Genomic DNA, 68,105 nt, shown 5'->3' with positions numbered 1-68,105 from the left:
AATTGTGGGGACCTTGGCTCCCTCTGAGCTGAGCTGTTCTCTTGCAGACATTTCATTACCAAACTAGATAATATCATCAGTGTTAGGTACTAGCACTGATGATGCTGCCTGGTTGGGTAATTAAATGTCTGCAAGAAAATAACTAAGCTCAGAGAGTATCAAGGACCCCGCACAATCGCTTCTAGTACTGGTTCAATTTTAGAAAGGGTTATTATAATTTATTTATTTATCACATTTTGGGAACCACCCACAGCCCTCACGGAGCAGCTCTGGGGATTGTTCAATAAAATATGAAAACATAAAAACATGCCAGGAGTCTTTCCCAGCAGTGGACTGTTTATGGTCAACCCAGGAGAGCCCAGGTTTCTTTTTACACAATCTGTAAAAGTTAAACATTAAAAAGAGGCAGAGATGATGAAAACAATGTTAAAAATTAATTAAAAGACAAAGAGAGGCTTTCAAGGATGCCAACCAGCCCCGGGGCTGCATGCCTCTTCACATAATCCACAGAAGGCCGCAGAGCCAGGTTTTCACACCTTCTCGGAAGGCCAGGAATTATTACACCCTTAGACAGGCAATTGTTCTGACCTAGGCTTCCTCAAACCACGAAGCAGACTCCTTGTCCTGACAAAAAAAACTTTTTATTAAGTTACTGTGTATTCCTCTCATTCACATCTAGCAAAGTCTTTGAAGGGTGAATATACAGTCACAGACCTTATCTGGCCTGGAGAGCTGCCAGGCCGATACCTGCAAAACGTGGCAAAAAGTCTTGGAGAGTTACAGGCCAATTACTTGAACTAATGTTCTCCTGCAAACTTCACTCCCCTTTCACTCCTCTTTTATTTCCTCTGGGAGGGGTCATTCATCGTCTGGCCTTACTCCCAAGTTGACCCCTGTTCTTTAGCTGTTCCCTTCGTCTGGCAGCTCTGTGCATGCGCACACTGGGAATAGGCTCCAGTTGTTCATCTGCCTCACTGATGTCTGACTCTGAAGGCAGCTGATAACTGGTATACGGCTCTGGCCCCCTCTCTGCCGCTGACACAGAGTCCTCATCAGAGCCTTCCCCAGACTCCAGGACTGGCCCATGCTCCTCCCCAACCTCCTCACTGTCCGAATGTGCTGCCAAACTAAAAAAATGTGAAAAAATGATAAAAAAATAATCAGTTTTTTCAGTGCCTTTGTAACTTTGAATGGTCGCTAAATAAAATGTTGTAAGTTGAGGACTACTTGTATAATAAGATATAAGCATTCATTATTCCATTATTTTCATAGTTTATTGCTGCATTAGGCATTTGCGAGGTCACTTGACTGCCTGCTGACTGAGCAGATAATAGATACATTGCAAACAAAAACAGAATAGAATAGAAAATAGAAGAGGAGAGGAGAGGAGAGGAGAGAACAGAACAGAACAGAACAGAACAGAACAGAACAGAATAGAATAGTTGGAAGTGTTCTAGTCTTGGAGGTCTTCTAGTCTAACCCCCTGCTTAGGCAGGAAACCCTACACCACTTCAGACAAATGGATATCCAACATCTTCTTTAAAATGTCCAGTGTTGGAGCATTCACAACTTCTGGAGGCAAGCTGTTCCACTGATTAATTGTTGTCAAGAAATAGCTTCTTATCCTACCCTCAGGTGCTTTGGAGGATAGATTGACTCCCTCTTCTTTGTGGCAACTCCTGTGATATTGGAACACTGCTATCATGTCAACCCTAGTCCTTCTTTTCATTAAACAAAACATACCCAATTCCTGCAATCGTTCTTTGTATGTTTAGCCTCCAATCCCCTAACCATCTTTGTTGCTCTTCTATGCACTCTTTCTAGAGTCTCAACATCTTTTTTTACATTGTGGCAACCAAAACTGGATGCAGTATTCCAAGTGTGGCCTTACCAAGGCCTTGTTTTTTTATACTTGATAACCTTACATCCAAATGTTCATAGGTATTTGGATCTTTAAGGCATTTTCTCCTTTCAGTGGCAAATTAAGTCTAGATTCTTCCTCATCGCCCGCAAATTAAGCAGTGGAAGCAGTTCCCTTTACGCTAATATTTCCCTTCAGATTACAGAGAAGGGCAGACAAAGAGTGCTTAGCAAATTCTGCCCATGGTGTGTTTGTCTCAATTTAAAGTCAGACAGAGTAATAACTATACCAGGCAATGATCCAGAACAAGCAGTGCTAGTAGTGACTATTGATCACTCTTGTTGAAAAACAAGGAAGCCAGGAGCTTTCTGGAGAGAGAGGACATGTTCAGATGCCAAAGGAAGCATGAGCTAAAAAGGCAAAGGACGTCTCTCTTTCCATTTCCACTGTTCAGGGCATGACGGTTTCCATGTAGGTCACCTGAATCAGGTGAGCTGAAACAAGAGCGAGGAAACACCCAAATCCGAAGATGTCCAAAAATGTCTTCACAGAAAAACAAGGAGGGCTGTTATTGACGTCAGAATTATGGTCGTAAGTTGTGGAGGTTTTAAGCGGGCCATTTACATTACTGTGCCTGATGTTACATACATACATACATACATACATACATACATACATACATACATACATACATACATTGCAGCAGTCTTTAAGCAAACGCCACAGTCCTTATGCAAACTCATATTCAGCAAAGGATGTTTTTTTGATGGAAACTGGAAGTAAATGCCGGAAACTGTCAAAAACTGTTGAAAATCACAGTCGTGTGGTCTACAAATGACTGTAAATGTGATCCAGTGACTAAGAAGAGGAGAGGGGAGGAGAGGGGAGGGGAGAGGAGAGGAGAAGAGAACCTTTATTGTCATTTTAAATGTACACTAATCAGCATACATTAAAATGAAACTTCATTGCATTCAACTCTCAAAAGATCATCATTATGCATCTCCCCACATACACACAAATATACAACACAGAGAAACCACAGTCTAATTCAAATGTATACATATACAAGGCGAAAAGAAAGAATCCTGCAAGTTAATATAATCACATGACTTCAGGGGCCAAATGTGGCCCTCAGAACTTCAGAAAATGCTCTGGGGAGGACTGTCATAACTTCAAACAGTCCTTAAGCAAGGACCACCTCGGGGAGATGAATTTTAACTTTCTTAAATTTTCCTGAATTTTAATTTTTTTAAAAATCAGTATACGAGCAAGGAAATATTCATCAGTGGAACTGTAGCCTTCATAGCCATCCCTGGCAGCGATTCTAGGTTCCCCTCCCCGCCTAAAACATCAGACGTTGCAAATCCAAAGATTTCGGTGCCTTTCTTCACCCATTAAAAAAAAATATGTTAAAAGGTTCATCGTTGGGTTCCAAACCCCATAAAACTCCAAACTTTCATCGAAGAAAATCATATTCCATACGTCTCCTCGTCTGCAGAAAGTGGGTTTGTCAACACGATCGTAAATGCGCATGGCTGATTCGAGCAGGTTTTGGGATCATTACCCAGGGTTAATTTAAAACTTCATCACCGCAGTGCGGCACGGTGGAGACCCCGAGCAGAAGCGCACTGCCGTGAAAAGGCCAAGTGTTCCACAGTCCGCACCTCGCTCGATTTGGCACCCGTGTGCGCGGCTGCCACTGGTGGCTTTTGCAGAAAGGCAAGGAGAAGAGAAGAAGAAAGATTTGTTGCAAGCAACCTCAAAGCCATTTAAGTCACGACACTGAAAGCTCAGGAGCTGCTCACTGGGACATACCTTTCCAGGAGACAGCTGTGGGTGGGAAGGGAAGAAGGCAATAAAACTTGATATTTGAAATCATTTTGGTCCCTGAAATGGGTCTGGCTGAGATCATAGTCTTCTGGTTGACCCCAAAACTCTAGTTGGGTGACCTTCAGATAGGATGGAGTTCAACTTCCACCTACAGTAGGTGTGGGGCAGTGGTGGGATTCGAATTTTTTTACTACCAGTTCTGTGGGTGTGGCTTTGTGGGTGTGGAGTGGTTTTGTGGGCGTGGCTTTGTGGGCATGGCAGGGGAAGCAGGGGTGAAATCCTGCAGGTTGTGGAGAACCAGTAGCAGAAATTTTGAGTAATTCGGAGAACTGGCAAATGCCACCTCTGGCTGGCCCCAGAGTGGGGTGGGAATGGAGATTTTGTAGTATCTTTACCCCTGCCATGCCCATCAAGCCACGCCCACCAAGTCACACCATGCCACCAAGCCATGTCCACAGAACTGGTAGTAAAAATAATTGAATTTCACCACTGAGGAGAAGGATACTGCAAAATCCCTGTTCCCTCCCCACCCCACTAATCTGCTTTCCAGATTCGTTCTCCTGTTCAGGGCAACAAAAGAAGATCAGCTGGGAGGCAGCAGGGGCAGGGCCAGCCTATTTGCCGGTTCTCCGAACTACTCAAAATTTCTCCTAACAGTTCTCCAGAACCTGTCAGAACTGGCTGAATCCCACCTCTGGTTTGGGGATGATGGGGGCTGAAAACCCAAAACAGCTATATGGAGGAAAGTTAGCATATGAGAAATGTTAAACAGAATGGCTGTAGGCCTTCTTAGACCATCCACACTGCACAGACAAGATAATAATCCGTGATAATAGGATTTCTTCAGTAGGCCAGGCAAGGGAAGAAGATAAATCTGGATTTTCTGGTTAAATAATCTGCAGTAGACTGGAAATCATTTCAGACTCCTAATTCTATAGAAATTGCAATAACAACATGATGCTTTTCTGCCGACCTTACTCCAGCCCATCCCCCCACACACACACAACTATAAATTATATGGTGTGGAAGTAACTACAGAAAAACTGCAAATAGCCCTGAAAACTAATTCCTAGGCTCAACATATTTCCATTCAAACTGTAGACTTTGGGGGGAGAGGTGGATTTCATAAGCTTGCCATCTGCTCACCTCCACAGCAGAGTTATGAAAAGAACTAATCCTGATACAAGGTGTGCATAAACAGGGAAGGAGGAATGGGGGGGGGAGGAAGAGGAAGAGGAGCAGGAGGAAGAGGAAGAGGAGGGGGAGAAAGAAGAGGAGGAGGAAGAGGAAGAAGAAGGTGAAGGAGGAAGAGTAGCAGAAGGGAAAGTAGCAGGAGCAGGAAGAGGAGGAGGAAGAGGAGGAGGAAGAAGAAGAAAGAGGAGGAAGAAGAGGAGGAAGAGGAGGAAGAGGAGAAGGAGGAGGAGGAGCAGGAGGAGGAGGTGGAGGTGGAGGAAGAGGAGGAAGAAGAGGAAGAAGAGGAGGAAGAAGAAGAGGAAGCGCAGGAGGAGACTCAAACACCAAAAAAATAGGGCTTCAATTTTTCCAAGGGATATTCTTAGGTCAATGGTGTGTCTGAACCTTAAACCCCTCGGTCCCTCAAGAGCAATCCACCGGCAGTGTTTAGCTTTCCTTGCAATTCATTTGACTTAATCATTAACTGTGATGCAGCCAAAAGTGATTCCCACCGGTAAATCACTTAACACCTTTCATTCCCCCATAATTGGAGTCCAATGAAGTAGGTAATGCAAAGGGATCTAAAAGCAGATTTAAACTGTCCTTGCAACATGCATTATGCTTGCTATCCAATGACTGGCCACGGGCAACCTCAACTTTCAATACGTGGCCCAAGAAACAGGAGGCCAGGGATGCTGTCCGTTTCGGGGGCGGGGGGGGAACACAGCTCAGGCATACTATGGACTTTTGCTTCTTTTTTCCTACACCAAAGCAATTTTGTTTAGGGATTAAGGTGGTGAGATATTCCTCCATTGAAGAGAAACTTAAACCGCTTGCCAGTCAAAAAGTCCTTGGCAGCTAGGTTGACATTTTGAACATATTTGCCAGGTTTACAAATGTTTCTTGGGTTCATGCCAAAATTGATTAAGAGTGAGAATACTGTCACTAAAAATCAGATGAAGGCCGTTTCCGGACTTCTGGAACTTCCGGGAGGCCCATTTTTCTCCCTCCCCAGGCTCCATGCAGGCCCTGCACTTACCTGGCACGATGAGTGGGCCACTTGGAGACTCCTAGGAGGAGAGGGAAGGGGTGGGCAAGGCCAGCCAGTCTTTGCAACTACCGGTTCAGCGAACCAGATATAAAATTAACATTTGGTTCGCCCAAACAGTCTGAACTGTCTGAATCCCACACCTGCATGAGAGCAATAACACTTAGACTTATATACCGCTCCTTAGTGCTTTACAGCCCTTAAGTGGTTTACAGAGTCAGCATGTTGCCCCCAACAATCTAGGTCATCGTTTTACCAACTTCGGAAGGATGGAAGGCTGAGTCAACCTTGAGCCAGTTAGGATCGAACTCCTGGCAGCGAGCAGAGTCAGCCTGCAATACTGCATTCTAACCGCTGTGCCACCACAGATCTTAAGATGTGTATGTTTGGGTGACTACCAAGTTTTGGATGAATGTCTATGGAGATTCTCAATCATCCAGGTCATGGTTTCCCCAAAAAGTGCTTTTTTGAAAGGCAACTGGACTTTCTTGGTTTTTTTTCCCCTTGAAAACGTTTTCCTTCTCATCCAAGAAGCTTCTTTGGTTCTGATTGAATGATGTGGGATGAAAGTATTTATATTCTTTTGAAAGAAAGAAAGAAAGTCCAGTTGCCTTTTGAAAAGCATCTTTGGGACAACTTTTGCATGACTTTGTTTACAAAGACTTCTTCCTAGATTCTGTCAAGTCCTGGAGCTGTCTTTGATTCCGATCCTTTTCTTTATGAAATTAAGTGATGTCAGAACAAAAATACATTGAACCAAATATTGTATGGAATTGGAACTTACCCCACCCTTTCAGAACTGGCCTCTAATTTATTAGTGGTTTTCTAATTTATTAAAGGTAAAGGTAAAAGTTCCCCTGGCACATATGTGCTAGCAATTTCCAACTCTACCGAGTGGCGCTCATCTCCGTTTCAAAGCAGAAGAGCCAGCACTGTCTGAAGACGTCTCTATGGTCATGTGGCCGGCATGCCTAAATGCCAAAGGCTCAGGGAACGCTGTTACCTTCCCACCAAAGGTGGTTCCTATTTTTCTACTTGCATTTTTATGTGCTTTTGAACTGCTAGGTTGGCAGAAGCTGGGACAAGTAACAGGAGCTCACTCCTGTTATGCGGTGCTGGGGATTCAAACCGCCGAACGGCAGACCTTTCTGATCGACAAGCTCAGCATCTTATCCACTGAGCCACCGCGTCCCTTTATTTATCTAATTTATTAGCCTATTTCTAATATATTCTCAGGAAAGAATAGAGCACCTGTGAAAAATGTTAAGTTGAAGTTGCAAACACAGCTTCTAGATGTGTTAATTTAAACTTTTCAGAACTGAAATTGTGATTATTACCAAAATTTACAAGTGCTAATTACTGAATATGTGCATATTTATGAAACCTAGGGCGTTTTGAAAGAAATAGCCATTCAATGGACAATAGCTAGTTTGCTATACCAAGTTTCTTTTTGACTAAGTTGAGGTGGCATTCTTGGAGTTATTAGGACTGAATTTTCCAGACTGGGGTAGGTATAAGTCACTCTCCAGATGTTATTGGGCAGTAACTCCCATTGTTCTTTAGAGTCATGTTATGTGTAGCCATAGAGGAGTTAACTTCAACAACATCTGGAGTCATATACAAGAGCCAACAAGACTTAAAAACACATACGCAGAAGATGTATTTTCTTTGGTTTTATATATTCCAAAGCATTTATTGTTTGCACAATAGAAGCCCTTGTCTGGATTTGTAAAAAAAAAAAATCAAAATATAACTCTTACTAAAAACATTATGTTAAATTGCTCTCTTCTCCCTCTGAACTGAACCTCAGAGTTGGCTAATATAATTCCCTTCCTTAATGAACGTACAGCATTGCAATATTAAATGCCATAATTTCAACTGATCTCTTTCTGCAGCCTATTTAGCTTCAATAATTAGAATGATTTATAAGGTCAACCCAAAGACTTTAGGGATTAAGTGAATCGCTTTGCTGCTCTTGAACTTGCAATGATATCAAAGGAGGGGGGGAAAAGAGAAATTGACATCCAATAATTGGTGAATAACTTAGCCCAGCCCAGAAATCAAATGTTGCAATTATTGTTAGGAAAATTGCTTGATGTGCAATTCTTATTGTCATTGTTAGTAATAGTATTCCTCTTTGGCCTGGAGAAATTAAAAATATCTTCTATTGGGGAAGCTCAGGTTCCAATCTCTACACCAAGCACATGAGATGACTTTAGAATAGGAAAACTCTGTCAACCAGAATTGAATCTACTCCTCAGAATTACTATTTTGAGATTAAAATTAGGAAATATTCTCAGTGTTTATCACTTGAACTTCCAAAAAGAAATATACACTCTAAATGCTCTATATCTCCTATATTTATTTTATAAAATGTATGTGCCCCCCCCGCCCCCCAAGTTCCAGTAGTTGGATGGCCATATAAAACTGATAAGAGAGGCAGGCAGGCATATTTTCCTCTCCCCCCACCCCTCCACCATTGGTGCCTGGATTTTTACAGACGTTTAAGTAACCTATAACCAATGCATTTCTGTTTGGGCGGTGTCCAATTATTTGTTCAACTTGCAAAACTTATCACACTCTGCCCTCTAGTGCAAAATCACAATGGTTGCACTGCAAATTAAAACCCAGGAACACTTTGCTTAAAGACAAATGAAAAATGAGAAACAGAAATACGCAGTGTTTTCAGAAAAAGAGGCAAATTGCCTATATGACACCTTTTTAGTCCACATTACAATTCTAAAGGCAAGATTGTGGAAAAGTGACATCCTTAAAATGGCAAAACCATGCCTCCTTTTGTGGACTTTTATGTTGCATAGAATAAAATGTCATTTGTAGACACATTTACCTGCACTGCTATGACAAATTCAAAGTATGTAGCCATAAACAATGATATTCAGCCTTGAATTAAAAATCAATAGTTTAGAGCCACTCCATCAAATTATTTTCTTTTTCCATGAAGGCGTTGTATACAGTATTTGTAATAGATGGGTTTGGGTTTTTTGTTGTTGTTGTTGTTGTTTTTTTGCTTTCCATCTTGTTATAAATGGAATCTTGATTTTATTACTGTATTTAATCCACTAGAAATGGGAACATTGGGCTTTGTCTAGCTCAATTCAGGCCCCCATTAAACTGTGAACCCCCTGCATGAATTCAAGATGTTTTTATTATTTTACTTTATTTATTTTATTTCATTTAGTTTATTAGTTTATTGTTTTATTTTGCTACTTTATTTTGCTTTATTTTATTTATGAATTTTTCGCCTCTTTGAAGTGCCCATTTCCCTCAGACAGGGATTGTGGGCAGTATAAAACAAAGGATTGGAATATAAGTACATACATGTTGAAAAAAAATAAGAAAGTGACAACAATGGAGCTAGACAGCAGTGAGGCAGAAGAACAGCTGGAGCCTGTTCCCAGAGAGTGCATGCACAAAGCTGCCAGAAGAAAAGAACAGCTAAGAAATCAGGGTTGAATGGGAGTAAAGCCACAGGTGGCGGTGAATGGCTCCTCCCATAGGAAATAAAAGAGGAGTGAAAAGGGAGGGGGCTTTTGCAGAAAACCATTCATTCATTTGTTCATTCATTTCAGGAGTATGAAGATCTGTCTGTGAATCCCAGAGACTCTGTGCCAAGTCTTTCCTTGCACAGCGCTGCATTTGGAAAACATTTACATGGCAGTTTTCCAAGCTAGATAAGGTCTGTGGTCATAACTTCACCTTTGAAATACTGTTTACCAGGCCTTGGCTGAATGTGAATGAGAGGAATTAATAAAAGGGGTTTTGTCGGGACCAGGAATCTGCTTCGGGCAATTTGGGGAAGCCTAGGTCAGAACAGGCATCCTCCATTCTTTTGAAGTGAAGACACTATGATGCTTTGCCACCCACCACTTCATCACTGCTTTCTCGCTACAGCGAGAACCATGCAACCATACCCTATGCTTGATCCTTTGTTTTAGTTTCCTTCTTTCCCAACATATAAAAGACGTTGATACTCTAGAAAGAGTGGACAGAGCAACAAAGATGAAGGCTAAAACATAGGAAGAACGGTTGCAGGAATTGGGTATCTTTTTAATGAAAAGAAGTACCAGGGGAGGCATGATAGCAGTGTTCCAATATCTCAGGGGCTGCCACAAAGAACAAGCAGGCCAACCTATTCTCCAAAGCACCTGAAAGCAGGAAAAGAAACTATGGATGGAAGCTAATCATAGACAGATCCAACCTAGAACTAAGGGGAAATTTCCTGACAGTGAGAACAATTGATCAGTGGAATGACTTGCTTCCAGAAATTCTAGCTGCTCCATCACTGGAGGTTTTTAAGAAGAGATTAGGCAACCATTTGTCTGAAATGATATAGGGTTTCCTGCTTGAGCAAGGGGGGATGGACTAGAAAACCTCCGAAGGCCCTTCCAACTCTTATTCTGTTATTCCTCTCTCCTTAAACAAAAAAGCAAAACCCTTAAGAAAAACTCAACTGGAGCATCAGCTAACCTGTTTTTAGCACTCCCTCTTTTGACAATTCAAGGGATGGTGGCCACTTCTGGAGGAGAAGTTAGGAATGAAGCCAGTAACTATGAGGATGTGGCCTACAGTATTTTTATACTCTTGTGTCTGTCAAGAAAGCATGAATTTTCAAATGAGATTTTCTTGGCAGATACAAGCTATGGGTTCCCCTACCGCTAGCCAATATGTGATTGCTCGTGTGAGTGACAATAAAGACCTTGCATTTATTTCTGACGGTGCTTCATCTCTCGCGTGGAATAATCTTTCAGAGAGAAGAGAAGAGGACATTTAAGCATCCTTCATCCCATGATAAATTCTAGCTCATCTGGAAAAGAATGAAGATGTGAAATTGCTGGAAGAGATTGGCTTCCCCCAGGCACCAATTTAGTCTGGATCATTGGATTTACAGCCTGGTATTGCCAATACTGATTTGACTGCTAATGCCTTAAATGCTTCACAAATTATGACATAAATCCAATGAAGGAGCACTCATATGACTCCAAAGACCAATCTCACTTATCTTGATTTTCCATTCATGAAAAATGCTGCTGTTATTCACGGAGGCAGCCATTCAAGGGGTTAGATCGAATTAAAAGGAAAGAGAATAAATAGATTGCGGCAGATTTTTGGGGTGGTGGTGAGTAGCAAAACGTGGCACAGAATCCGGAAAGAGATTTAAAAGGGGAGAGGGATGGATTGACCTCTCATCTTCTATCTATATATATAAAATGGCTGAGTGTGTGTATGCGTGTGTATGTTCCAGCGTAACTCTAAAATGCCTCGAGCAATTTCAATCAAACTTGGTACACAGATGACTTCCCTCTGGAAACAAATAATGTGGGGGTAAGACACCCCTAACACCACTCAGGTGTGTTTTCTGTTAAGATACAGCCTGTTGTGCCTTAAAATGACTTCTACCGTACTGCCTTAAAATGGCTTCTACTGTACAGTGCTGTGGAGTTGCCACAGCAACAGCTTCACAATACTCTTTAAGGGGGCTCCCTCTGGTAAGGGGGAAAATGTAACATTAGAAATTGTGGCGACGTTCATGGAAGAGAGTTTGGATAAATAAATACCCAGGCAGTGCTGGGTTATCAGTTGGTATCACAATAAAACAGACAAAATGTACCCTTTTCTAGGAAGGTTGGAGAAGACAGATGGAATCAGTTCAGGTGCAGAATCTGACAATGAGAAACTGATTTGCTTGATTAAGTATAAATCAATAGGTACTTTAATTGGAAACCTTTTATGGATTCTTTGCTGAAATTGTAAAAAGGAACTACAGGTATTCAACTTATTATCACAATTGAGCCCAAAATTTATGTTGCTGAGTGAGAACTTTTTTAAAGTGACTTTTGCCCCATTTTACGATTTTTCTTGCCACATTTGTTCAGTGACTCACTGCAGTTGTTAAATTAGTAACATAGTTGTTAAGTGAATCTGGCTTCCCCATCGACTTTGCTTGTCAGAAGGTCGCAAAATGACCTTGGGACACTGCAACCATCATAAATGTGAGTCAGTTGTCAAGCATCCAAATGTAAACTTCAAATGGTCACCAAGCAAGCTGTTGTAAGTCGAGGACTACCTGTAGTGATTTCTGGATCAATTAATTAAAAAGGGTTGAATATGGGAAGAAAAACAACTACATAATGTAATTTTAAAGGGGGAGAAATGATAAAAGCATGTTGGTATCTAGTCTTAAGATCAGATTTGTTGAGTTTTCTTTTTCCATATTTTTATCTAGCACTTTTTCTTTTTTTTCATATATTCTTTCTTATTTATGTATTTTTAGTATTTGTCTGTTTATATTTCATACTTTTTAACTGCCCAGCTCATAACTGGCTAGCTGGGTGACAGCCTATGCCAAGGTATTTCATACTGCAATATTTTGCTACAGACACTGTAAAAACGGTTTTCCATAACACATAGGACTGACAGAAAGATTGCAAAAATCATGAAAACAAGCACTTCTGAGCATCTTTCCCCTTCCCAGTTCTTTGCATCCCTCTCCTGAACAGATACGCATGTGCCAATCATTTAAAAAGCTAGAGGTGCATCAGCAGCAGAGAATTGCAATTGTTTTGTAGAGGGACAAATACCGCCATGTTATTTTTGAATGTGTGTTTTCCAAGAACATAAGAAGGGAAAATTTAGCAGTGGTGTGGTGGCCTGGAGGTGGAGCTCTCGCCTCATAATCAGGAGGCTGTGAGTTCAATCCTACGTAGAGGCAGATATTTTTCTCTCTGGGCATAATGAGAATATAGCTGCTGAACAAAACTCTGCAATGGAGACAGGAATAGCATCCGGCCAGTAAACATTCAGCTCCATTCAGTTGCCCAGACTCCACCCCGCAAAGGATTATGTAGTCATTAAAAGGTGATGATGATGATGATGATGATGATGATGATGATGGAAAGTTTAGGATAGTATTTCTCAGCCTTGGCACCTTTTAAAACCTGTGGGTTTTGACTCCCAGAATTCCTCAGCCAGAATTCATGCTGAAGATCAATACGTTGTTCACTGGCATCACAATTATTCCAAGCAAAGCTCCCTTTCTTTTCTTTACATTTCGTTCCATTTTTCCATTTATACATGCAAGCCAAATAGGCTTGCAAATGAACCACTGAATCATTTTAAACATGCCCCGTTTCCCAGATTCCTATGCAGAAATACAAGGGAGATTTGCACATAAGACCCATATAGTTGCATACAGATTAAAAACTTCAACTCCCAGAATCCCTGAGCCGGCATGCAAGTCCCACTTTCCACCTCTAACGTACTGTATTTCCCTCCCTCCTCCCTTCGTTCTTATTGGCGCTTTTGTTGCCTCCGCCTCTCTTCTTTCTAAACCTATCGGAGAGCGGCGGCCACGCGTGCGCTTTTCATTTTACTTCGTGAAGCGGACAAGCGCGAGAGACTCTTCAGCCGGGGCTTGATTGCGGCTTTTTTCGCGTTTTTAGGATAATTTTTTTTGCCGGAGACGGAGATGGAGAGTAAGTCTTTCGGGAGCCTGAATTCGTGGCCTGTTCCTTTCTGTGCTGGCGTGGGCAGAGGGGAAAATTAGCGCTTAATCCGAAGTCACTCCGGTTTGGGTTTAAGAAACGTTTTTTGGGGGAAATGGAGCCTCGTTTCTCTCAAGGGATGCAAAAATGGTCGTTTTATAGGGTTGAGCCATTGAGTTGGGTGGGGCTTTTCTCTTCTTTTGTCCCTTAGTTAAGGAGTCTTAATCCGATTTAATTGACATTGCAAATGTAATTTTTAGAAGCAGATTCTTTCCGTGGGCTAATTAGGTGGGAAGGGAAAATTAGGGGAGAATTAGGATTAATGAATCCAGGCACGTGTTTGGTCTGGAAGAAGGCACTGCCTGGGACTGGAGAATGAGACCTGGTAGCACAGGGATGGGGCACCACCTGGAAAGCGCAGAACTGTAGGCTCAGAAGAAAGAGGTGGCGACCCCATTTTTTTGTACTGGTTTTCTACAGGTAGTGCTCGGTTTACGACCACAACGGAGCCCACATTTCTTGTTGTTGAGTTGAGACTTTTTCTTAAGGAAGTTTTGCCCCATTTTGTGACTTTATTTGCCGCAGTTGTTAAGTGAATCACCGCAGTTGATAAATTACTAACCTGGTTGTTAAGTGAATCTGGCTTCCCCATTGACTTTGCTTGTCGGAAGGTCGCAAAATGGGATCACGTGACTTTGGGACACAGCAACGGTAACAAATATGAACCAGTTGCCAAGCATCTTTGATCATGGGGTCGTTTACTATGAAAAACGGTCATAAGTCCCATTTTTCACTGCCATTGATCAGTCACTAAAGAAACTGTTGTAAGTCGAAGACTACCTGTATTATGCGCACTTTGGGTATCTACATATAAGGAGGAGCCCAGCTTGGCTTGTAAAGAGTGAAGTGGTTTGCAATCCTGAACATAAGCATTTTGTGCTGCAAATTTGTGTTACATCCTTCCAGTTTATTGTAACTCAGACATTTAGGGAGCTCAGTTGATTTGGAATCTTCCAAAGGAAGAGGTAGATTTAAGCATAGCTGTAAGGTCAAGAAGTCACTTTGTAGAGGAGATAAGGCAGCATAAAATGGAAGGAAAGGAAGGAAGAGAAAAAAGAATGAGGAAGAGAAAGAAAGAAGAAAGAAAAAGAGAGAGAAAAAGAGAAAGAGAAAAAGAGAATGAGGAAGGAAGGGAAAGAAAGAAGAAAGAAAGAAGAAAGAGAGAAGAAAGAAAGAAAGAAGAGAAAGAAGAAAGAAGGAAGGAAGAAGAAAGAAAGAAAAAGAAAGAAAGAAAGAAAGAAAGAAAGAAAGAAAGAAAGAAAGAAAGAAAGAAAGGAAGGAAGAAGCTTTTAGGTGGAATGATGAGGCTATTGGAGATTACTGTGAATAAAACTGTCACCCCCTGAATGCTGGAAGACTATTAAGTATAAGGAGATTAGCAATAGTGATTTCCTCAATTGAATTTCTTTTTTTGCTACAATTTTACAAGTTACATTTTCTGGTAACTTTTCAACTGAAACAATAAAGTTGTCTTTTTTGTTTGTTTGGCCTTTTTGAAGAAGTATTTGGTGTTTCATGTTGCAACCTACAGAAACAAAAATGCATATGTGGCAGGAAACATCTTTGTACCAAAACAATTAGCTTCTTAGGCTTGCAACAAAAATCATATTGTGAGTTGGCTTTGGCCTGCGTGCCTCATCTTGAAAAGTCCGGCATAGCTTGTTGGATGTCACATATGCCATAAGAGCAAGCATCTCATGTTCCCTAACTGTTCTGTCTTTATAGCAACATGGTTTAGGTTTGTGTTGTTTCATAATTTCAAACATCTTCTGGAGAAAATGGACATATCCCTGGAACAATATGCTTTGCTTTTTAAAATAAACTCTGTATTTTTATTTTCCAGAGGTGTTATACAAGCAGCTGCCCGAGTCGACAGCAAAACTCGTGAACCTTCAGGTATCTTTATTCTTATTAATTCAATTTATAAAGTTATCTAATCTCAATACACGACTCTGGGCTCTGAAATAAATGCATTAGTGGATAAATACATCTGGTGTGTACTTTTCAGTGGAAAGCGGGACATTGATTATGGTCATTATGAAAACAAAGCGAATCAACAGAAAGTCCACTCAGAAATTAATTTTCCAGATTTCCTGGGATTTTAGAACCCTTTAAACCAGCAGTCACCAACTGGTGGTCCACAGAAAAATTATGTGCATTTTTTATATTGCGCTATATCAGGGATCCAAGGTGAAACAATGCATATATTTCACTAAACAAAAATAAATAAATGGTTAATTTGTCCTCATCTCGCTCCCTTGCCTAAAATCTCCTACAAATGTAGTGGTGAAGGACAACTGTGTGTAATTTCTACTGTGGACTCGGATTAGGATGGCTGTAGAACCCCTGCTCATTTGTAAACATTAGGGTTGCTTTGAGTCCAGGCAATCGATATGGTTTTAATATTGATAATATTGGACCTGAGAAGCACGGTGGCCTATTGGAGGAGCTCTAGCCTCACAATCAAGAGGCTGTGAGTTCAATCCTAGGCAGCAGCAGATATTTCTGTCTCAGGGCTCAATGAGTTATTGTCTGCTGAGAACTCCACATAGGTGCCAGGAAGGGCATCCAGCCAGCAAACGTTCAAGCTTCCTTCAGTCACCCTGACTCCACCCCCGATGCAAGGGATTACAAAGTCGTTAATAGAAACAAAAACATTGATAATATTGGACCTATTATTACCAGCATGGAGTCTTCTTGGAGTTAGCAGCCTTAACAAATCTAATAAAATAAAATCTTTTACATGGGAGTAAAGAATAACTAACCCCCCAAATTAGAATTTGAGCTTTTGCTCAAAGGTGCTTCTTTCCTTTCTCTTTCTCAGCCACAAGGATCCAACAAGGCGGAGGCCTTTGTAAAGGCCTTTCTGAAACGCAGCATGCCCAGGAAGAGTGAGGAGGACATTGAGAAACACTTAGACCGGAAAGCGGTGGTCCTTGAGCATCCCCAACCGAGGAGTAACAGGGAGCGGATCAAACGGAGGAAAGGATTGTCGGCCAAACAGAGGCAGGAAATGCGTCTCTTTGAGATTGCTCCAGAACAGCAGAGGTGAGAAAGGCAGGCTGGCTCTCCTGTGACTCAGAGGGTTGGAGTCATTGGGTGATTGATGGATGATTTGATTGATGGGTTATGAAAGTATGAAAGGCTATGCAAGGCCATTTTGGTGAAGGGGGCAGGGTTTTGGGAGGCAAAAAAATGCTATAAGATGCACCCAGATTTTCAGCCTCTTTTTTGAGGGAAAAAGGTGTGTCTTATACTCTGAAAAATACGGTATACGGTGGCTGTTATCTGGCATACCCCTAATCTGTGATGGCTCATTTTGAGGTTATTTTCTGGAATGGTAGTTCACCACAAGAGGGCAGTAGGGGATACATATATATATATATATATGCATATGCATATGCATATATATATATATATATATATATATATATATATATATATATATATATATATATATATATATATATATATATATATATATATATATATATATATATATATATATATATATATATATATGTTGTATTTGTGCTGATAAAATAAAGGGAGACTAGTATAGATCCATTTCGAGCTATTTAGCTCTCATCAGCTAGCCATACCCTTACTGGGATTCGAACCTGGGCTGTATTACACACTAGGCAAGAGTCTTAGCCACTATGCCACAGGCTTCTCCTCCTTTATCAGCTGAGCCAGGGAAATAAGTATGTGTTTGTGTTACAACCCCTGGTATGACTAAATATGGGAGGAAGGTCACTACTCCCTCTTTCTGTCCTTTCGGCTCATCACAGAAAACCATCCAGGCAGAAACCCATATTTTTATTTTTAATGTTGCCTTTTTATATTTGTGTTGTATTTGTGCTGATAAAATAAAGGGAGACTAGTATAGATCCATTTCGAGCTATTTAGCTCTCATCAGCTAGCCATACCCTTACTGGGATTCGAACCTGGGCTGTATTACACACTAGGCAAGAGTCTTAGCCACTATGCCACAGGCTTCTCCTCCTTTATCAGCTGAGCCAGGGAAATAAGTATGTGTTTGTGTTACAACCCCTGGTATGACTAAATATGGTCATACCAGGGGTTGTAACACAAACACATATATATATATATATATTAGATATAGATATTTTTTTAAAGCTGTGCATTTGCTTTGTTTAAAAAGATTTAAAGAGGCCTGAAGTGTAGTTTATGGGCTGAATTTAGAAAGGAGGAAGAGGCTGGAAACCAATCAATTTGGATTGAGTCGTCCCCTCCCAACGGTCAACATTGCAGGGAGCAAGTGAAGTCCAATAGAAAAAGAGTCCAGAAACAACATTAGCAGATAATTAGCTCAATTGCCATAGAGTTAGAATAGGTCTAAGGCCATGATGGCAAACCTATGGCACGCATACCATAGGTGGCACACAGAATCCTCTTTGTTATTAGTCACTTTTTGCAATGCCATTGCAGCTCCGAAGTTCGCTTAAAGAACAGTTGTAAGTCGAGTACTATTTGTAGTTAAACCAGGAACAAATTCCGTTCCAGTGAAATACATTGCAGAAGCCCTGGACAATTGTCACATAGGGTCCTTGCTTTTTTGCTTATTCTGCAGGTACGAGATATTCATCCCATTGCATGAGCTTTGGAAGCAGTACATTAAAGAACTCTGCAACGGATTGAAACCCGATGCGTAAGTTCAGTTCTCTTCATTCATTTTTATTTTTATTTTTTTGCAAACTGGTTGCATGTTTAATGGAAAGTGGAAGCCATCCCTGAGAAGGCTGGCGATTTTTTTCTGTGGTGAAAAAAAACCTTTCAATTAGACCAAATTTAGTTTAGTTGACTTTATTCATCATTGCACCTCGTACAACGAAATTAAATGCCATCTTCAGTGTACATTATACATAAAAAATAAAACAATAACACAATTCTATACAATTGAATTGAAAACCACGAATATTGCATTAATATTGCACTATACTGTAGAATTCAATATAGTTACTGCCCTGGGATAGAAGCTGTTTTCCAGCCTGTTCGTCCTTGTTTTTATTATCCTGTACCGTCTGCCAAATGGTAATAGTTCAAAAAAAAAAGGGGGGGGGTTGCCCAGGATGAGATGGATCTTTAAGGATGTTTTGAACTTTCTTAAGGCAGCAGGAACTCTAAAGCTGTTCCAAAGAGGAGAGAGGGCAACCCATGGCATTGGCAACTGGCCAATGGCATTAACCCTCTGGAATGCTGTTCTATCTGCTCCTGTGCAATTGGCAAACCATACGCAGGTGCATTAAGTTAAAATACTCTATGGTGCAGCGGTAGAAGGTCACCAGCAGTTTTTCATTCAGGTGTTGTTTCCTGAGAAGTCTCAGGTAGTAGAATCTCTGCTGAGCCTTTTTGACCAGTGCTGCAATGCGAGCACCACATTGGAATTGGCATTCTAGAATTGTTCCCTTTCAGAGCTTGAGAAATGAAAAGTTTATAACGAGGTTTTCAATTTTTAAAAAAACTTTGAAAATATGGCCATTGAGGTTGTTTTTTTTTTTAAAAAGCACACACATATTTGTCTGAATTGGTGTAAGGTTTCCTGCCTAAGCAGGGGTTGGACTAGAAGACCTCCAAGGTCCCTTCAAACTCTGTTATTCTATTCTATTTTGCAGACAGCCACAGATGATTCAAACCAAATTGCTTAAGGCAGATTTCCATGGAGCGCTCGTGACAGGTATTCCCCATGCCTTTTTTTTTTAATTGAAACTTGGATTACCCCAAAAAAATTTAAATCACGTTCTCCTCCCCTTAACATTTTGGTAGTGGATTTTGTTTGAATTGACTGGCACTCCATATAAAGAAGCCTTTTTTTCCTTTTGGCCTGTATGTCAGCTTCATTGATCATCCCTGAGAAGAGTGAAAAGTTCTTACTGTTTGTTTTTACTTTCTCTCTCTTCTTTTTTTTTTCTCCAGTGACCAAATCCAAATGTCCTTCCTACGTTGGCATCACGGGCATCATTGTCCAGGAAACGAAGTACGTTTTCAAAATTGTCACCAAAGAGGACAGGCTGAAAGGTAGGCAAACCGGAAGCCCGACTCCCATCAGTAGAGAGTTCCATTGAACTGAAGAGTTGGGCCTTTAAAATTGTGTTTCTCGACTTAGTGAACTTTTAAGATATGTGGACTTCAACTCCCAGAATTCCTCAGGCAGCGTGAGGTTGCAACGCAACCAAGATAAAATTCTAGCAAAATTGAATTATATTTGAAATGCGTTAGAATATTAGTATTAATATCATATTAATTATATTAGAATTGTATTTTTCCTAAATGCACATATCCACTGAAGTCGCTCCTTTTAAACTTGACCACAGAGTGTTGCTGCACTTTGCCCTTCTGCAGTTTTTTTTCCTTTCTTTCTCTCTTTTCTCCTCCTCCTTCTTTACATAGTCCTGCACTTCAGTGTTTTTGCTCCTGGCTTCAACAGTGGAAGGAGTTCTTGTAACATCAGCGGAATTCTATACATTCCAAGCTGCTTTTTAAAAGCCAAACCCTATTCTCTGTGGCTTTTTAGTTCAGTAACCTTTCCTGTAATTTGTTTAATAGATACATACTTGCAATCTGATGCTGGGTGGAATTATTTCATTAGAGTTGCAATTAAGACCCTTAAATCTCTCTTGCATACTAGACCCATCTCTGTTGTGGCCCGCCAGTAGAGCTGGCAGCAGATTCAGACAGTGAGGAGGTTGGGGAGGAACATGGGCCAGTCCTGGAGTCTGGGGAAGGCTCTGTGTCGGAGGCAGAGAGGGGGCCAGAGCCGTATGCCAGTTACCAACTGCCTTCAGAATCAGGAATCAGTGAGGTAGAAGAACAGCTGGAGCCTGTTCCCAGTGTGCACATGTGCAGAGTTGCCAGATGAAGAGCTAACTTGGGAGTAAGGCCACAAGTGGACGATGAATGGCCCCTCACAGAGGAAATAAAAGAGGAGCAAAAGGGGAGTGGAGTTTGCAGGAGACCATTAGTTCGCTTAATTGGTTGGTGACTCTCTGAGACTCCTTGCCACGTTTTGCAGATATCGGCCTGTCAGCTCTCCAAGCCAGAGAAGGTCTGTGGCTGTAAATCCTCCCTTGAAAGACTTTGCTGGATGTGAATGAGCAGAATTCACAGTCAATTAATAAGAGGGTTTGCTTCATGCTCTTGGGAAGCCCAGGTCTGAACAGTCTCCAACTGGAGTGTTAACAGTCTCTTCCTTGCTATATCCTTTCTCTGTTTTTTTCCCCAGACTTCATTTATATCTACTTCTTGCTTCTTAACTTTTTGCGATAGAAAATTTCTCTGTTCGTTCCTTGTAAGATCTGTGCGCTGTGTTCAATCTTTTAACCAAAAAGGCTATTTTCTGGGCTTCTTTCAGTTATTCCAAAGCGGAACAATATCTTCAGCCTTGAAATGGATGGATTTGTGTCCTACATCTATGGAAGCAGGATCCAGTTTCGAGCAAGTGAGCGTTCTGCGAAAAAGTTCAAGGGGCAAGGAACAATGGATCTCTGATTATTTGGGGGGGGGGGATGTCTGCAAAATTGGAAACTTTTGTTTCCAAGGGTTCAGAGCGTCCACAACCATCTTTTCTTCTAAGAAGAAAATGAACGGAAGAAGCAGCAGCAGCGAGGATGATTACCTTGCTTATATCTTCCTGAACCCAAAGTGGGTTCTTGCTCGTATTGATTTTGGCTGGCAAAGACAGGGCAATTTTGAGATTGCAATTCTCACATTTTAAGAAGCATAGTTCTCATTCTGTACTTACGCCACGTTGGATTTTGTATTATGTTATTTAAAATGGTCTCGTTTGTAATATGGAATGAAAAATCTTTTGATATTTCTTTTTTTAAAAATGTCCAAAGCAGCAATGTACTCAGAGTTGCCTATCTCTGGTTTATAATAAGCATTGTCCAGTTGGGTCAAGTTTCAGTGGTAAGCATTACACAAGGCTGTCCTGTTTCTAGTTAGACCATACAACAGTTGTTAGACCGTACAACAGCTGGCCTAACTATGTTGGATTAAATGGCATTCTCTTTATTTGCACAATTGTCCCATGATAGTTCTATCATCTACCTAGAACATTTACATTGCTCTAGATAGATGATAGAGATAGATAGATAGATGATAGATAGATAGATAGATGATAGATAGATAGATAGATAGATAGATAGATGATAGATAGATGATAGATAGATAGATAGATAGATAGATAGATAGATAGATAGATAGATAGAGATAGATAGATAGATAGATAGATAGAGAGAGAGAGAGAGAGAGAGAGAGAGAGAGGGAGAGAGATAATGGAAATAGATGATGGATGGAGATGATAGATAGATAGATAGATAGATAGATAGATAGATAGATAGATAGATAGATAGATAGATGATAGATAGATGATAGATAGATAGATAGATAGATAGATGATAGATAGATGATAGATAGATAGATAGATAGATAGATAGATAGATAGATAGATAGATAGATAGATGATAGGTAGGTAGATAGATAGATAGATAGATAGATAGATAGATAGATAGATAGATAGATAGATAGATAGATAGATAGATAGATAGATGGATGAATGAGAGAGAAAGAGAGAGATAATGGAAATAGATGATGGATGGCGATGGATGGATGGATGGATGGATGGATGAGTAACCTTTGGCCAGTCTCTTTTCAGCCCTAGCCAACCTCACAGGGTCATTTTGGGGAGAATAGGAGAAGGAAGACGTATTAGGTATGTTCTCCGCCTTGTGTTATCTATAAAAATAATAAAGGCAGGAAATAAAAATAGATACATATCGGTTATGATATCATATACGTATAGCACAAACTTCCCCTTGAACAATGTCTTGACTTTGATTTACTTCATTCCATGATGTAACATCTAATTAGGACATCTGTTAAATGCCTACCATATTAATTTAATAGGAAGGGCTAATAGAACTTTATTGGCAGAGTCCAGTTAATTAACATTATGGGCCTTTAATGGATGTCTTAAATCAACATCATTAGGGAAGATGCTATCCAAATTAAAGTGAGGACTGTTTCATTGGACTGTGAAGGGCACACAAAGTGAGGTGTGGATAGGCAACTTGATTTATGTCCGACATGCACACTCCGAAACTTATTCTTCAAGGATCTTATTTTACCAACAATTATGTACGCTACCAGATTTCACTAAACTTCTTAAAGATGGTTTACAGCGCTGAAATCCAAGCAAAACTGTAACAGACATCCTCACGGCAGAATGAGGATATATTTCACAAGATTTTTCTCATCTTTCCCGAGAAGCATTTAATTACTCATGGAGAAGGGCAGCTACGGTTGCAGGGGAGAGGTAAAATGAACATTAATGACCCTGGATCCAATCCAAACCATCGGAGCACCGTTGAGAGGAATATGGAAAGGGACGTTGGCATATCAAGGAAAAGGGAAACGGCCGTCACGTAGAGCTACCAAATCAGGGCTGCAAAATTCCCAACCACCACCAGGTTGCAGCAAAGATCTAAAAAGCTCTCTGTACCGTATCCGTATCTTTGCTGCCATCTATGAAGTGGTCCAAAGAAGACATACTAGCACGCAGTTCATCTGTGGACAGGAGACTGCAGGAGGGCACTGGAAGTCCAATGCCACTTAAAATTTTTCATCTGGCAGCCGTCTTCAGAACAGGTGGAGGATTTCCTAACACAGGGCTAATCAGCAGGTTCTTTCTGCAGCCACAGTTTCTGGTTCCCTTGGCTGGATGTCACCCTAGCATAAGGGTTTCTTGTGTAGCTATTGAGTGGATGATTTTACGGTCTCTTCCCAGTTCACCATATAGCAACTGGCAAGGCGTATGGCCGTGATGGCAAACCTACGGCACGCGTGCCACCTGCGCGGAGCCCTCTCTGCAGGCACACGAGCCGTCGCCCCAGGTCAGCTCCGCCGTGGGTTTGCGCGTGCTGCCACCAGCCAGCTGATTTTTGGTTCTCTGTGGCATATGCGGGAGACACCTGTGTATGTGCAAGGGGCGGGAGGCACCCCTGCATGCATAGGGGGTGCACAGGGTGGGGAAACGGGCCCGTTGTTTGCAAAAAAAACAACAACACGGCATGCAGAGGCTTTGGGAGGCTTGTAGTGTCGTCCTGGGGGTTGGGAGAGGCACAAATCAGCAAAAACTGGCCCATTTTTCGCTCATTTTGCCCACCCCGGCCCCCAGGAGTAGTTCGCAGCTCCCCCTCCCCAAACCCTCTGCACGTCCATTTTTGCAAAGGGGGCAGGGTTTCAGGAGGCCAAAAGTGCTATATTCAGTGTATAAGACGCACCCAGATTTTCACCCTCTTTTTTCGCGGGAAAGAGGCACGTCTTATACTTCGAAAAATACGGTAATTCAGCCTCCCGAGCGACCACAGCAAGCGACCACCATGTAAAACAGGAGGAAACAAGGGTCCTCTTTCCATCGCTTCCTCGTTGCTTGCCTGGCTAGCCATGCTGGGCGTCTACTGGCTTGTTTCAAATAACGATGGCCTTGGAACGTTCAAGCCGGAAAGCTGGAACCCCTTGCAAAAGAATTCCGAGGCTCTCGCTGCTTTTCAACACTCCATTAGGTGCCTGCCTAATTAATGTAAATGATCATTACGCCTCTCTCACGGAGGATTATTTCCCTCGAAGGAGCCTCTACCCGTTGCCACAGTAGCCATCAGAGGGGTTTTTTTTATAGGGGAGCTGGCATGGCGGTTACCCATTAAATAAAAGGTAAGGAGCCATCCCATATAATGCAGATGGAAGGTTTAACGGTCTCACTAACATATTCCGCGGTATTTTATTCCAGGAATTAAGGAGTTTGATTGCAGCCCTGCGCTAATGAGGGGGAAGCCGCTTTGGCAAATGGAAGCCTTCAGCAAGGCTGAAATCTGTGAGCGAAGCTCAGGCAGAATATTTTGACAGAGCGGCAAGAAGCAAAGCGGAGAGGAGAGGAACTCGGGAGACCCTTATAAATCAAAGAAAACAAAATCACACAGCCTATAGACTTCCTCTCTTCTTGATATAGGTTGTACCAAGTTGGAAAGGTAGTGACAGATATTATTTTCCTGGGCTCCAAGATCACCGCAGATGGGGACTGCAGCCAAGAAATTAAATGGTGCTTGCTCCTGGGGAGGAAAGCTATGGCAAATCTAGACATCCTACTAAAAAGCAGAGACATCCCCCTGCAAACAAAAGTGTGTATAGTCAAGACTATGGTTTTCCCAGTTGCAATGTGTAGCTGCAAAAGTTGGACCATAAGAAAGACTGAGCACCAAAGAATGGAGGCCTTTGAACTCTGGTGCTGAAGAAGACTCTTGCGAGTCCCTTGGACTGCAAGTCGATTCAACCGGTCAATCCTAGAGGAGATCAAACCTGACTGTTCTTTAGAAGGCCAGATCTTGAAGAGGAAACTCAAATACTTTGGCCACCTAATGAGACGGAAGGACTCGCTAGAGAAGGATCTAATGCTGGGAATGATGGAGGGACAGCAGAGAAGGAGGTGGCTGAATGGAGTCACCAAAGCATTTAAGTGTGAGCTTAAATGGACTTCAGAGGATGGTAGAGGACAGGAAGGCCTGGAGGAACATTGTCCATGGGGTTGTGATGGGCCAGACACGACTTTGCAACTAACAACAACAAATGTTAGGGAAAGAACTGGTATTTTGGCTTTGGTAAATCAATTGAAAGGAGAGTCACCAACACACATCCATTTATTTATTTATTTATTTCTGTCACTAAGAATGTAGGAATTCTGAAAACCAAGCTGGTCCATCAGCTCCAGCAGGTAGAAGAAATCAGATTACATTAACCATAGAAGAGAATATTTGTAGTTCAGGGTTGAACTCTCCGAGCTTGGTTTGCTTGCAAACGTTTCATTACCAAACTAGGCAACATCATCAGTGCTTGAAGGGAGTGAGGTTTGTTTACATACAGGCAGCTTGCCTTGTCAGTATTGGTGAGAGTGGACTTAATGGCTGTTTGAATCGGCTGCTGTTAACTATTCGCTTGTGTGGCTGAACTGCCAGTCAAAGAACCATCAACATCACTCCCAGCCACGTGACTGTGGGACACTACAAGCAGCCATAAATGCCAGCCAGTTGCTGAGTGCCTGACATGCGGTCATGTGTCCGTCAGAACTTTGGAACTCGCACATATGTGCTAGTCATATGTGCACTCTAGGGGGTGATGCTCATTTCCGTTCCGAAGCCGAAGAGCCAGCACTGTCCGAAGACGTCTCCGTGGTCAGGTGGCCGGCATGACTAAACGCTGAAGGCGCACGGAACGCAGTTCCCTTCCCACCAAAAGTGGTTCCTATTTTTCTACTTGCATTTTTTACGTGCTTTCGAACTGCTAGGTTGGCAGAAGCCGGGACAAGTAACAGGAGCTCACCCCGTTATGCAGCGCTAGGTATTTGAACCGCCAAACTGCCAACCTTTCTGATCGACAAGCTCAGCATCCTAGCCACTGAGCGTCCCAATTCCAATAATAGGAATCTATTATTACCAGTGTGCCTACCATCCCCGTCCTACTGTCCCCATTTATTTGTCCTCATTTCCTTTGTTCATGTCCATGTTTATACTTATACCTGTTATCCTGTACATGTTTGACTAAATAAATAAATAAATAAATACTTCTGGAGATTTCCCCGTCTCCTGTCCAGTCATTTTCTGAAAACCTGGGCGTTCCTATTGCTCCCGCCAGGGGGCAGAGCATACTTTCAAAGTCACTTCCGTACATCCTTTAAAACTCGTCTGCTTCCAAAACGATATTAGAAGGCAATTTCACCTACGATGAAACAAGTCACCCGAATAATCCTAGAAGAACCTGGAATTATTTTTTTTAAAAAGAGAAATACATCTTTTCCTTTGTCTCCAGGAATATCTCAAAAAATAGGCTCTGTTTTTGGCTGCGACTGCCTCCTGCAACCCTCTGCCAGCAAAAACAGGGCCACACGCACCCCTCCCGAGCGCCATTTTCACAAGCAGAGGCACTGCGTACTGGTCCTTCGCTGTTTCCCAAGCAGCACCGCAGGCCAGATCTAATCACCCTGTTGGTTGCCATGATGTAGAAAAGATGTGGAGACTTTAGAAAGAGTGCAGAGAAGAGCAACAAAGATGATTAGGGGACTGGAGGCTAAAACATACGAAGAACGGTTGCAGGAACTGGGTATGTCTAGTTTAATGAAATGAAGGACTAGGGGAGACATGATAGCAGTCTTCTCATATCTCAGGGGCTGCCCCAAAGAATAGGGAGTCAAGCTCTTCTCCAAAGCACCTGAGAGCAGAACAAGAAGCAATGGGTGGAAACTATCAAGGAGAGAAACAACTAGAATTAAGGAGAAATTTCCTGACAGTTAGAACAATTAATCAATGGAACAACTTACCTCTAGAAGTTGTGAATGCTCCAACACTGGAAGTTTTTAAGATGTTGGATATCCATTTGTGGAATGGAAGTTTTTAAGATGTTGGATATCCATTTGTCTGAAGTGATGTAGGGTTTCCTGCCTAAGCAGGCCGTTGGACTAGAAGACCTCCAAGGTCCCTTTCAACTCTGTTATTCTATTCTATTCTAAATGTTTGATACTAAGCGATGTCGTCATTGAGCAAGTTGTGCTTGATTTTAGGACCTCAAGTTGATTTTTGACTTTTTTTTTTTATCCCCAGGCTAAATAGGCTACAGCCCTGACTTTCCTCCTACTCAAAAGGAGGAAAGAAGTTGGAAGCTGTTCCTTTGATCCGTGCCAATTTCTCTCCCCTCCCAGCTTTATTTTTTTTTAAAAATAAATTATTTCTTTAAAAATGGTGCCCTCGCGAACCACGTTGCCACCTATGTCCGTAGCCTCAGCTACCGCTTTCCTTTTTCCTCGTCCCTCCAAGATCCTTCGCTTCGCGCCCTTCCTCTTTTCTCGCAATAAGACAAATCTAAGGCCAACCGTCTCCTCTGAGCTCCAGGGAGCCATCATCGTATCACAATCTGGGGGTGATTTGAAGCCGCTCATCGGAACCAAATGCCTTTCCTAACCTTCGCTAGGGGTGATTTTACTGCATGGCAGGGATAGCCCATCAAGCCTGATGGCTTAATTAAAAACAAATTCTCCAGCAGTTTTTCTCCTCCTTTTTCTCCCCGGGTTCCATAAAACCATTGCCGCGTGGAGGGCGCCGGAATGCAAATCTGCGGGAACCACAGGCCCAATTCTTTCTCTGCTTAGGGTTAAATGGGAAAGCGTTCCCCCGTCACTTGCTCGCTGCTGTGACACCCAGAGGATAGGAAAGAGGGAGGCATCGTTCAGTCACGGGGTTAGCTTGGGGGAGAATTGAGGATTTCAAGGATGACTCAGCCTTCCATCCTTCTGAGGTGGGTAAAATGAGGACCCAGATTGTTGGGGGCAAGAGGCTGACTGTAAACCACTTAGACGGGGCTGTAAAGCACTGTGAAGTGGTATATAAGTCTAAGTGCTATTCCTTCCTTCCTTCCTTCCTTCCTTCCTTCCTTCCTTCCTTCCTTCCTTCCTTCCGTCCGTGGTGGTACAATTTAGAATGTAATATTGCAGGCTGACTCTGCCCACAGTCTGCAGTTCAATCCGTTGATTCAACCTTGCATCCTTCCGAGATGTGTAAAATGAGGACCCAGATTGTTGGGGGCAAGAGGCTGACTGTAAACCACTTAGACGGGGCTGTAAAGCACTGTGAAGCGGTATATAAGTCTAAGTGCTATTCCTTCCTTCCTTCCTTCCTTCCTTCCTTCCTTCCTTCCTTCATTCATTCCGTGGTGGTACAATTTAGAATGTAATATTGCAGGCTGACTCTGCCCACAGTCTGCAGTTCGATCCGTTGATTCAACCTTCCATCCTTCCGAGGTGTGTAAAATGAGGACCCAGATTGTTGGGGGCAAGAGGCTGACTTTGTAAACCGCTTAGTCAGGGCTATAAAGCACTGTGAAGCGGTATATAAGTCTAAGTGCTATTGCTATTCCTTCCATCCATCCGTCCATCCATCCCATGGTGGTACAATGATTAGAATGCAGTATTACAGGCTGGCTCTGCCCACAGTCTGGAGTTCAATCCATTGATTCAGTTTTCCAACCTTCCAAGGTGGGTAAAATGAGGACCCAGATTATTGGGGGCAATATGCTGACTCTATAAACTGCTTAGTCGGGGCTGTAAAGCACTGTGAAGCAGTATATAAGTCTAAATGCTATTGCTATTAATGAGAATACTTCCAATAATATTGGGCATAATTGTAAAAATTAAGGAGACAAAAAAACCTCCTACAATTTTGGAAGCTGTATTTCATCTGCAAGATTTCAGGAAGGGAATAACTGTATTTGGTGCACTGTGCAACTTGGATAGTATAAAACAACTGTTCATGCCATGTTATTTTGACAGTCTCTTAATCAAAAGTTCCTTTTACCTTTTAATCAAGCCCATTTTTTTCTACGTACTCCAGTGAAGATTTGTGTCTATCATGGCGAACACCGTTACAACTTTTTAAATTAACTTATCATGATTGCAGGCTTATTCCCGGCAATATTTTTCTCCCCGTGCTAATATTTGAACTGGCTAATCTACCTAAGCTTTCGTGTTTGAAATATCTAATCATTTTGTCATGATTTCCTTTGTACAATAAAAAAAAAAGAACTCAAGCAGGGCATAAAAAATGGCTTTTTAAATAAAACAAGTGCAAGAGAAGATATAAGAATTCGAAAGAGAAATGTGCTCTCTTCTAGTAAGGCTAAAGTCAACAAACGCACAATAAGTGGCTCAGCTGACGGAAAATGAAACCCGGTTGAAATATTGCTTGCAAACAGCGAGGCTTGGAAATTGATTTTGACACTGACAATGTCAAAGATTTACATTACAGGAATATATTTCATGGGGGATGGGGGGCACAAAGCTTTTGGAAGCTCTCTGCAAATGACTGTCCGACCATTCCTTGGCAGCCATTTGTCTGAAGTGGTGTTGGGTTTCCTGCCTAAGCAGGGGGTTGGACTAGAAGTCCTCCAAGGTCCCTTCCAACTCTGTTATTCTACCTTCATTTCTTGAAGCATTTATTTCCATCAAACGTATCTTGGTCTTTCACCCTGCCTTTATTTTACCCTCAGAAAAAAAAAACCCAGAAACTATTTGAAACCAATTTTAAATCTTCCCTACCATTGACTTTTTTGAGGGGGGGGGTGTTTTCCCCCATTCCGTGTCATGTTCAGTTTTGATTTTAAAACATTTGCAGGTTCACAGTTGGGAATGGAGAATAAGATTCAGATTAACAGTTGGAAAGGGATCTTGTAGGTCATCTAGTCCAACCCCCACCCAAACAAGAGAACCTACACCATTTCTGACAGATGGCAGTCCAGTCTCTTCTTGAAAGCTTCCATTGATGAAGCTCCCACAACCTCCGAAGGCAACTTCTGTTCCATGGGTTGATTGTTCCCACTTTCCAGAAAAATTCTCCTTATTTCCAGGTTGAATCTCTCCTTGTTCAGTTTCCATCCGTTATTCCTTGTCTGGCCTTCAGCTGCCTTGAAAAATAGGTTGACCCCCTCCTCTCTGTGGCAGCCCCTCCAATATTGGAACACTGCTATTGTGTGCCACCTGGTCCTTCCCTTCACGATAGCAGAGTTGGAAGGGACCTTGGAAATCTTCTAGTCCAACCCCCTACTCAGGAAACCCTAGACTTGTCATCCTCAAACTACTGCCACCAATGCAAAGTATCCAGTCCATGCAGTGGTGGGATGAAAAGCAGCTGCCAACTTGCAAAGAAGGGCTTTAAAAGTCTTTAAAAACAGCCTTTCAGATGTTTTTCACAGCTGAGATCCATTAAAAGTCTTTAAAAGACTTTAAAAAACAGCCTTTCAAATGTTTTTCACAGTCATGTGATCCAGAGCCGGTGGGTGAGTAGGGGAGGGGCTGTTTTTAAAGTAGCACTTTAAAAGTGAGTGAGTGAGGGGGGGGGAACATGTCTGCAGGTCTCCTAGCTTTTTCAAAATCAGTTGGCTAACACTAACTCAAATGCAACCACAGTATAATGCCTGAAGGAGAGTCCACCCATTGCTTTGATTCTTCCCATATATAAAGTATCTCCACCAAATTGGTTGCTGAACAATTTTGGTAGATATTCATGTGTGTATATGCGTACACATGCACAAGTGTGGCAAAAAGCAATTCAGTTTGTGAATTCTCCTCCAGGCTTAAAAGACCTTTAGCCCTGCAATCCCAAATATAGCAGACCCACGTTTCCCATTGAATTAGTCGTATATTTATATTGGTTAAAATTGCTCATTTTAAATATTATATTATTTCATGCTTTTTTTTTGCGCTACAAATGAAGATATGTGCAGTGTTCATAGAAATTATTTGATGTTTTTTTTCAAACTATAGTCTGGCCCCCAACAGTCTGAGGGACCATTATCCTTCCTTAATTCACCATTGGTGTGTGTGTGTGTGTGTGTGTGTGTGTGTGTTGATTCTCGCCTTCTTCCCCTTGCTTCCAATGTCTCTCAATGCCCATCTTGGGGTTTTTAGTTGCAGTCTTAATTGGCGCAGTTCTCAGTCTGGTTTATTGTGTGGTCATCTGAAACATATGATCAGGAGTTATTTTGAAGGAAATCCTGTTTGTTTTATTCTTTTTTGAATGGCCTATTTTAAGGAGCCTGAAGCTGCCGTTGTAATGAAGTTAGGCAAGTGGCAAGAAAGTTTGTGCTCTTTTTCCCTTTGGGGGATGGGTGGTCTTAAGTAAATAGATTCCTCGGGTTGAGCAAATAAAGCAAGGACAAAGGCAAAATGGACTGCTGAATTGGCCACGCCCACCCAGTCACATGACCACCTAGCCACACCCACCCAGCTGGTCCAGCCCCCCCCCAAAGTGTGATGGACCGTGAACTGGCCCCCAGTTCAAAAGCTTTGAGGACTCCTGCCCTAGACCATTTCAGACCAATAGAAGTCCAATCTCGTCTTTAAAAAAACCTCCAGTGTTGGAAATACTCACAACCTCTGGAGGCGGGTGGTTCCACTGAGTAATTGTTCTGACTGTCAGGAAACAGAAGAGGTGGAGAGGACACCACTTTCTGGTCCTTGGTCTACTTGGTTCTTCCCCTCCTCCCTGTGAACGTTAGTGATGACTTGAGGTTATCAAGAACATCTCCTCAGTGCCGGTTGAGATCAGATGAAGGATATCCCTTCTTCTAAACACAGGACGGGACAACTCCAATCTCCAATCTTCTCTCCTTTTAAGAGATCCATTCAGGAAAAATCAACTCCCCCTTTTTTGTCACTTGATTCAAACTTTTGCATGAGTTTCTCTTCTCCCCAGATTCGCCCCCCCCCCCAAAATCTTTTCATGTCCGACCACACCATTCATCTTTTTTTCCTCCCCTCCTCCTCTTCTTCTCCTTCTTCTCCCCTCCTCCTCTTCTCCTCCCCTCCCTCCTCCTCCTCTTCTTCTCCTCCTCCCCCTCCCTCCTCCTCTTCTTGTTGTTGTTCTTCTCTTCCCCCTCCCTCTTCTTCCTCTTCTTCTCCTCCCCTTCCCTACTCCTCCTCTTCTTGTTCTTCTTGTTTTCCTCCTCCTCTTCTCCTCCCCCTCCTCACTCCTCCTCTTCTTGGTCTTGTTGTTGTTGTTGTTGTTGTTCTCCTCCTCCCCCTCTTCTTCTCCTCCTCCTCGCCCGTCCCCTCTCTCCACCCCAAAAACAAATAAATAAATCACCAGGCTCCGATTGTGCCCTTTCTGATTCATTTCCTGACGTTTTCTTCCTTTCTTTCACGATTGTCCTCTCCTGCTGGGGAGGGGGGGGAGGGGGCGTGGCTAAGCTTTGGAACTCCGAGACTTGAGCGTTCCAAAACCGGACGGTCTGGCTTCCCACAGGCGCCGCGCTGATTGGCTGGGCCCCCGACATCAAGGGGGGGGGCGTGGAATGTTGGAGAGTTCGTGCGTTCCAAAGATACTTTCTCCCCGTGTAACTTTTTAGTCCTCGCCGCGGAGATCGCGAATCCGGAAGGAAAAGAAAGAAAGAAAAGGGAAGAAAAATAAAAGCAGGCATTTATTTGATCGTGCCTTTCTATTGGGATCTACTCTCAAGTAAGCGCCGCACTGGATCTGGTTTCCAGCCGGATCCAGTGAATCCCTTAGGGGAGATCCTAAATTGCGAGGGGGAACTTCGAGTCTCAGGGTTACAACGACCCGCCTAACTCTTTCAGCGGTTCCAGCAGATCGGAGAGAGAGGATCTTTGAACTGGCCCCTTGGGATCGCAGGGATCGAGAGAGAGCGGCCTCGGCCGCCTCGGTTTGGAGCGGAGTCAAGGAAGTCACAAGAAGGTAGGTTGGGAATTGGGTTTGCCTCGCCCGCCAATCTCCGCCGTGAAACGTACTTTTCAACTTTGCACCACCGCTGGGTCCTTGGACTTGGGGGGAGGAGAGAAAAAGGGGATTTAAATACCATGCACTCCAGTCCCATCCTTTTCTCCCTCCTTTCCCCCCCTCCCCCCATATCATATAGTTCCAACTTCAACAGAAATTCTAGAAAGAGTGCATAGAAGAGCAACAAAGTTGATTAGGGGACTGGAGGCTAAAACATATGAAGAACAGTTGCTGGATGGATGAAAAGAAGGACTAGGGTAGACATGATAGCAGTCTTCCAATATCTCAGGGGCTGCCACAAAGAAGAGGGAGTCAAGCTATTCTCTAAAACACCTTTTCAGGCAGGACAAGAAGCAATGAGTGGAAATTAATCAAGGAGAAAAGCAATTCAGAACTAAGGAGAAATTTCCTGACAGAACAATTAATCAGTGGAACGACTTGCCTCCAGAAGTTGTAAATGCTCCAACACTGAAAGTTTTTAAGAAGATGTTGGATAACCATTTGTCTGAATTGGTGTAGGGTTTCCTGCCTAAGCAGGGGGGGTCTAGAAGACCTTCAGGGTCCCTTCCAACTCTGTTATTCTAATATCAAATTCTTATGGGTAGCCACTGACCTGTTCCAACGTTTTTCCTTTGGAAAGTTACAGAAATACCCAGGATGGCCTGACCTGAGGGGGTAATGTGCACACCTATATCCCAAAAGGTGCATTTTCGAAAGACAACTGGACTTTGTTTTTCCTTGAAGAGGTTTCGTTTCTCATCCGAGAAGCTTCTTCTGTTCTGACTGAATGGATGCTCCTCCAGCAGTCAGATCTGAAAGAAGCTTCTTGGATGAGAAGCGAAAACTCTTCAAGGAAAAACAAAGTCCAGTTGCCTTTTGAAAAAACATCTTTGAGACAAGCATGATCTGGGTGATTGAGAATCTCCATAGACATGGTGCACATGTATGTTCATACAGATGTGATAGACATCTGTGAGGGATGAACAGTGCCCAAGAAATATTCTTTGACTATGAAGAATCACAAAACAGCCTTTCGGTATAGGAATTCTGTACAGTGTAAATGCTTTCATCTGATTTTAAAGTGCAGCTAGTCCTCGACTTTTGACCACAATGGAACCCCCAAATCTCTGTTGTTAAGTGAGACATTTGTTAAGAGAGCTTTGCCCCATTTTACGACTTTTCTTGCCACTGTTGTTAAGTGGATCACTGCAGTTGATCAGTCACTAATCTGGTTGTTAAGTGAATCCGGCTTCCCCATTGACTTTGCTTGTCGGAAGATCGCTCAAAGTGATCCCATGACCCTGGGACATAGATATGAACCCGTTGCCAAGCATCTGAATTTTGATCGCATGATTGTGGGAATGCTGCAAAGATTGTCCCTTTGAAAAATGGCCCTAAGTCACTTTTTGCAGTGTTGTTGTAATTTTGAATGGTCACTAAAGTCAAGGACTTTCTGTATTATAGAGTAAGCCTTGCTTGGTGACTGGGGAATTCTGGGAGTGGATGTGCACGCATTTTAAACTTACAGAGGCTGAGCCATGGTGTCTTAAAAACAAGCATTGCAGCCCAGCTATTACATTAGAGAAAAGTTAAAATTGGCCTTCAGTTAGCGAAGGAAATTTAATTGCATATAGTCTGGGTGTGAAAGTACAGAATAATCCTAATAATTTGTTTCAAGTTTAGCAAGAAAGCCACCTGTCCTTTCCAAGGGAATTTGGAAGTTGGGGTGCTGTTATTAAAAGGCCTTTTGAATGTATTTCCCCCCCCCCCCCAGCTTCTCATTAGGGACGCGGTGGCTAAGATGCTGAGCTTGTTGATCAGAAAGGTCGGCAGTTCGGTGGTTCGAATCCCTAGCGCCGCGTAACGGGGTGAGCTCCCATTACTTGTCCCAGCTTCTGCCAACCTAGCAATTTGAAAGCATGTAAAAGGGCAAGTAGAAAAAATAGGGACCACCTTTGGTGGGAAGGTAACAGGATTCTGTCCGCCTTCGACATTTAGTCATGACAACGGAGACGTCTTCGGACAGCGCTGGCTCTTTGGCTTTGGAACGGAGATTAGCACCGCCCTCTAGAATTGGGAATAACTAGCACCTATGTGCGAGGGGAACCTTTACCTTTAGCGTCTCATTGTACTGTGGAAAAACCCACTTATGGAAAAGTTTAATAGGTGATAGTATGAGTATTTAGATATCTTGTTCAAATAATGGAAGATAGCTTTTCTCATCCTGAGGCCCCCTCTAATTTTTACTTCTTGCATGAAAGAATGCCGGCTAGGAACTGAAGTTTGGAGGATACCAGGTTGAAAATGATAGTTTTAGAGATTCTAAAATCTAAAATATTGGTAGACCCAAAGCAAAAACTTGGGTTGCATCCAGTGTCTTCTAAGAAATCAGTGACATTGATCTCAAAGGAGACGTCTAATGAAAGTCCCTCTTCCTGTCATGGAAAGTGATTTAAACTTAATCTCAATTGCAGAGCCAACTTTTTACCCAGCTGGACTTCTCTGCCTTTCACAACAGCCTGAGTCACACAAATACTCAGACCTTCCCTTCCCCAAGTGCCCAATTAAAGAGCACCACCAGCAAAATAGGAAGAAACATAACAAGTCATAAAGGTTTCAGCCTTTTTTTTCAACCACTCTGTTGAGGGTTAATTTAATGGGTTCTAGACAATGTGGAGGGACGCGGTGGCTCAGTGGCTAAGACACTGAGCTTGTCGATCAGAAAGGTCGGTAGTTTGAATCCCTAGCGCCGCGTAACAGGGTGAGCTCCCGTTACTTGTCCCAACTTATGACAACCTAGCAGTTCGAAAGCATGTAAAAATGTAAGTAGAAAAATAGGAACTACCTTTGGTGGGAAGGTAACAGCGCTCCGTGCGCCTTCGGCGTTTAGTCATGGCAGCCACATGACCATGGAGACGTTTTCGGACAGTGCTGGCTCTTCGGCTTTGAAACGGAGATGAGCATCACACTCTAGGGTCGGGAACAACTAGCACATATGTGCGAGGGGTACCTTTACCTTTGCCTTAGACAGCCTGTGACCCATTGGGTCATTGCTTCAGAGATATATATTTCCCTAAACAGAGAAACAAAATTAACACAGCTGAGCAAAAAAAAAACAGCGGCAACAGGACTGACATCCGACTTCCTGCTGGCTTCCCCAGTGACATTCCTTGTAGGAAACTGGCAGGGAGCATTGGAAATGATGTCCACCTGACCACAGCAGTACAGCAGCATTAGGTGGCCACAACTTTGCCAAATTTGAATTCCATGGGTTGTGGTCTTTGGATGCATTCTGTAAGTTAGTTCATTTGAGGTATATCGATTCAAAAATGGTTGCCTTAAGATGCATCATTTCACCCAGTTGGAAATTATCAGCAACCAAACAGATGTGAGGTAGGTAGTAGTACATAGATATTGTGAAGTAGAGAGCTTGCTTTGTAAGGCGCATTCTTCTGTTGGCAGAGAGATGCTAGCAACAAGAGAGTGGGACGAGGATGGTATACAATGGTTGAATTGACTATGAAATGAAAAAAAGTGTCAGCTGGTGGAAGATGGACAGAATCATGGGTTTTTCATAATCAGAGGGATAAAATCCATCGCCCTGCAAATCTGAGCAGTGAGAAGAATAATCCCTACCTTTTCTGACCAATTTAGAGTTAAAGGTAAGGGTAAATATTCCTCTTGCATATATGTGCTAGTCGTTCCCGACTCTAGGGGGCAGTGCTCATCTCCGTTTCAAAGCCAAAGAGCCAGCGCTGTCCCAAGACGTCTCTGTTGTCATGTGGCCGGCATGACTAAATGTCGAAGGTGGACAGAATGCTGTTACCTTCCCACCAAAGGTGGTTTCTATTTCTTCTACTTGCCCTTTTACATGCTTTCAAATTGCTAGGTTGGCAGAAGCTGGGACAAATAATGGGAGCTCACTCTATTATGTGGTGCTAGGGATTCGAACCACCAAAATGCTGATCTTTCGATCGACAAGCTCAGCATCTTAGCCACTGAGCCACCGCGTCCTCCTAATTTAGAGTTACAAACTTCTATTTTTTTTTCCTTTTAACTTTTTCCTATCATTTTGAAATAATGGCAGAATTTGGCACAAATAGATAGGCCTCCGCCGAAAGGAGTTGGGACCACTCAAAAAGGAAGGATTTGGAAGCATTCTCCTTCTTTGCAGTTTTATCTCTGATGAGTTACAGTAATCTGTAGAGGCTAACCTTTGGCAGATAACTCAACAGCTCCCATTGATTGGAGCAGAATGTTCTGGAGAAGTAAGTGGCCTTTTAAAGTTAGTTCTAGACCAGGGGTGTCAAACTCAAGGCCAGGAAGCTGGAGCCGACTCTTAGATCTGACCCATGGGGCCACCCTGGAAACAGTAAAGGACCAGCCCATGATGCCTCTGCCAGTGAAAACAGAGCTCGGCAGGGCTGCGTGCCGCCCTCCTGAGCTCCGTTTTCACTAGCAGAGGGTTGCAGGAGGCTGTCACAGCTGAAAACGGAGCTTAAGAAGCCAGCTGGCAACATTCCCCATTGCATTTTCATTGATTGCAGGAGGCCGTTGTAGCAGAAAACGGAGCTCGGGAGCTTGTTTTCGCTGGCAGAATGATCGGGCTGCCACAGGGATGTCAAGCTTGCCACACCCACCGTGGCCATGCCCCCCCAACCCCTCCCCAAGGTCAAACACAATCCCTGATGTGGCCCTCAATGAAACTGAGTTTGGCACCCCTGCTCTAGACCTTTATTCTAATGATTCCATCTCAGCCCCGCTTGGCTCATGACGTTTCTTCAGAAGCTGGTAGAATTGCTGAGCAGAGAGAAAGGGATTTCCCCACCACCACATCTCCCAAGGGAAGGTGGGGAGTGATAGATACTCTTAGTCATTCTGCCCAAGTGACATGCAGAGAAAGCCGGGCTTCGTTTCTTGACTCATCCTCTGATTTCTGAGCTAATAGCAACCGCCCTTTTTTCTGTGGAATTACTTTATTTTTCAGGCTATAAGACGCAATTTCTTTTCTCCCGAAAGGGGGTGAAAATGACTGTGCCTCTTATAGAATGAATATTGCCGAAGCTTCGCCTACCTGACAGCTTTTTTTTTTTTGGCTTCCACACGCCCCATTTTTGAGCCTTTTTTTCCAGCCTATTTTCAAGGCTTTTTTGGCCTGTTTTTGAGGCTTTTTTTTTTTTAGGCTTATTTCGGCCCGTTTTTGAGGCATTTCTTGGCCCATTTTTGAGGCTTTTCTTTCCCATTTTCGAGACTCCTCTTGGCCCGTTTTCGAGGCTTTTCTTGGCCGGTTCAAAAAAAAAGGGGACCAAAAAAAGCCTCAAAAAAAAGGGCCAAAGAAAGCCTCAAAAATGGGTAGAAAATAAGGCTGGGAAAGGGCCGAAAAAAGGCCTCAAAAAAGGGCCAAAAATGAGGCGCACAGAGGCCATTTTCCTCTTCTAAATTTAGATGCGTCTTATAGTCAGCTGCTTCTTATAATCCCAAAAATACAGCAATTCAATGATATTTAAGTTAGGCAAAGCAATTTAGGGATTTGTTCTACCCTTCGCTTCTGAGTTGGCTTCACCCTCGGGTTTCCAAGTGAGCCGAGAAGAGTCCTCGGGTTATTCTCCTGGGGTTCCTTTAGGACCATGAGACAATTCCTCTCAGAGGCATTCAAACACACAATTTGTTGCTGTGTGCCGTCTTTGGAGTTTATTTCTTTTTTACAGCAAGTTTCCGGATTTTTATGGACCAAAGACAACATGGACAGTTTGGGAGCAAACCAGAACCAAAAAACATAGATAAACAGTTTCTGCAGTGAGATTGTGGTTGTGGGAATTGGCATAGATGGAGAACTCTTCTTTCAATTGCAGTATCCCAGGGTCCTGTGATCACCTTTTGAAGTCAATGGGCTAAGCCAGATTCACTTTAACAACCGTGTTACTAATTTAGCAACTGCAGTGATTCACTTAACAACTGGGTCAAGAAAGGTGGGGCAAAAGTCACTTAACAACTCTCTCACTTAGCAACACAAAGATATGGAGACTCTAGAAAGAGTGCAGAGAAGAGCAACAAAGAGGATTAGGGGACTGGAGGCTAAAACATTTCTCACTTAGCAACGTAAATTTTGGGTGCAATTGTGGTTGTAAGTCAAGGACTACCTGTAAAATAATCTGACATAAGAAGTCAGTTTATCTTAGTAGAGAAGGCCAATATTTATGTCTACTCTTCCTTCCAAAATATATCTGCATACAATTCTTTGAAATGATGTGGCCCTTTTAAGCAGCGGTAAGATAAATACAACTTGGGTTTTATTTGTTTGGTGAAGAGATATGGTCACCATTTCACCTAGCTATCTCTCCCTTTGGATAAGGAGCTGCAAGATATATTTTTTTTCCTTTCTGTTCATATCTTCTTGAGATTGGGAGGCTTATCTGCTGACAAGGAGTTGCAAGTTTGCAACTCCCAGTGGAACAAAATAATAACCCAAGTCCAATTTACACAAAACCACCCTTTACAATTCCATTTCAGGACACCAGGTTCATTCATCCAAAGGTCAGCCTATGAATGAAACCTGAAAGAATACATAATATTCAAACAAAGGAAAAATGCACATTCAAATTCCAGTGGCTTACCTAGCTATCATTAAGAGTCAAACTAGATTTTTGTGTAATAAGGTTGAATAAATCTTCTGAGCTGCAATTTAACAAAGAGTCTCGATCCTTTGGTGGCTCAGTGGCTAAGACGCTGAGCTTGTCGATCAGAAAGGTCGGCAGTTTGGCGGTTTGAATCCCTAGAGTGAGCTCCCGTTACTTGTCCCAGCTTCTGCCAATCTAGCAGTTGAAAAGCACATAAAAATGCAGGTAGAAAAATAGGGACCACCTTCGGTGTTGAGTCATGCCAGCCACATGACCACGGAGATGTCTTCGGACAGCGCTGGCTCTTCGGCTTTGAAACGGAGATGAGCACTGCCCCTTAGAATCAGGAATGACTAGCACATATGTGCGAGGGGAACCTTTACATTTACCTATTATTGGAATCTGAGATTTGGGGAGAGTATAAGTCAACCGATGCCTGTATCAGCGATAAGTGCTGTACGCTACATAAACCTGGATCAAGCTTCATTCTTATTCCTAATAACGTGGAGGTGTTTAAAATTAATAAAATTAATAAAAGGGCTTTTTGTCGGGACACGGAGTTTGCATCATGCTCTCGGGAAGCCTCGGTCAGAACAGTAACTTTGAACGGTTCAACTAAGTGAGCCGTTGTAGGTTGAGGACTGCCTGTACTGCATGACAATGATATACTTTAACCCTGGTTTGTTGAATAAGCCGCAAAGGCTGGGATCTTCTAACACGCTACCCAGTCTTTCTCAGCTCAAAATTTGTAGTTCATCTGCTGTAATTCTTAGCCATCTTCATGCTGGATGGGAGGAAGGTATGGAAGTTGAAATTAACAGAGACAAAGGATGTGTAAGCCACAGCCATATAAACCACAATGCAAGTCGTGTGCAAACATGTGACTTCATTCTTTTTTCCTGCAAAAGAAATATATTCTCCTCTTTTCCTTTCAAAGCACTCCGTTTTGAAGGAGCTGTGGGTTTTGAGTTGTTGAGGCTGGGTTTTTTTGCAGCAGTGGTTGGCTCTCCGACTCAAAGAGACTAGTTATATTGCAAAAGAAAAGCTTTCTTACAAAACGTTTCAACCCAGGCTTTGGATTGGCTAAAGCGATCACAATAGCTTCCTTGAATTTGGCCCAAGCGATCCATGTGACGAAAGACGCCAATTCTGCAGCCTCTGGGAAGGAAGCCCAGCCGAAACGGGAAGCCTGATTTCTAAGAAGGAACGTGTAGGACTCTGCTGTGAAAGAGTTCTCTTTTAGCCCTTCAAGATCTCTGCCGCAGTTCAAGCCAAAGAACTGGCGCTCTCTTGTTTTAAAGATAAACTTTCCTGAAATTTAAATGAAGTCTTTAAAGCACTGTTTGGGGAGGAGAATAATTGCCTGCCTATAATTGAAGAGCTGGAACGTTTTAAGTCAGCTCCTGCAAATCATTTCCAGAAGGTGAATAAAATAGTTATTTAAATTCCTTTTACAAAATTTCCTTCCTTCCTCCCTCCCTTCCTCCCTCCTTCCTCCGTCCATCTATTCTCCTCCCTGCTTCTCTTCCCTCCCTCCCTCTATTCTCCTCCCTCCCTCTCTCCCTCCCTCTATTCTCCTCCCTCTCTCCCTTTATTCTCCTCCCTCTCCCTCCCTCTTCTCCTTCCTTACTCCCTCCCTTTATTCCCCCTCCCTCCCTCTCTCTATATATTCTTTCTTTCCTCCCTCCCTTCTTTCTTTCTTTATCTCTCTCTCTTTCCTTGAAAAAACTTTTTTTCTTCACCCCCATTCCTAAACCTGTTGGCTTCCTTTCTATTTTCTTCCTTTCCTAAATTTCCCTGGTATATCCTTTCCTGCTAAAAATATATATATTATCTGATCTTTGTTTGTATATGAGGTGGAAGAATTTTTGCAGGTTTTGGGTCTAATCTGCTCTATCAATTATGCCATTTCAATTTTTTTACCCACTTCTTTTAGGTGAATGGATTTATAACCATTCATTTGGGGATGTGCAACTGTTGTAGGAGGCCAAAACCAAGAAAGGGAGGAAGGAAGGAAGGAAGGAAGGAAGGAAGGAAGGAAGGAAGGAAGGAAGGAAGAAAGAAAGAAAGAAAGAAGAAGAGGGAGGGAGGAAGGAAGAAATGAAGAAAGAAAGAGGAAGGAAAATGGCATTGATGTTTACAGAATAGAATACAGAATATTAGGATTGGAAGGTCTTCTAGACCTAAATTCTGTTGAACGCCAAATCTTTTGCAACTCAAGACTTATCACTGCAAATACATGTCTACCCTCCATGACAAAAGGAATAGCAGGCTGGCACATATGTTTGTGGGCCGGATATAACAAGCCACAAGATTGAGATTGTGTGCTGTAGTCGTTTCCTTAGTTAGAACCTTATTGTTCAGTTTCTTACTTTCTTAAGATGACGGTGTACACTCTGTATACCTACCACTTAGGGATGTAACATTCACAAAAGTCTCTCTTTTTTTAACAAAAAAATGCTTATTTACAGACTCTTTGCAGATAAGAAACCTGCCCCGATAGGACCTTCGTATTTCTTTGCCAACGACCCGTTGTATTAGCAGTTGTGTTTGTCTCTGGAAGAAAAATATGGGAGCATTCTCTGTGAACTTCAATTTACCTTTGTTCATGAGGAAATGACTCATATTTCCCCCCGCCATATTTCAGTCTGTTTTGCTTGAGACCGGCGCTGTTAAGCTTTGTTTAAACAAACCAATGTGACATCTAAGTCCCAGGATTCTTACATGGAAAAATACTTTAGAGATGATCCCATTTTAGAAATCTTATATCGGGGAGGGACAATCTGTGAATGAGAGTCCCTTTTTTTAAAAAAACAAGGAACTCTCACATACCCGAAGAAAAGTAGAACAATGTCTTTTTACTACCCTTTTTCCCTGAAAATAAGACCTCCCCGGATAATAAGCCCAATCGGGCTTTTGACCGCATGCGCTAAAATAAGCCCTCCCCGAAAATATTTAAACACAGCAGCAGCCATGAGATGACCACGCTCGCCGCCTCCTGCACCTCAAAAATAATAAGACCTCCCTGAAAATAAGGCCAAGCGCTTACTTTGGGGGACCCTCCCCCGCACCCTGTTTTGGCTGGCAGAATGTTGCAGGAGGCTGTCCAGGCTGAAAACAGAGCTTGCAGGCTCATTTTCTCTGGCAGAGCGCTTAGGGACGCTACAGGTGCCCCCAACGTGAGTGACGTTGAGCTAGTCATGCTCCCCCTGGCCCCCCAAGTTGAAACACAAGCCTGATTCGGCTCTCAATGAAATTGAGTTTGACACCCCTGCTCTAATGTAAGCAGTTTTGTCAGGTAATGAGGATTTAATAGCTGCCAGCTGACGAAAGGTTGTAAACTGTAACCTGTAAGCTGATGCAATGTAATATGAGGCTGACGCATTGCCTCTTTAAGACTCTGATGGGAGCTCCACACAAGTCTATATACAGGTGGCTATTAGAGGCTGCTCTTTGGAAGGACAGATACTGAAGCTCAGATATAGAATAGAACAAGGGAGTTGAAAGGAACCTTGGAGGTCTTCTAGTCTAACCCCCTGCTTAGGCAGGAAACCCTATATCAGTTCAGACAAATGGTTATCCAACATTTTCTTAAAAACTTCCACTGTGGGAGCATGCCCCATTTTGGCTGCTAGAGGCAACACAGGCTAGTCTGTTGCTATTTCCAGTCCAGTCCCACAGGCCAGATTTGAGCACCCCACGGGCCAGATCCGGCCTGTGGGTTTAGAGTTTGACACCCCTGCTGTAGAACAAATCGTACATGATCTTGTCATTTAATCTTTGGGGGGGTTTTTTGCAGGTGACTTCTCAACATGGTAGACTACCTGGCTAATACGGAGATCAACAGTCAACGGATTGCCGCGGTGGAAAGCTGCTTTGGGACCTCCGGCCAGCCCTTAGCCGTGCCAGGAAGGGTCCTTTTGGGCGAAGGGATTTTGACCAAAGAATGCCGTAAGAAAGCCAAGCCTCGGATTTTCTTCCTTTTCAACGACATCCTGGTGTACGGCAGCATTGTGATCAACAAACGGAAGTACAGCTGCCAGCACATCATCCCCCTGGATGAGATCACTCTGGAGATTCTGCCGGACACCTTGCAAATGAAGAACCGATGGATGATCAAGACCTCCAAGAAGTCCTTTGTGGTTTCGGCCGCCTCACTGACCGAGCGCAAAGAGTGGGTCAGTCACCTGGAAGAATGCATTCGGCACCTTTTGTCAAAAACGGGACAGCAGCCCCCAACGGAATACGCCGCCCCCTGGATTCCGGATAAGGCAACGGATATCTGCATGCGTTGCACCCACACCAAGTTCTCAGCACTCATCCGAAGGCACCACTGTCGAAAGTGTGGCTTCGTGGTATGTGGCGACTGTTCGCGCCAGCGTTTCCTCATGCCTCGGCTCTCCTCCAAACCGTTGAGAGTTTGCAATCTTTGCTACAAGCAGCTGATAGCCAAAAAGAAGGAATCTGGAGATGGGGCAAAACCAGTTCCTTCTCCACTGCCTGGTTATGAGGTTTCTAGCGGGGATGAAAGCGACAGATCTGACGAAGACAAACTGGAACAGTGGCCAGCTGAGACAGAATTTTACACATCGGATATGAGCTGGTCATCTTTCCACAGTTGATTGCTCCATGGACGACTTCCTTTTAAAAGCTGTCGCACTTTTGAAAATGACAAAGAAGACTCGGTTATTCATGGACTGGCGAGAGAGCTAACCTCCTACTCCACTCCATCTGTTTTTTGTTTTAGGAATACGGAGCACTATCCTCAAACCAATTTTGATTGGGTCCTCTAAGACTGAGTCATTCCTCTTGAAGCTCCAAATTGGGTTAAAATGATGTTGTGTATTTTCGGAAAATGTTGGTCCTCTGTATTTAATTTTGAAGATAGTCAGCATCTGTACTCATCAAACGTTGAGTTTCCATCCTGGGGAACTCAACAGCACTGTTATGTAAAAATATCCCTGAGTTGTGTCCCTTGAAGAAATCCAGTTTTTGTATAAAGCCAAAACATGAATTCTGTCAATCCAGAAATCAAAATAATTTCCAGATGATCACTCAGCCTTGAAAATTGAGGGTACTTTGTGGGAAGCACTAAATGGAAGTTATTTGATGAAATTTACAATAGTATTACATTTCAGAAACTGAGCTGTTTATTTAATTTTTTTTAACCAACTTGAGATCAAGAAGAATTAAAAACTGACATTGCTTTGACTGCTTACTTTTGAGTAAAAAATGTTTTCAAATTTAGGGAACTGGGTTTAGATATTTGGGGTCCTTTTCTAGGTTATGTTCATACAACCCACGATACTCTGGTTTGTTGAATGAATTTTTCACTTGGAGTGTTGCTGAAACTTAACCAGTAAACCAAAGTTTAGTGCAATTTAGGAATACAGCTATTGACTTGTTTGTGATGAGCAGAGAATTTTGATAACTTATGATCCTTTATCACACGAAGCAGATGTCTTAGAACACTAAAAAAAAAAAAGAAGTTGGATGAACAGAAAACTGATTTGTAGGCAGTACTGAATTATATTTATGAGAAAGAGCCAATTATTTTTAATAAGCTGAGTGTATTCTAAATTATGCTTTTAACATATGCTACTTCCTGATAGAATAGTACCTCTCTTAATAGAGTTATCATTTTTTTAAAAAAAAAACATACACTCTACTTGCCAGAGATATGGACTTTGGTGTTAGGAGATTATTATTGTATGCGTTTGCTTGTAAAGACCTTAATTTTGCTGATCAACTGAAAGCACTTTCATCTTTCCAAATTGCATAGAAATATCAGATGCAGATAGTCAAAGCAGAAAAGTAGCTTTGACCATCTAGAGCAGGAGTGTCAAACTCAAGGTGTCACTGCGGCGTCATGTGACGTATCAGGACTTTTTTTCCCCCTTCACTAAACCAGGCATGGGCGTGGCCAGTGTGTGACGCATCCGGCCTGGAGGCTGGGAGTTTGACAGACCTGATCTAGAGTAGGAATGGGGAACTGGCATCTGTATGACCTGTGGACTTCAACTCCCAGAATTCCTGAGTCATCCATGCTCAGGAATGGATGGATGGATGGATGGATGGATATGGAGATAGATGAGAGGGAGAGAGAGAGAGAGAGAGAGAGAATTTAGATATAGATAGATAGATGATAGATAGATAGAGATAGATGATAGATAGATAGATAGATGATAGATAGATAGATAGATAGATAGATAGATAGATGATAGATAGATAGATGATAGATAGATAGATGATAGATAGATAGATAGATAGATGATAGATAGATAGATGATAGATAGATAGATAGATGATAGATAGATAGATAGAGATAAATGATGGAGATAAATGAGAGAGAGAGATTAGATAGATGATAGATAGATGATAGATGATAGATAGATAGATGATAGATAGATGATAGATAGATAGATAGATAGATAGATGATAGATAGATAGATAGATAGATGATAGATAGATACATAGATAGATAGATAGATGATAGATAGATAGATAGATGATAGATAGATAGATAGATAGATAGATGATAGATAGATAGATAGATAGATAGATAGATAGATAGATAGATAGATAGATAGATGAAATAGATGATGGATGTAGATAGGTAGGTAGGTAGGTAGATGATGGAAATAGATGATGGATGTAGATAGAGATTAGATAGATGGATGGATTAGATAGAGGATGGAAGAATGCATTAGATAGACAGACAGACAGAGGGGTTAAAGTCCACAGGCCTGAAGGCGAGCAAAAAAAATCATTTTCTCGTAGCTGGTCCTCGATCAAATCATAGAAAAGCAGCAGCACAATTAAGATGAGCATCGGCCAAAAGAAAAAAATAAGTTCTCGCAGGTGATTGTTGGGTAGAAAATGTGGCTTGTGCGGAACAAAAAGGAAGAGAAAAAAATCGGAAATCAGCTCTTGAGTTTAAAGGCTGAAGCTACTCATGAAGTGAATACTTCTTATCAGTAATCAGATCAGCTAGCAGCACTGCACAGCACGCTAAGATTGAAAGGAAAACAGTTTTCTTTCGCGTACTTTTGAGACTCTTTGGGTTTACACGGTTTGGATGTATTCTGCAAAACTGAAAAAGAATTACTGTATTTTTCGGAGTATAAGATGCACCATTTCCCCCCCCCCAAAAGAGGGTGAAAATCTGGGTGCATCTTATACACTGAATACAGCATTTTTGGCCTCCCGAAATCCCACCCCTTCACAAAAATGGATGTGCAGAGGGTTTGGGAAGCCTTCAAAGTGCTCCTGGGGGCTGGGGAGGGCTGTTTTTGCTTGATTCTGCCCCTCCCAGCCCCCACGAGAAGTTTGCAGGCTTCTCAAAGTGTCTGCATCTCCCGTTTTTCACAAAATATAAGGTGTGCAGAGCATTTGGGAGGTGAGGTCTGCAGAGTGCAAAAACTTTTTTTTTAATTTACCTCTCCAAAATCTTGGTGCGTCTTATACTCCAAAAAATACAGTAATTCAGCAATGGGGTTAAAGATGAGCGGAAGTGATTTTACAATGAGGGAAAGATAACAGGTAACTGACTTTTTTAGAAATATAACTTTTTTTAAAATTAATGATGGTTAATGATTAATTTAAGGCAGAGTGACAGAGCTGCCCCATTCCCAAAGAGTTTGTCATCTGGACTGTTTCCCCACAATTCTTCTGTCTTTCAAAAAAGATAGATTTGATCTTATGAACTATGCAGAATTTCAGCTTTCGAGATGTCAAATGGAATCATTGTTTTGAATTTCTTGTGCTAATTAATCTATTTCACAAGAAGGGATGTGACTTTTAGGCTTTGGTGCATTTTTCACAAAATGCACCAAAGTTAAAATAATTGTAAGACAACTTAAAATAGTTCACTTAATGACTGAAGTTCCAATGGCACTGAAAAAAAGTGACTTATGGCCATTTTTCACACTTATGGCCATTGCAGCTTCCCCATGGTTATGTGTCAAACATGACAACTGGATCATATTTATGACGGTTGTAGTGTCCTGGGGCGATGTGATCCCCTTTTGCAACCTTCTGACAAGCAATGAGAAAGCAAGATTCACTTAACAACAGAATTGTTAATTTAACAACTGCAGAGATTCACTTAACAAATCGTAAAACAGGGCAAAACTCACTCATCTCATTTAGCAACCTAAATTTTGGGCTCAATTGTGGTCTTAAGTCAAGGACTACCTTCATAGGATATAGGTAGTCCTCAACTTACAACCATTAGTTGAGTGATTGCTCGAAGTTACAACAGTGATGAAAAATGTGACAACAGGTCCTCGCTTTTATGACCATCACAGCATCCCTGCAGTCATATGATCATGATTCAGGGCTTGGCACCCGGCATATATTTATGATGGTTGCAGCATCCCATGGTCACACAATCGGCACTTATGACTTTCCCAGCTAGCTTCTGGCAAGCAAAATCAATGGAGAAAGCTGGATTGTTGGCATTTGTTGAAGGACTGTGACCAAAAAGGCCATAAAATCAGGCATGACTCACTTAACCACCACCTTGCTTGACAAGATGAGTTCTGGTCCCAATTGTGGTTGTAAATCAAAGACATTCCTATCTACAAAAGATCTGGGTGAGAAAAGTAGTGATAGTATCTAGATTGGGTCTTGGCCAGAAGATGTTGGTTGCATACCACTTGTCCTAAAAGTTTGTCCTGCATCTCAAAGTCTTTTAAGTTTCCTTAAAGTCATTGGTGACTTACATATCTTGGCCGAATAGCTGTAGTTGTTAACAAATTCAGCTTAAAAGAGCCCTCTTGTGCCTCTTCTTAACCATTACACTTAAGTTCAATCCAATGAGCTTCCTGCCCATCCCTCCACCTACTTGGGATGTCTGAAAGCTGCTGCTTCTTGTGCCATATCCGTCATCGGACGTTGGTGATCATGTTGGCAATCCTATTTTTGTCAACAGCCACATGAAAAAGAGCTGCTGAGTTTTGTCCAAACCAGTCAAACCTTTGGTTTTGAAGTTCTTCTGCCTGGACCTCGTTTGCCTTCATTTTTCCCTGGAGGATTAAGTGAAGGATGCCGTATTTTTCTGGGTGTTTCATCACAAGTCCAAAATATTCTAACTTTCGCTTTTTAATGGCTTTGACGATTTCCCTTGGCTTTCCCAGGCAGCTTATCACCTCCTCATTTGCGATTTTGTCAACCCAGCTTCTACGTAACAGCCGTCTTGTAAATCCACATTTCAAATGCTTCTAGTTTCTTCAAGAGCAGGATAGAAAAGATGTAACAACTGACAAGCCTGTTTTTCACACTTAGGCTTATGTCGTGACTGCAGTAGACCTTTTTCATTTTGAAGAATTCTGTTTGAGCTTTCCCTATCCTTGTCTATGCTTCACTGATCCTGTCCCAGCTTTCCAAATTAAAACCGAGGTGCGTGATCCTTTCAACTTTTTCTAGTGGTATCCCTTCCAAATTTATCAGTGATAAATTAATGGGTGGTTTGCTGACGACCATGATCTTGGTTTTCGAGGTGTTAAGCTTCAAAATACATTTTTCAGATATTTCTGAGACTCTGTTGATGAGGAACCATGGTAGTATTGAGGATAATGGTTCTGAGAATGATAGATTAAGAACTCGGATATGTGGGCTACCTCAACACTTTCCTGTTGGGTTGGACAGCCCTAAGTACATCTGTTAATAAAAATACTTTTTAGAAAACCAGGCAGGTTTTGGCAGGAGCCTAATTAGATTTGCAGAACACTTATGATTTAAATCAAAAGTTGATCTGCCTCACTCTAGTGTGGAAGTTCACTTCAAAGTGATCTATACTCATTTGGTCTGCTGTGAAGGTACAATTGCACATGGATTGCGGTTGATTTCCAACATGGTTGACGGACCTCAGCCTTGGAATACATTTGTGCTTTGGCCAGATTTCCCAAAATCTGTGCAAAGAAGCAGTTTAAAACTCTAAGCAGCTTGACTTTTTCCTTGGAAGCCTGCAAGGGATAAATCAAAAATAAAAAGAGAAAGGAATAATGGAGAAATGCATTTTTAGAGAGTAAGGAAAATTCAGACCAAGATTAGCCTGCCTACTTACCTTGGTGGCAGTGGTTATAATACAGTATTGCAGACTAGCTCTGCCCATTGCTAGTTCAATCCTGACCAGCTCAAGGTGGACTCAGCCTTCCATAATTCTGAGATGAAGTGTAAAAAGAGGAGCCGGATTGTTGGGAGAAAGATGCTGACTTTGTAAACCTCACAAGAGAGTGCTATAAAGCACTACGGAGGAGAATATGTGTGTAAATGCTCTTGCTCTTGCTAAATGCTACTCTCTGTCATTCTCAATTGTCAACAGAAAAAAAAAAAAGAATCTGGAAGCGATAGCATTCATTCTTCAATTTTTCCTGATGCCTGTTTATTCAGAACAAAATCAAATTTCATTCACTGTCTTTAACACAGAAAAAAAGTTGGGCAAGATTGTAAAACCAACACATGGATTAAGGTTTTGTTGTTCTCTCCCTAAATTAAGAAATATTGAAAATGTAATGGAAAATAACCAAAAACGTCTTTGTCGATTCTCTTCTGTTGCAAAAAAGGTGTTACAATAACTTCTACTCTGTGTACCTAAACACACCCAACCAAAGGTTACACCAAGTCAGATAAATAAGTTTAGGAAATGCACTGAAATGTCAGGAAATGAAACTTGGTATGTATCAAAAGAGCAGATTTGAAAAGTGTGTGTAAAATGAATTACTCTGTTTTAAAGAATGATACTTAAGAAGTTTAGAAGGCCACTCACCCACTGAATGCAGACTTACAACTTACCTTCTGGCCTTTAGATAAGATAAAGATACACAATGATCAACTTGCCAGACTTGTTGTGATGCTTGCTCTCCATTGTACAAAAAGTATTGATTGTGCAAACACGCTTTCTCCCGTAGTTGCAGCCTTGAAGTTCTTATCAAAACAGCCTTTTACAGGAATTCCCTTGTTCCTATCTCCAAATTTATCTACAAGGCTGCCATCCTCACCTAGCATTCTCTTAATCACTTGTCAAAGTTTATATTGTCCCATCATATCATGTCTCCGCAAGCCCCATTGCCACAATTTCTCTCTTGAGATAAGCACCCTGAAGGCAATTTTTTATTGGTCGTTTTTTATTACAGGTAATTCTTGACTTATGAACACAACTGAGCCAGGAATTTCTGTGGCTAAGGGAAACATTTGTTAAGTGAGTTTTGCCCCATTTTACGACCATTGTTCCTGCCATAGTTGTTAAGCGACTCTGGCTTCTCCCACTGACTTCCCAGAAAGTCGCAAAGGGAATCGTATGATCCTGGGACAACCGTAATAAGTACATGCCATTTGCCAAGCCTTCAAATTTTGATCACATGACATCAGGGACGTTACAACCGTGATGTGAAAATAGGTCATAAGTCAACAGTCACTAAATGAACTGTCGTAAGTGGAGGATTATCAGCACTTAATTCTGTCCGTGACTGCTCTTTGTTAAACTATATTTAACTGACCTCTATTTTTATTATCTTTAATTTTGCACAGATCTTTGTCCAAAGGATTATTTACAACCACAATTCAGACCCACATTTCTGCTGCGGAGACCTTTGTTACATGATTTTTGCCCTATTTTATTTTGACTTTTGCCACTGTTGTTAAGTGAATCACCACAAGCATTAGGTTGGCAACACAGCTGTTAAGTGAGTCTGGCTTCCCCATTGGCTTTGCTTGTCAGAAGTTTATCAAAGCGGATCACGTGACCCTGGGACACCGTCACAATTATGAGTCCGTCAGTTGCCCAGTGTCTGAGTTGATCATGTGACCATGGGGATGCTGCCATTGTCATAAATGTGAAAAATGGTCCTAAGTCACTTTTTTCAGCGCCGTTGTAACTGAATGGTTCACTAAATGAATTGCTGTTAATCGAGGAGTACCTGCATTTTCATTTGTTAAAAAAAAACAACCACCCCAAACTGTAAAACCCGAATGTTGGACTTTTAATATTCCTTGTTACTCCCAGATCTTTCTTCCTTGTCTCCTCCTGTTGAACGTTCTCAACTGAAGGAAATCCAGTTTAGCATCTCTAAAAGGAAGGGGAATAACAGTCATACAACCTTGGCAGTTAAACACATTAAAATTCAGCTTTATTTTATCTTCATACCTAAGGCGAATTATCTGCTACATTTTCGGCTCCGGACTATTTCAACTTTTCACTCCTTCACCCTCTCAGAATTAAGGCAGGAGGAGAAGAAACACGTCCCTTGGAGAAGATAACACCCCCCTCTGAGAAATTCCAAGTAATTTGGTCATTCAAATATGGCCAAGAGGACACTACATAATTCAACCACACTACAGTTATCTACATTAGGTTTCTCCAACTTGGTGTCTGGAAGATACGTTATCCGTCAGCCTGTCTCTCTCCAGCCATACTTGGATAGGACAACTGGTCATAGATCCCACCCTAGTAACTGGGCAGGAAAGGCTGACACCTGTGCAGTGTATCATTATTTATCTAGAACCATGCACATCAAAGATCAGCAAATGGGGACTTCACCCTAGTGCCAACGCCATGACTTACATCCTTGACCGCAATGCAAGGAGGCAACGGTGGCACTTTCTTGGAAGGCGTCACTGGTACAGAGGCCACTGCTTCTGAGGTCGGATGAATGAGAGGTATTTACTCAGCAAGGCACTCCAGATCCAGTTTTTGGGGTGGCATAAATAGATTTTTTAAATAAATACAGTGGACATCGTGGCTCAAACCGATCCACCCTTGGCTGTTGAAATAGGGACTAATCATGAAAAAGAAAATAACAAAACCAGAAGGGGCAAATCAAAGCTTGCCTTGTTCATTTTCCCAAACAGGTTATTTGGGGTAAAAGAAAAAATGCACCGTTGCCGTCTTCTGATTCCTATTAAAATACGGTGATCTTAAGAAATCTAAAACGCCAGAGAAAAGGGAGCCACGAGCACTCACAACCCCCTGAAACACACATCCGGGTTTAGTTCCCATACTGGATCTCCCCTCTGAGTTCAGTGGTGATGTAGCTTGTCAGGACTCCGAGCAATTTCTCTTGAAGGGCACCGTTGGACATGACCAAGGCTGTCAGCTGGGCTACGTCGGTCCAGTCCAGATTCTGAATAATGGCACAAACACTTTGGTAAAGCCGTTGCTGCTCCACAGGAGGCAGTTCCAGGATAATCTGAGGAATGGGTTTGAACTGTCCGGAGGTCATCCAGGCCCCCAGCAAGCCACCAATGGCACCTCCTAGAAAAAAACAGAACAGATAAGGCAGCATTCAACTTTCTCTGGCAAACCATCACTGAATGACTGTTTGCAAAGGCGAGCGGCACTGTTCTGGATGCAGATAAGGGCTCTGTGAGATTTTTAAGTTGCATTGTCCTATTTTATATCTATTTATAGATATATAAGGGCCGTGGTGGCACAGTGGTTAGAATGCAGTGCTGCAGGCCACTTCTGTGACTGCCGGCTGCCTGCACTGGCTCAAGGTTGACTCAGCTTTTCATCCTTCCGAGGTTGGTAAAATGAGGGTCCAGATTTTTGGGGGCCAGAGGCTGACTCTGCAAACCACTTAGAGAGATCTGTAAAACACTGTGAAGGGATATATAAGTCTAAGGGCTATTGCTACGTCCCTGTCCCCGTCCCTCCCCAACCTCATATTAAAAGCTAGAGTTTGGTGCACCCAAAGCTCCTGGATGCACTTATGCACATAGCCGAAGCATTAAATTACCGAGAGCAATTCCAGGCGGGCCTGCCATCAAACCTCCGAAGAAAGCCGTCGTTCCCACCACCAAGGCGCCTCGTCCGGAGTGCTTGAAGGCTGCTTTCATTTTTCGCTCTTCAGAAACATGGCAGAGGAGCTGCATCACGTCCCTGATGTCGATAGGCATTGTGACTTTTTTGGACCTGAAATAATTGTAAAAGAACCTTAATCCAGTTATCTCTCTGTGTGTGTCTCTCTCTCTCCCTCCCCTCCTCCTCCTTCACAGGTAGAGCTTAAAGCTGCTTGTTTATATTTTTAGGTGTGCCTTATAATTCGTTCATTCATTCACACACAGAGAGAGAAACTTAATAATCACAGAATACCCCCATTATTGTTGGGTCATCCTTTCAGAGATATTTCACTGCCTAAACTGAGAAACAGAATAATCAAGGGCAAAAGGGGAAGGGAAGTGACTTCTGACTTCCTGCTGGCTTCCCCACTGACTTTCTTAATAGGAACCTGATAGGGAATATTGGAAAACTGTGGCAGGCCAGCAACACTGAAGCAGACACAACTTTGCCAAACTACAATCCCACGGGAGTGATGTCCAGATTTTGAACGCATTCTGGAAGCGAAAACTATTTGAGGCATGTTGACTCAAAAACTGTTGCCCTGTGATGCCCTATTTCACCCAATGGAAGATTACAAACAAACAGACTGTATTTAAATGTCTGTATCTATGATCTATGGTGGCTCAGTGGCTCAGACGCTGAGCTTGTCGATCAGAAAGGTCGGCAGTTCAGCAGTTCGAATCCCTATGTGTAACGGAGTGAGCTCCCGTGACTTGTCCCAGCTTCTGCCAACCTAGCAGTTCAAAAGCCTGCAAAAATGCAAGTAGAAAAAATAGGAACCACCTTTGGTGGGAAAGTAACAGCACTCCACGAGCCTTCGGCATTGAGTCATGCTGGCCACATGACCACGGAAACGTCTTTGGACAGTGCTGGCTCTTCAGCTTTGAAACAGATGAGCACCGCCCCCTAGAGTCGGGAACAACTAGCACATATGTGCGAGGGGAACCTATACCTTTTATCTATGATCTGTGTAGTGCTTGAATACCAGAATCATGCATGTCTAAACAGTAAAACATCCCTCCCTCCTTTCTTCCCCCTTTCCCTTTTGCTTTCCTTTTCTTCTCCTTCCCAGAGCATTCTGGATTTTTCTGTTCTCTGCCGGTTGAGGGGGGAGACACCATCTCCTTTCTTTCCCTTTCCGACAGCTTGCCCAGCCGCCTCCCCCCCACCCCCCACCCCCTTGGCTGTCCATGCTGCCTACCTCGGGCCAGGGCCCGTGCAGATCCTGGTGCCGGCAAGGCCGCGAAGGGAGCGGCGACCGGAGATCCTGAAAGGGAGAGCAAAGGGCGGATTGTGCCTTGCTTGGCTTGGACGGTGGAAAGCAGAGCTCCCGGGCCTTTAAACCCCCTTCCTCCGCCGGCAGGGCTTTTGCAGGGAGGAACCCGGGCAGCCTGGCTCCCCTTCAAGGCGGAAAAGGGGGCGCAAGATGCCCGCGACCAGCGTTGCCGAGCTGCGCCTTCTGGGTCCGGTTCCTCCCCGAAAGCGCAGGCGCCTGGCGCAAAGCACTCCGTATCATCCGCTGGGTGGTTGCGGCGCCCGATTACTCTGCGAATGAGCAAAGCTCATAGTCCGGGCTTCCCGACCGATCACAGGTTGGCAAGGACCTTTCGCCGGGTTGCGTCACGGTGCAAACGGGCGAGTAAACACATTCCCCTCTGGGTTCATGTGACCAGCCGGGAAGAGGAGGAGGAGGAGGAGGGAGGAAGAGGAGGCGCCTCCTTTAGAAAAGGTGTCGCCCTTCAGGTGATCGGCGGAGGCCCAGGAGAATCTCAGTAGCCCTCCTGGCGCTTTGCCTTTGCAAGAGGAATCAAATAGGAAACATCTGAGAGAGAAAAAAGAATGTCCACGTTATAACTAGTAAGGTGAATGAAAGGTTGTGTCCTAGTTGACTCTTGTTGGAATTGAAGTCAGTGCAACCTGGAATCGTCCTTCTCTCCCTAGTAGGCGTGTGCGTGTGTGTGTGTGTGTATCTCACTAACACACACACACAAACATAGGGAATCTCTCTGTGTCTCTCTTTCACACACAGACCCTGTCTTTCTTTGTCTCTCTCTCTCTCTCTGTCTCTTTCACAAGCACACACACAAACATAGGAAATCTCTCTCTGTCTCTCTCTCTCTCTCACACACACAAACAAACAAACAAACAAACACACACACACATGGGGGATCTCTCTCTCTCTCACACACACACACACACAAACACATGGGGAATATCTCTCTCTCTCTCACACACACACACACACACACACACACACAGGGAATCTGTCTCTCTCTCACACGCCCCTCACACACATACAGAGCTTGCCTCTGTCTCTCTCTCTCTCACACACACATATTTTCAAACATGGTCATTTTATTAAATTCATGATATTGAAGGTGGGGAGGGCTGGCGGAGGTTCACTTCCCACGTTGAACCCATGTCTCCGGCATCTTTGAGTATAATTCTTGATGTCTTCCTGGACAAATCCCTGGAGGAGGATCCCCTCTTTTGCCTGAGGATACATTCAGGGGTTGCAAATGTCTGCTTTTGAGATACACCGGAGATACATTTTTTATGAATGACATCTGTAGTTGTGGACGGTTGTTTTCCTGTCTTGTTGTCTTGGGTGAAGGAGGCAGGAAACTAGATTGGATGAGCAAAATCTACTTTATTGTAAGGCCATATTCATAGATTCTTGCCAGTCTGAAAGTACAAACTTCCTGTCACCCCTTTTAACTGCTAGATGCAGTAGGGAGTGTCTTTCTTAGGTTTTTTTTTCTCTAACCTAGAAAGAATAAAGTGTTATTCTATAACTGTTAAGCGACAGCCTCCTTTCTCTCATAGTTTCGTAGGGAGAGACGGTAGGAAGAAGGAAGGAAGAAAAGAAGGAGAAAGAGAAAGAGGGAAGGAAGAGAAAGAAAGAAAGAAAGAAAGAAAGAAAGAAAGAAAGAAAGAAAGAAAGAAGAAAGGCATTTCACTCCAAAAGCAAAATGCTTTGGAGAAAGAAAGAAAGAAAGAAAGAAGAAAGAAAGAAAGAAAGAAAGAAAGAAAGAAAGAAAGAAAGAAAGAAAGAAAGGAAGGAAGAAAGAAGAAAGAAAGAAAGAAAGAAAGAAAGAAGAAGAAGGAAGGAAGGAAGGAAGGAAGGAAGGAAGGAAGGAAGGAAGGAAGGAAGGAAGAAAAGAAGAAGAAAAGAAGAAGAAGAAAGAGGGAGGGAGGAAGATATACTGGGAAATTTAGAAAAGGAAAAAAACAGAAATGAACACGTTTAGGAATGGGGGTGAAGGAAAAAAGTTTTTTCAAGGAAAGAAAGAAGAAGGAAGGAAGGAAAGAAGGAGGGAAAAAAGGGAAGGAGGGAGGGAAAAATAGAGGAAAGCCAAATCACACTGGAATAGCTGTTGTAGAAAAAGAAGACACAATGTCTCAGACAATGTCATTTTTATTACACAAAGAGCGCTCTCTTGTGGAAACATTAAAGGCAGCCTTATAATGTATCTGAAACAATTTAAAATGCTGTAGATCAGTGGCCCCCAAACTTTTGGGCACCAGGGACCGGTAAATAACCATCCAGAGTGAACCCATTGCTTGGCATTTGCTTGAGAACTGCTGCAAAAAAACAGGTCGTGGAATTGGGTTGATCTTGTGGGTGACCAGATTTATGACGGTCATGAATTACGACTGTGAAAGGGCAGAGTCCATTACAGTCATAACACGAGGAGTACCTGTATAGCGCAGCTTCTGCCATCAGATGAATTCTGAACCTTGCATGAAATATGAAACTGGCAAGCATGTCTTTTTCATTCTGGTTAGTTTGTCATCCATAGGGGATAAAACCACCCCTATATTCACTCTGCCCTTTTTATAGTGTTAAGAAATCAAGATAATGCCAACTGAAATAGATTTTACAAACGACCATCTCCCACATCAAAAGGAAAAACCAGGGAGACCAAGATCTCAGAATTCTTCATTCCTTTCTTCTAGTACAGGGGTCGGCAACAAAGAGCCACAAAGGTCCTAACTGGAAGCCCCCCATTCAATTCTGAAGCTGACTGGAAGTCCGGTTCCCCCACCATAGAGTCTCCTCCCCGCATGGCGTCCTTTTTCCTCTGCTGATAGGAAGTCCGGTTCCCCCACCAGAGTCTCCTCCCCGCATGGCGTCCTTTTTCCTCTGCTGATAGGAAGTCCAATTCCCCCACCATAGAGTCTCCTCCCCACATGGCGTCCTTTTTCCTCTGCTGATAGGAAGTCCGATTCACCCACCATAGAGTCTCCTCCTAGCTCAGCATCCTTTTTCCTCTACCTGTCCTAACCGAAAGCCCTATCCATTGTGGAGCCGACCGATGGCAGGGAGCCGCAGCAGAGGGATGAAAGAGCCACTTGTGGCTCCAGAGCCGCAGGTTGCTGACACCTGTACTAGTAGAAAGAACCCCATATAATCTACTTGGATTTATGACTCAATGGGCCTTTGTACCAAACCAAATATACTGTGATGCAAATTACTACAAAGAGTTTCAACTACTGGGCAGATTCAAACTACGTATCCATAAATGCTGGGGTTACCTAGCTAATTTTGACACCATGGCCTGAATGCTTCATTGGAAACCTGTTAACCAAATGTATCTTGTCAGACTGATTCTGATTGCAGACAAGTTTTTACATTCTTCCCTGCATTGTGAAAAACTCCCTGCCTGCAGAAAGCTAACCCTTCAGTGATAAATTCACATCAAACTTTTCTCAGTGACTATTTAATTAAAAAGTGGGTTTTTAAAAAAAAGAATCTGCCTTTTTTCATAGAATTAATCCCGGGAGGTTTTTTTTTTTACACTGTACAGACATGCTCGTGATGGGTTGCCGGGGACAACAGAAATGTTTTAGCAAGCAGACAGACTTAAACGCAGCAATGTTGCAGAGACACAAATATAAGTAAAAGAGTTCCTTTGCGATCCGTTCAGACAGTAGATGTCTCCCTTTGCTTGCGGCTGTGTGTGCGATGCACTTCGCCACGCACACCAGGCAAACATCAACAACAGCCAGTGTGAATTATTTTCCTTTTCCAGGCTAACGTTCCCATCATGCTTTGCAGAAAACCCACAAGGGAGAGAAGATAATGTGGAATACAAGCACCGCAGACAGAGCATCATGAAAGCAACAAATTATAACCTTCACTAAAGAGCAACACACACACACACACACACACACACACACACATACAATCAACCTTGGGTTAACAGGATTACAAGCCCAGGTGTTCAGCTGACAGCTCGCTGCTTGCCAGCAGATTCAAGAGAATCCTTGGCATGACTTAAGTGATTCCTTTCAATCAAAAGATTCTCATGACAACCTCAAGAGCGACCGAATGGATTACAGGGCACAAATGGGGAAGAGATGCAGCTTTCAGAATAATGCAGCCAAGATAATAGAGTTACTGTACCGTTAGCGGAGCAAAATGCAAAGGGGAATTGCCGTGAAAAGAGAAGCAACGTAGCTGTAAACCTTGGAGGACTCTTGCACATTGTGAAACTTGGCAGAACTTGGATATATTTTTTTCCCCGTGGCGGCTCTAGTCCTTGAACAATGAGACTAAAACCCACGTGGGTAAGAGTCAGCGGTGTACTAGCAAAAAGATGGGGGGGGGGGAACACCCAACCTCAAAACAAAACCCCTTATCTAATCACATTGCATGAAAAATCAGGAGGACAAAAGAGCCACGGACTGTTTTCTCCCAACCCTGGAGAGATATTAAGGATGAATGAAAATGCTGTGGGGTTGGAACGGAATGCAAAAACCTTCGGAACCATTGTTTTCTTGGAGCGAAAGTGTCCTCCCCGTCTGCAAAACTCTCTGCGAGTAGAAAAAAAAATATGCCCTGCATTTAAATAAAATGATTTGCATGAGGGCAACATGTTTTGTTCTGTTTGCCTAAGCACACAAAGCTGTTCGCATTATTAGGCACATAATCTGGCATCCATGAAAGAAAGAAAGAAAGAAAAAAGAGGAAGAATAGATTTAGAATCTCTCAAGGCTACAAAAGACAGACAGTTTAGTTTTAAGAGTTAAAATGCTGAATTAGGAGACCATGAATTCTAGTCCCACTTTAGGCATAAGGCCAGCTGGATAACCTTGGGCCAATCCATCCCTCTCTCTTAGCCCAAGGAAGAAGAGTAAGGATACCATGGAGATACAGAACGATCGAAAAGAAAGGAAAAGAAAAATATTTCCCCTGCCCAGTTGTGTTGGACTTTAGGGAACGGTGCTCAAATCCATTTCTTGGCCAAGGGAGCCGGTGTTGTCCAAAGATGTTTCTGTGGTCATGTGGCCAGCATGACTATATACCAAGGCGCAGGGAATGTGATTATCTTCCCACCAAAGTGGTACCTATTTATCTACTTGCATCATGCTTTCGAACAGCTAGATGGGCAGCCTGTGGAGCTGGCAGCAGAGTCGGACAGTTAGGAGGTTGGGGAGGAACATGGGCTAGTCTTGGAGTCTGGGGAAGGCTCGGACAATGACCATAATTCACAGCCTTTCAAATAAAAGAGGGTTTTCGGGACTAAGCGTGTGATTTATGCTTTATCAGGAAGCCTAGGTCAAAACAGGCAGGAGCTGGAGCAAGGAGCGGCAGCTCACCCCATCACACAGCACATGGGTCTCGAACACCCAACTGTCAGCTTTCCAGCTGAGAAATTCAGCAATCTTTAACCACTTAGCCTTCATGATCCCATTGTTGAAAAGAAGCAGCCAAAAATAATATGTGATGTTGGGAGGCGATTTCAGCCATAGGTTTTCATACCATGCCATATGGTGGTATAGCATCAATCTGGACCAAAGTTCCTGCACTTCACATAAATCAAGCTTATTTAGCCAGAACACTCTGGCAGTACTTCAAGCATGCTGCCCATTCTTACTTTCGGTTCAGTCTATATATATATAAGTGAAGCTAGGGATCAGTGGTGAAATTCTAATTTTTTTACTACTGGTTCTGTGGGCGTGGCTTGGTGGGTGTGGCAGGGGAAGGATACTGCAAAATCCCCATTCCCTCCCCACTCCCGGGGGAAAGATATTGCAAAATCTCCATCCCCACCACACTCTGGGGCCAGCCAGAGATGGTGTTTGCCGGTTCTCCAGACTAATCAGACTTTCCACTACCGGTTCTCCAGAACCTGCTAGAATTTCACCCCGCTGGGGATGTTTTTCAAATCTATTATCTACAGAGCCTACAAATGGTGCACAAAATTGTAAGCAGACTAGTGTAATTCATCAACTTTGGTTTTGCAGCTTCCAAACAGATTTTGACTTCGTCATTTTTTTTCTATTCTACTCTTAATAAGAATATTGCAGACATTTAGCCTTTCAGTCATTGTCAATATGACATGGTCTTTAAGATCTGCTTTGGAGCCTTGTTCAGGATGGGATCAGGATATCCCAAAGGTGCTTTTTCAAGAGGCAACTGGGCTATCTTGTTTTTTCTTCAAAGGTGTTTTGCTTCTTATGGAGCAGTTTGGTGGCCTAGAGGTGGAGCTCTCTCTTCACAATCAGCAGGCTGTGAGTTCGATCCTAGGTAGAGGCAGATATTTCTTTCTCTGGGCACAATGAGAACATATCTCCTGAACAAAACTCCGCATTGGCGACAGGAAAGGCATCTGGCCAGTAAAACACTCTGCTAGCTCCATTCAGTTGCCCAGAGTCCACCCGCAAGACATTATGGGAGCGTTAAAAGAAGAAGATGTTTTGCTTCTTATCCTTCTTGGATGAGAAGCGAAACTTCTTCAAAGAAAAGCAAAGAAAGTTCAGTTGCCTCTTGAAAAAGCACCTTTGGGACAACCATGACCTGGATGACTGAGAATCTCCATAGACTTTGGAACCAGGACAAATACCTGGGGAAAAGCTGGATTCTCTTCTTTGGAAGACTGCAAATAGGATACACCTGGTTCTCTTACCTGCCAAGGTGTATCCAATATTTTAAACAACCGCAATCCAGTATATTGCCTTCATTTAGCAACACAAGCTCATCATAATTTCAACATACCTGCGAGACCACCTACTGCCACCAGTAGCCTCCCACCGTCCAGTGCGATCCCACAGAGTTGGCCTCCTCAGGGTGCCGTTGGCCAGACAGTGTCGGCTGGTGACCCCCAGTGGGAGAGCCTTCTCTGTGGGAGCGCCTTCCCTCTGGAATGAGCTGCCCCCGGAGCTTCGCATAATCCCTGACCTCCGGTCCTTCCGACGCGCCCTAAAAAGTTGGCTTTTCCAGCAAGCCGGCCTGGCCTGTTAATTTTATCTAATTTTTAAACTGTTATTGTTATATTAATTGGGTTTGTTTTTTGGATTGTTTCTAATTTCCTTTGTAATATGTGTTTTTTAATGTTGTACGCCGCCCCGAGTCCTTTGGGAGAAGGGTGGCATATAAAGCCAATAAACAACAATAAACAACACCAACAACATGGCAGTTGTTGAGGAGGGAAAAAAGCTCACCCTGCCTAAGTTTTATTTTATAATTTCTTGATAACACTAGAGTGTGCTGCAGTTCACAAAATCTTAACAGAGCGACAGGGTTCTTAATGAACCATCTTAGTTAGGCTAGTCTGTATTTGAAATTCAGTCAAAACGTCTCCAACCGAACAGGCATCTAGGTTTGAAGCAATGCATATTGATGAGAGCGGGATATGAGCGGGACACAGCTGTGTTCATCAACCTGTACTATAGTTTAAGAACGCAGCATGTTCAAGTCCCCGTAACCATTTATATCATCATTCATACTACTTAATGCCATCTACCAGTGAGAAGAAGGGACGCGGTAGCTCGGAGGCTAAGACCCTGAGCTTGTTAATAAGAAAGCTTGGCAGTTCGAATCCCCAGCGCCGTGTCATGGAGTGAGCTCCCGTTACTTGTCCCAGCTTCTGCCAACCTAGCAGTTCGAAAGCACGTAAAAATGCAAGTAGAAAAATAGGGACCACTTTTGGTGGGAAGATAACAGCGTTCTGTGCGCCTTTGGCGTTGAGTCATGCCAGCCACATGATCATGGAGACGTCTTTGGACAGTGCTGGGTCTTTGGCTTTGAAATGGAGGTGAGCACCGCCCCCTAGAGTCGGGAATGACTAGCATGCATGTGAGAGAGAATTCTAGTCTCGCCTCAGGCAAAAAGCCAGCTGGGTGAGCTTGAGCCAGTTCCTTTCTCTCAGCCCTGGGAGGGAGGCAATGGCAAACCACTTCTGAAAAAAACCTTGCCAAGAAAACTGCAGGGCTTTATCCAAGCGGCCTGTGAGAATCAGACAGGGAGGAAGGAAAAGGGAGAGAAAAAATAAGTACACCTAGACAAACTGGGCATAAGATGCTTTGGCTGCAAGTCAGTGACAACACAGTTTGCTTTAGTGCTGGAAGCGAAGTGTCGATGGAGACATTTGCAAAGTGTCAAGGACCGCTGATTTCCCTGAGGGGCTGTTACAGAGGGAGAGAAGGACCTTTGGAACGGAGTAAAAGCGGTGTAGCTTGCTTCAGGCTGGTAAAAGTGACACATTGCTTTGACTTCCCGATTGAAACAGGCTTGCCGCTGTGCTTCATCCTTTTTGGCCAGCATGTCAACTGTAAAATGTTTTGAGCCCTCTATTAATAGGCAATTAAAACACATCCTTTTTTGATCAGGCAAAATTCCCTTTTTTATTCCCATTATTTTATTTCCTGGGATTTACAGGACACTCCATTCCTGTTTTTTTTTTCTGAAGCTGGGTCGAAAAATGAGAAAGAGACGGCTGGGTCTGTGCGGGCAAAATAGAGAGAACAAGATAGACACAGTGTCCTGTGTCACCTGTATTTTGGCTCTTTGAGCAATTGTTTGTACAGATTGAATGGATTACAGATTTGGTCATATTATGGGTGGCAGTTAAACCCGCCATCCTGGGCCCAACATTTGGGAAGCCAGGCTCTGCCTGTCACAAGCCAGGACAAAGGGTGAGTGATGGAGGAGTAACACCTCCTTAAAAAACCTTGGTCCAGCTGGCCCGGCTGGTAGCACCATGTAAGGGCCCCTTTCCAGGGTTACAGGAGAAGACAGTCAATGGTTCTGAAGGCGGAAGAGGGCTCTACGCCCCAACAGCATATAAAATGGCAGAACCATCTTTTAGGAGAAGGGAAACTCTGATTACAAACCTCCACTGCCTTGTGGCTGCATCCACTACTGAAAAAGGCTTCAGGAGTCAACCTCCAGCAAAATCCAGAGCCTGAGTCCCAGAAGCAGTTTGTGACGCTGTACAACCACGTTCTGGTAACTCCTGCGATGCAGCTGGAACTAATCGTATCAGCTCTACAATTCCATTGGACTATTTCAGCGACGTGGAGAGGGCGAAATCTACTGCTTGGATAACAGTCTATCCTCCATATTAATCTACCCAGGCCTCATGCTGGAGAGGACACTTCAGCTTTGACCTCTTTCCAGAGCACGAGTCCATCGTCTTTTGAGACTGAAGGATGCCAATGCAATGGGTGGCAATTATACCAATCCAAGACAAAGGTTGGAAACAATGGACGATGCATGCTAAAATGTGTGTAGTCAAGGATGATACAACAAGAATTGCGAAAGAAAAGCATCCCATTGGTCCCGAGATGCCTCTTATAATAATTTTTAGGGGACAGTTCCTCTGCTGTGTTTTATTTATCATGTCCCATTTTTCGCTAAGATACTGCCTTTCAAACTTAATTTATTGGAAACTAAAGATGTTTTCTAAAAATAACTTTGAAGCTGCTAAAAAATGCAGCTTTCCACTTGTAAGTTTCCACCAGCTGGGCCTGTCTGGTTTAGAACTGACACCCTTGAGAATTCAAAATAAGATTTAAAATTGCGAGGGGCGGGGGAAGCAGAAGGAGGAATGGCTTATGGAAAAACGATAGATTCTATTATCATCCCATTACCTAATTATTACCTAGAATCCACTTTACGGAAAACTTAGGTGATTTTTTAAAATGCTGGGTTAAACAGTGTGATGGAAAGAGGGCTATTGGAGCTGAGGTGGTGCAGTGGTTAGAATGCAGTACTGCAGACTACTTCAGCTGACTGTTAGCTGCAGTTTGGCGGTTCGAATCTCACCGGCTCAAAGTTGACTCAGCCTTCCATCCTTCCGAGGTGGGTGAAATGACCCCTAGGTCATTTTAATTGTTAATTTTAGTTTTTAACCTATTAATGTTATTGGGGTTTTAACCTTTTTCAGTATTGTAATTATTTATTTATTTTTTACCTCCTCTGTATGACACTGTGCTGACTGTTGCTTGTGTACGTCGCCCCGAGTCCCTGTAGGGAGAGGGGGCGACTAATAAGTTTAAATAAATAAATAAATAAATAAATAAATACGCATGCACATGCACAAATGTGCACATGTGCGGCGGAGACCCGAAGACCAGCTGGCTGGTGGGGCATCCCAACATCGGCAATGTGGCAAGAGGTAAGATCCTTTTTTTTTCATGAGCTTCTGTTTCCCTGCAAACAACCAAACAGAAGCTCACAAAAGAAGCGCCATGGAGATTTGACCTGGGGCGACAGCACGCGTGCCAGCAGAGAAGGCTCTGTGTGTCACCTCTGGCACGCGTGCCACAGGTTCACCATCATGGTATTACACCTTACTTAACAGGAAGAAACACCTGCCATAAGGAATCTTCTGGTGTGACTTGCATAGTTCTTTAAACCAGTATGTTTTGTCCTTGCCATTGTTTGAGGGTGTGCAAATCTGTGCAAATGATTACTACGTTGATATAATTGGTTGGCTAAAATGCTTTTCACAGCCTAATCGCACTGGTGCATGACTACTTGAATCCTCACACAGAGCTGTGAAAAGAAAAACAGATTGTGAACGCAACACACTCTCTATCATGTAAAGTAATATTGTGCTATTTTTAAGTGCGGGGAAAAACGCTTTAACTAAATAAACACTGGTGTTTTTTTTTTTCCAAATCAATTTTTCCTCGTTTATCATCTTCCAAAACGTTTTTAGATGTTCCTTACGGATGCGATAGACAGGGGGAAAAAAACTACTTCTAATCTATTCCGAGCAGTTTTCTACGGCAACAACTTTGGTACTGAACGAAAGGAGGAAGATGAAATTGGAAAATGAAGGGAAAAGAGATTCCTATTCCTTGGCAAAATCCCTTCTGCTTTTCTTCTTCATCGTACAACTAGTCCTTGACTTAACGACTCCAATTGAGTCCCTAAATTTCCATGGCTAATCGAGACAGTGGTTAAAAGTGAGTTTTGTCTCATTTTACGACCTTTCTTGCCACAGCTGTTAAGTGAAACTCTGCAGTTGTTAAAAGTTAGTCACACGGTTGTTAACTGAATCTGGCTTCCCTCCCCCCTCTGACTTTGCTCATCAGAAAGTCGCAAAAGTGGATCACATGACCCTTCCCCCGGGACACTGCAGCCGTCACAAATACGAGTCTGAATTTGGATCATGTGACCATGGGGATGCTACATCAGCAAACGGGCTGCGTTTACAGACACTGCAGTGTCCTGCAATCATGTGACATTTTACAATAGTTTTGTTTGAAATTGGCATTTATTCTCTGTTTTTCGTAAAACCGTGCCCTAAAGAGCCGTGGCGGTGGAGTGGTTAGAATGCAGTATTGCAGGCTAACTCTGCCCACAGCCAAGAGTTTGATTCTGACTGGCTCAAGGTTGACTCAGCCTTTCATCCTTCCGAGGTGGGTAAAATGAGGACCCAGATTGTTGGGGGCAAGAGGCGGACTGTAAGTTGCTTAGAGAGGGCTGTAAAGCACTGTAAAGTGGTATATAAGTCTAAATGCAATTGCTAGTCCTTCCTTCCTTCCTGGTGCAGTGGTTAGAATGCCATATTGCAAGTTAGCTCTGCCTACGGCCAGGAGTTCGATCCCAACCGACTCAAACTTGACTCAGCCTTCCATCCTTCTGAGGTGGGTAAAATGAGGACCCTGATTGTTGGGGGCAAGAGGCTGATTCTACAAACTGCTTAGAGAGGGCTGTAAAAGCACTATGAAGAGGTATATAAGCCTAGGTGCTATGGCTATTGCTAAATCAGTGTTTTTCAAACTTGGCATGCTGGCCGGGAGATTCTGGGAGTTGAAGTCCACACATTTAAAGTTGGTGAGTTTGAAAAATGGACTCCAGATGGACAGAGTTTCATACTTCTCAGCTTATCTTCCTGAATGTTATGGCCAGCGGAGCTGGCAGCAGATTCGGATACTAAGAAGGTTGGGGAGGAACATGGGCCAGTCCTAAAGACTGGAGAAGGCTCAGACAAGGGCTCTGTGTCAGAGGCAGAGAAGGGGCCAGAGCCGTATGCCAGTTATCAGCTGCCTTTGGAGTCAGACATCAGTGAGGCAGACGAACAGCTGGAGCCTGTTCCCAGTGTGTGCATGTGCAGAGTTGCCAGACGAAGGGGACAGCTAAATAACAGGAGTCGACTTGGGAGTAAGGCCACTGGTGGACGATGAATGGCCCCTCCCAGAGGAAATAAAAGAGGAGCGAAAAAGGAGTGGAGTTTGCAGGAGACAATTAGTTTGCTTAATTGGTTCGTGACTCTCCGAGACTCATTGCCAAGTTTTGCAGATACCGGCCTGTCAGCTCTCCAAGCCAGATAAGGTCTGTGACTGCAAATCCTTCCTTGAAAGACTTCGCTGGATGTGAATGAGCAGAATTCACAGTAAATCAATAAAAGTGGGTTTTGTCAGGACCTGGAGTTTGCTTCATTCTCTTGGAAAGCCTTGGTCAGAACACTGAAAGTCCTATGAAGTTCAGTGGTCTCAGCTAATAATGAGAGTAAATCAGAGTCATACACCAATTTCCACCAGTCTTACACGGAGTTTAAACCTTCCTACATAAATATTCACCACCGAAATAAATCAGCCCCATTAGCAGGAGGCCTGCCAAATGAAACAGCAGAAGTCTTGACGGTTATCAAGCCAGTTAGCAGAATAAACCTATTAAATAAATAAATTTGTTCTCCCTCCCCCTCCCCAATTTATGGTGGTGCTATACTTAAAGTGAAACCTTTTAAATGAACAGATTTACTGTGCCCGGAGATCTCCACGGGGTCTGGGTAATTATGCAAAAGCAAGGCGTTACTTTTAAAGGGGAGGAATCGGCTTTGGTACTTGTCATGATTTACGGCCAGACACCAGAAAAAAAAAATGGTAGTGACACAAAATAAGCTTTTGCAAACCTTTCCTGGCAGACAGAAAATGCTTGATTTACCTAGGGCATCCATCAGCTTCTGTATTTTAGATTAAAGCAGATAGATAGCAAGGAAAAGTGTGTGTGATTGTGCCGCACGAACAGTTGAGGGGTGGTACTGCTTTTGCTGTCCATATTGGTATAAAAGGGGAATTCTATTGTGTCCATGGAAGGGAATCAACGTGTCATTTTCTAGACTCTGGCATTGCAGAAACACGAGTTGCGTTCCATTCTGTCCCGTTTAACTTCAGGCCAATTAGCAGAAGCAGCTGTTAGATGCAAGCAATCATATTCATACACGTAAATATGAATGTAACTACCATATTTTCGCAGTGTAAGACGCACCTTAGTTTTTGGGGAGGAAAATAGGGGGGGGGGAAATTCTGCCTACCAGGTATTCATCTGGCTAGTGTCCTTAGTCTGATCAGCTTCAGCACATAAGTTTGCTGGTTTTGAGTACTGGTCGGGATAAAAAAAAACAGCTTCTAAAGCACAGCTGATCAGCAGAGAGAGAAGCAATGAGAAAAACAGGCAAAACTTAGTGCCTCAAAAAAAGTTTCAAAAAAGCTACATTCGGAGTGTAAGATGCAGCCAAATTTTCAGCCTCTTTTAGGGAGGAAAAAGTGTCTCATACTCCGAAAAATACGGTACTTTA

The 68,105-nt window shown here is 42.9% G+C and overlaps 3 protein-coding genes and 1 long non-coding RNA gene across 7 annotated transcripts; 2 read left to right on the top strand and 2 right to left on the bottom strand.

The window, feature by feature from the left end:
• The first annotated feature begins 13,308 nt into the window (after positions 1 to 13,308).
• POP4 (POP4 homolog, ribonuclease P/MRP subunit) lies at positions 13,309 to 48,781 on the top strand. Of its 2 annotated transcripts, XM_081963251.1 has the most exons (8): positions 13,309 to 13,405; positions 15,318 to 15,370; positions 16,299 to 16,522; positions 18,069 to 18,146; positions 19,111 to 19,172; positions 19,412 to 19,513; positions 20,847 to 20,933; positions 48,729 to 48,781. In XM_081963251.1, exons 1-8 carry the CDS (start codon positions 13,399 to 13,401, stop codon positions 48,764 to 48,766), a joined length of 651 nt encoding a protein of 216 aa, XP_081819377.1. In that variant the 5' UTR covers positions 13,309 to 13,398; the 3' UTR covers positions 48,767 to 48,781. The 2 variants fall into 2 exon arrangements, with proteins under 2 accessions (XP_081819377.1, XP_081819376.1); XM_081963250.1 differs by lacking the exon at positions 48,729 to 48,781 and having other exon boundaries at positions 20,847 to 21,549.
• PLEKHF1 (pleckstrin homology and FYVE domain containing 1) lies at positions 20,847 to 44,658 on the top strand. Of its 3 annotated transcripts, none has more exons than XM_081963248.1 (2): positions 20,847 to 20,933; positions 43,240 to 44,658. In XM_081963248.1, the coding sequence occupies exon 2, from the start codon at positions 43,253 to 43,255 to the stop codon at positions 44,060 to 44,062; it is 810 nt and encodes a 269-aa protein (XP_081819374.1). In that variant the 5' UTR covers positions 20,847 to 20,933; positions 43,240 to 43,252; the 3' UTR covers positions 44,063 to 44,658. The 3 variants fall into 3 exon arrangements, with proteins under 3 accessions (XP_081819374.1, XP_081819372.1, XP_081819373.1); XM_081963246.1 differs by lacking the exon at positions 20,847 to 20,933 and adding an exon at positions 32,340 to 32,781; XM_081963247.1 differs by lacking the exon at positions 20,847 to 20,933 and adding an exon at positions 40,406 to 40,863.
• LOC309397503 lies at positions 30,657 to 32,248 on the bottom strand. The gene is made up of 3 exons (XR_014176274.1): positions 32,173 to 32,248; positions 31,459 to 31,696; positions 30,657 to 31,044 (listed from the first exon to the last, which is right to left on the bottom strand). It is a non-coding gene; the product is annotated as an uncharacterized lncRNA (long non-coding RNA).
• Positions 48,782 to 51,542: 2,761 nt separating the features above from the next.
• On the bottom strand, positions 51,543 to 54,943 carry LOC309397133 (protein C19orf12 homolog). Its single transcript, XM_081962888.1, has 3 exons — positions 54,485 to 54,943; positions 53,180 to 53,355; positions 51,543 to 52,695 (listed from the first exon to the last, which is right to left on the bottom strand). Exons 2-3 carry the CDS (start codon positions 53,337 to 53,339, stop codon positions 52,430 to 52,432), a joined length of 426 nt encoding a protein of 141 aa, XP_081819014.1. The 5' UTR covers positions 53,340 to 53,355; positions 54,485 to 54,943; the 3' UTR covers positions 51,543 to 52,429.
• Positions 54,944 to 68,105: the final 13,162 nt, after the last annotated feature.

The sequence above is a fragment of the Natrix helvetica genome, assembly GCF_964273705.1.
Source record: "Natrix helvetica genome assembly, chromosome: 10".
Lineage (NCBI taxonomy): Eukaryota > Metazoa > Chordata > Lepidosauria > Squamata > Natricidae > Natrix > Natrix helvetica.
Note: the sequence above shows the minus strand (reverse complement) of the source record. Positions and strands in the feature narration are given on the sequence as shown.

Coding starts and splice junctions, on each gene's coding strand:
- POP4 (XM_081963250.1), top strand. Junction 15,371..16,298: donor CAAAACTCGTGAACCTTCAG/GTATCTTTATTC, acceptor TCTCTTTCTCAG/CCACAAGGATCCAACAAGGC. Junction 16,523..18,068: donor ATTGCTCCAGAACAGCAGAG/GTGAGAAAGGCA, acceptor CTTATTCTGCAG/GTACGAGATATTCATCCCAT.
- PLEKHF1 (XM_081963248.1), top strand. CDS start 43,253: ATGGTAGACTACCTGGCTAATACGGAGATCAACAGTCAACGGATTGCC.
- LOC309397133 (XM_081962888.1), bottom strand. CDS start 53,339: ATGCCTATCGACATCAGGGACGTGATGCAGCTCCTCTGCCATGTTTCT. Junction 52,696..53,179: donor CCCGCCTGGAATTGCTCTCG/GTAATTTAATGC, acceptor GTTTTTTTCTAG/GAGGTGCCATTGGTGGCTTG.